The 72089-nt window shown below is 42.4% G+C and overlaps 1 protein-coding gene across 1 annotated transcript; it reads left to right on the top strand.

The window, feature by feature from the left end:
- The first annotated feature begins 10888 nt into the window (after nucleotides 1-10888).
- On the top strand, nucleotides 10889-58340 carry RYBP (RING1 and YY1 binding protein). The gene is made up of 5 exons (XM_081903343.1): nucleotides 10889-11602; nucleotides 12978-13103; nucleotides 49603-49779; nucleotides 50228-50326; nucleotides 54082-58340. Exons 1-5 carry the CDS (start codon nucleotides 11571-11573, stop codon nucleotides 54332-54334), a joined length of 687 nt encoding a protein of 228 aa, XP_081759469.1. The 5' UTR covers nucleotides 10889-11570; the 3' UTR covers nucleotides 54335-58340.
- The last annotated feature ends 13749 nt before the right edge of the window (nucleotides 58341-72089 follow it).

Here is a 72089-nt window from a genome sequence, read left to right on the forward strand (position 1 = left end):
GGTTGCAGCGCTCATCTCGCTTTACTGGCCGAGGGAGCCAGCGTACATGTGGCTAGCATGACTAAGCCGCTTCTGGCGAACCAGAGCAGTGCACGGAAACGCCGTTTACCTTCCCGCTGGAGTGGTACCTATTTATCTACTTGCACTGGTGTGCTTTCGAACTGCTAGTTTGGCAGGAGCAGGGACTGAACAATGGGAGCTCACCCTGTCACGGGGATTCGAACCGCCGACCTTCTGATCAGCAAGCCCTAGGCTCTGTAGTTTAACCCACAGCGCCACCTGCGTCCCATTACAAACTGTTAAACTCCTAAGCCTAGCAAACATGCTCTTGCCAGTAGAAATTTGACTGATGAAGCACATCACCTGCTCACTTATTTTGTAGGACTAACAACACGTTACATAGATAAATTTCATTTCTGGTGTGTGCTTAATGTTCCTATTTCTTTGCCTTTGTGGAGAAATCATTTTTTAAAAAATCTCCTTATTAGAGCTGGGTTTTGTTTCGATACAATGTGTGGAGATGAGGGTGGGGGCATTGTAAGAATTAAATTATCAGTTGGTGCCTGACATTTGGCTGCTACTTACACAGAAGTCTGGTCTGGAAAAATTGGGTTCTTTTAAATTGGTACTGAGATAGTGGGTTGCAAAATCACACTTTTGATAGGTTTCTGGGTAGAAATTATTGGTCACTCATTGGATGGGAAAAGTGGTCTGTGAGGGGAATTCTATGCCACTCAACTCTGATTGGTTGAAGGATAGGCTGGCTGGGATGTAAGTAAGCCTCTTCTGCTTCTGTTAGGAGAGACCATGGGATAGAGGGAGCCAGAGTTGACAAAGTAGAGTGAGCATGGCTAGGAATAAGGTGAGGGAGAAGATTGGTGCTGGAGAAGAAGCAAGATGGGCAAAAGGCTATTTGAGGCTAGGGAAAAGCCTTTCAGTATAGTATGCCCAAAAGAGCTAAATTGCTGTTTTAAGCTCCAGATTAGTAGTGAAGCCATATAAGGGTGTTGAGCAGTGAGGAGAATTCACTAAGAAGCTTCTGGAGCTGACATGAGTGAGAATTGCCTGGAAGTTTAGCTCCAAGAAAACCAGCTGAGCTTCACAGTATTTGGTAGTGAGATTATCATAGAATCATAGAATTAGAAGAGACCCTAAGGGTTTTCCAGTCCAACCACCTGCAATGCAGGAATCTCAACTAAAGCATCCATGACAGATGGCCCTCCAATCTCTGCTTAAAAACCTCCACGGAAGCAGAGTCCACAACACCCTGAGGGAGACCATTCAACTGGGAAGAAGGACTAAGGATAACTGCCATATAAATTAAACAGGGTTAGGGGCTATGTTTTATCAGCCAGCCTTTGTGACTATCGTTTAAAGTTACAGCAACCTTATTATAGTAAATCCAGGTAAGGCTCAAATAATCAGTAAAAAACAGAAGTATAGTATTCACCTTATCTTACCCTTATTGTTTATAATAAATAATATATTATTACCTTTAATTATAGAAGCCTGGCTGGCTGCCTAAATTGCAGCAGCTGCTCGGATATAGCTAAATACATTGGTAAGCAAAAAAATACTTTTATTTGGTGGTAGTAGTTAGAAGGTGAATGAGCTGTGGTAAATAAATGCTGGCTCTCCATGCATAAAATAAAAGGTGGACTTGCTGCAGCCCTAGATGTGGCAGAAATCTTACAAGCAGTTACCAGGGTGTCTAGATTTCAAAAATAATCTTTGATAGGTAGCCCAGTGAGGAAGAAAAATATGAGACTCCTGTACCTTTAATCCATGTGTAAATAGGAAATTTCAGCATGTATAGCTTATATGATAAACAACACAGTTCCTATGGCTCCCAGTACGTTTCCGAGCACAATTCAAAGTATTGGTGCTGACCTTTAAAGCCCTAAACGACCTCGGTCCTGTATACCTGAAGGAGCGTCTCCACCCCCATTATTCTGCCCGGACACTGAGGTCCAGCACCGAGGGCCTTCTGGCGGTTCCCTCACTGCGAGAAGCCATGTTACATGGAACCAGGCAGAGGGCCTTCTCGGTAGTGGCGCCCTCCCTGTGGAACACCCTCCCACCAGATGTCAAAGAGAACAACAACTACCAGACGTTTAGAAGACATCTGAAGGCAGCCCTGTTTAGGGAAGCTTTTAATGTTTGATGTATTAGAGGATTTTTTTATATTTATTTTTGGAAGCTGCCCAGAGTGGCTGGGGAAGCCCAGTCAGATGGGCGGGGTACAAATAATAAATTATTATTATTATTATTATTATTATTATTATTATTATTATTATTATTATTACACATGCTGAAATTACCTCTTCTTCACATATATTAAAGGTGCGGGAACTCTGTCATTTTTCATCTGGTCATTCTACTTGGGGCAGTATTCACTAATTGATTCATTTATAGCCTATCTCATCCCCATATGTTAATTGTTGAAATTAACTATATTTGAATGTTAAAACCTTCCGTTACACTGATTAAGCCCAACTTCCCCTATAGTGCTGTATCTCTGGCCACTGAACGCCAATTTAAATATAAATATATTACACTGCTTTCAGAGTAAGGGTTGGAGGGTAGTGATTAAGAATGCCACTCTGTTGCCCACTTGTCCTGACTAGGTACAAAAATAATAAACTTAAGCAACTGTTCCATATCAGTCGTAACAGATCATATGTGCATTGAACAATACATGCTGGAACAGGGGGGTTCCTCTTTGGCTAGGAAGACAAGAAAGGAGATTCCGACTAAACATCAGGAAGAACTTTCTGATGGAAAGAGCTGTTCAACAGTGAAACAGGCTCCCTCGGAAAATGGTGGACTCTCCTTCACGGGAGGTTTTTAAGCAGAGTTTGGATGGCCAACGTTCATGGGTGCTTTAGTTGAGATGCCCATATTCCAGGGGGTTGGACTAGATGACCCTGGGGTCCCTTCAAACTGTACAATTTTATGATTATTTTGTCAGTGGTGTTGTGAACTGACCCAGAAGTGCAGGTGCAAGGTCAGCGCTGCTCATGGGCAACCGTCACCTCTTCCACAAATAATATTGCATAAAGCTGTTGCACAATTTGGAATGGGACAGAAAAAACGAAGCTGTTGTAGAGGTAAGCCTGGAGATAGCTCACTTCTGATACATTCTGAAAGCATTTTGGTGACTGCCAGGACTCTGCTAGGAGGGCGCAATCTATGCGCCCAATACGGCAACATCTGAGATCATGTATGGATGGATTTGCGCTAAACATAGATGCTAGTATCCATATCAGTGCAAGCTATTCCATTAAGCACATCTTTAGGATTTAGGTGCCCAACCAAGATCTTGTCGGTCCTTTTTCATGCTTGTATGATTCCATCACACCCTGTTAGTATCCTTGTATTTATTTTTTACATTAATTTTGCCCTCAGCAAGTAAGGAAAAGCACTTGCATGAACTTTGGCAGAATAGGGGAAGGGTTTAAAAGGTCAGCATAAATCAGCAGGAATGGCAGCACTTTATAGTATCCTGTAGTAACTGAAAACCACTGATGCAGAAGTGTGACCTTTGATAACAGCCACATGAGATCATAACACACCACCTTATACCAGTCTAAGGTCTGTTCTACGATTGCTGGACTTAAACTTACCTGATCAAGCTACCAGTTAAGAAAACAATACCCAGATGGAGTGTGCTAATTACACATTTAAAAAGAGCATTTCATAAACAGGAAAATTGCCTTGTTCTGTGCATGTTTTAACATTACACAAAATCAGACTGGTGGGGTGGCCTGGCAAGCTTTCTGTGTGCGACATTATAGTATTTGCTAAGAAACCAAGAGGTCCAGGGAAACTACATCATTCATCTTGCAGATTCAGGGGAGGAAAGAGAAAACTGTGAATTTTGTAGGAGAAAGCATCAACTTTTGAGAGAATAAATTTTTCTTCAAAGCATCTTTCCAGGCATCTTTGAGCTTATTGCAGTTGCATTGTTTTTGTACAGACTGTCATTGAATATAAAGGAGAGTGTGAGTTACATTTTTAGCTAGCTTCCACCCCCTCATTTGAACAAACAACTTGACATTTTTATTGTTAGAGTGATTCTGTCCAGATCAATTACTGGCTGTGCATTCTCATTGGTGTTTTTCTCTGTACTATTTAGGGAATTTCTTCCTTCTGGTGAGAAAGGCAGTGGACCTTATCGGAGGTCAGTATTCTCCAGAGGACAGACCTGTGGTGTCTTGTGAAAATATGTTTGTTTGTTTTCTACATCTTTATGGGCCACTGAAAATAACATTGGGGTAGCAACCAAAGTGCTATCTCCAAAACAGAATCAGTACATGCCTTGGATCGTTCCAAGGTCTGTTTATTTCAAACTCCAAATTCTGTTTCGTACAGTGGCTTGGCCACCCAGATGTCCATGAAAATCTTATAAGCAGGACACGATCAACTGTCTCCTGTTATTGGTTGCAAGTACTGGGCTGGCTGAAGTGCCCTGTCTCTAAATGTGGCTTGAATAGTTTGCTAGAAGTTCTGCATGTTTATTCTAATGCACTATTAGTCCTAACTCCAGAATTTGTATGGGGGTGGGGGTGGGAATAGAAATGCTAGACTCGGTGCAAATCATATTGCAAGTGATGCCTTTTATTTGCTCATTTATGGCAACCACTGCTTCAATACTATCCAGGTAGAAGATCTCTTTCAAGGTTCATCTTCATCTTTTCCACTTCTAGCACTGTTCTCTGCTTCGCCTTCCCGACTGCTCTGGCAAACAACCCTCACCAAACCCCACTCAAAGCAGCTTGAAAAAGATAATTAGCTGCATAGATACAATTAATAACTTAGCTTCATACACATAGCAGGAACATTGTGCTTCCAAATGATTTAAAACATTTGATTTACAGTGCAAACTACTTGCAGTGTTTCTAGTTGAGGTCTCCAATGGCTTTTTACTGCTGGGCCAATCCACCAGAATTGTTCCAGGCACTGTTCTCCATAGCTGTCAACTTACAGATTTGAAAATAAGGGGCCAACTTACAGATTTGAAAATAAGGGGCCAGCAGCCTCGAAAATAAGGGATCAGCAGCCAAAATAAGGGATTTTAGTCAACCAGCTGAAATACGAAGTTAAAAGGGACCAGATAATTTTGGAAAGCAGCGCCGGTTTTTGGCCCTTCATTTCCAGAGGTTGCTGCTCGAGACACCAGCTGATGAAACACTGCAATTAAATAACTACAAGCAGCAACCAATTTTCGGGCCAAACAAAGTCCAAGCTACGAAGATGCTGCTGCAGTTCTGTATCTTTTCTCTCATGCTCCATCTGCAGCTCTCAGTTCCCTCAGGCGGGGCGGGAGGAAAAGAGGGGGGAGGGAAATAGCGTCTGAAGTAAACCCGCAGATCAGACCATCTATGCTAGTCTACCACTACAAATCCATGGGAGAAGCGCTTGCGGTCCTTCCTCCGCTTTCCCCCTCTATGGTTAGCCCTAGGAACACCTGCCCGTGCCTCTGCCGCCGCCTCCTCCCCTCCCTCTGAACTGCTTTCTCTATGGTTGCCCTCACTCTCCTCTCAAGGCTCCTCAGTCCCCGCGGGGAGGGGCTCCTGGGGGCCAAGGCTGGTGAGAGGAGGCCAAGGGGGGGCGGGCCGGGCAGCCAAGCAACACAGTTGGAGCCTCCCTCCTACCTGGCCTGCAGGGAGGGAGGGAGAGGAGCTGCTTCTTTTGAAACCCGGGAAATTTAAGGGACATCATCAATAAGGGACAGCAGCGGGACATGGTGCTTGGATAAGGGAGTTTCCCACCAAATAAGGGATGGTTGACAGCTATGCTGTTCTCCCATCTTGGCTCCGTCTCTTGTCTTGGATGACCCAACCCCTCTCTTACCCCGTCTTCCTTTTTCTTGCCCCACACCATCTCCTCTTTGATAGGTCTTCTACCGTTATTTTTTCTTTCATCACTATGATGACGCTGTTCCAAGACTCTGGGAGCCCACGTGAGAAACCAGGTCCTCTGAGGATCAGTCAGAAGAACTAGCTATATTTAGCCTGGAGAAAAGAAGATAAAGGGCTCTTTGTTGCCCCAGAGGAGCAGAATTAAAACCAATGGGTAGAAATCACAAGGGGAAAGCTTTGGGGTTGAATTTTAGGAGAAACTTCCTAGCTTCCCAAGAAATGCCCGACAGGGAAACAGAGTGCTTTGGGAGGTGGTGGGCTTTCCTTTGCTGTAGATACTTAAGCAGAAACTGGATGTCCATCTGCCAGGAATGCTGCAGTTGCAAGATTCCTGCACTGAGAGCAGGTGAATGGACCAGATGACCTCCAGTGTCCCTTCCAACTCTAAAATGGTGTGAATCTAGGACTTTGACTTGCCTGCACTCGTTTGCAGCATAAGTGAGCAAGCAGGCCAAGGGCTGCCTGGAACGTTTCTTACAAGCAGGTGTGGTGAATGAGTAAACAGGTTTTGCTCTTCCTCATGCTCACTTTCTCTCTCTCTCTCTCTCTCTCTCTCTCTCTCTCTCTCTCTCTCCCTCTCTCCACCCCCCATCTTACTATACCTCTCTTCTCTTGTTCCTCCTTACTCATCACCATGAAGACACTTGAGTTATTGCATGCCAGGGCTGTGGCAAGCCAAGCAGCCTCCAGAACTTTGCTCAGTGGCGTAGCGTGGGTTGTCAGCACCTGGGGCAAGGCAAGTAATTTGCGCCCCCTAACCTGTGAATTTGCGCCCCCTAACCCTAACCCCCAGATGTTGCACCCGGTGCGGCCGGCCCCCTCTGCACCCCCCACGCTACGCCACTGACTTTGCTAGAAACCAAATAAAATTTTATCATGGGAGACTCAGAAGAGAGGCTTTGTTTTGTACTCAGGATCTAGTTGGTTCTCATTTTTGTGGGTAGGAATAAAATTTCTCACAGATCAGATAGGTTAGTGTGTGGTTTGTTCCATTTCTTTGCATCACGAGGCCTATTATTAAATTTGAATCAGGAAGGTACTTCTAATATGAGGCATAATTGTTTACTCTTTCTCTGTGCTAGGAAAGTGCATGCGGCTTTTGAGAAATGTAAGTGCACAAACTGAGTCATTTCAGATTCAGATGCAAGCTTGTTTTCGAAGGCAGGTATAGAGCTTATTAGCCAGCAACTGCCCTATACTTATTTATTACATTTCTGAGTCACATTTTCCAAATCTTTTCCATGAGTGCTCAAGACATCCTGGGCATCTTAGGATGGAAAGGGACAAATGCAATGAAGCTAACTACCTTATTTCTTCCATACGTTCATTTTAAAAATTAGGAAAAGCAAGATAGTACAGCTGTAAAATCTGAGCTTGGGTCTGTCTTTCTTCCTGACTGGTTACATTAACTATTGCAAGAGGAAGGGGAGGTAACGATTCAAGCTTCTTCTTAAAGAAGTTATTGAAATATCCTTTGAAAAATTGGATCATCCAGTTTTGGGACAAGAGTGCCTCCTGTCCTGTTAGCACTTCAAACGGGATGCCTTTTCCCCATATTTGAGCTCCTCCTCTTCAAAATTCTGCAGGTAGAGGATGGGTCCAGTGGAGAGTGAGAGTTCATTGGTAGGTGTCACCCACCTCTTCCCCTCGCTCCATGTCACTGTCCACATCACTACTATATTATCCTCCCCAACCCCAGGAGCAGCCCCTCCATTCCTTGACACTATCGGCGTGAGAAGGAGGCAGTCGGCCCAAAATGGTGGCTGGGTCACTGTTGCTGTGACTGACAAGGAGCCCAGTCCAGTGTGAGTGACAATAGAGAGAAAGGGAAAGAAGCAACTCCCTCTCCTTCCCTCGCCATCTTCTTCCTTCTCTCTTCTCGCTGGTCTCCTCCTCAGTCGCCGCTGGTGCTGGTCTAGCATGGTGCGGGTCCAGCACTGCTTGAGCCCCTCCGCCACCCTGACTTGACCTCTCCTCCCTCCTCCTCCATGCTTGAGTCTCTTCTGCCGCCAGCATGGGCAACCTGGTCCATTTATGTGAGTCAAGGGGAAGAGTAGGGCTGGGGTGGTGAGGGAGGCTGAATGTGGGGACCCCCCCTCCACCAACGGGGGGGTGAAGATTTGTTGTCATGGGAGTGTGTGTGCCCTACAATCTCCACCCCTTCCGACCTGTCCTGTATTTTGCCCGACCAAAGGTGGCAACCCTAATTCACTTCTCTTCTTTTGACCTGGTTGAGAAGCCCAGTTTAGGCATCTTTCATAAATTAAGTTTCTTAGTTTGGAGCCCTACACACAACTATTCTGTAGTAAGTCCCAGTGAATTCTGTGAGATCATGTTTAGCATTGGGGTGCATTAAGTTTTTTGGAGAGGGAGGGAGATTCAATTGCATTTTTGTTTTACTTGAGGGGAGTAGGTGGAAGGTATAGATAGACCTGTAAAAATAATAAAATGATTATTTCTCCCTTGGTCATCCAAGTAGCCATTTTTATTTTTCTTTCCAAAAGATGTGAGTCAGGGAGGGAGACATGTCTGCCTGTACATGTCTGCTACTGAATCCCACTTAAAGCAACATTTGGCTGTGGATCTGTGATCTCAGCCTGCAGCAGAAGCAGCCTGAAACCTGAACCAGCCACTCAAACCAAAGCCAAAGGGTTCTTTGGCAACCTCAGAAGGTTACCATGGTGTAGGCCAAATCAGATATGCACAGAAGCCACATATACTGGAATGATGTTGCGCTGGCACAGGAGGCTGTGGGCAGCCTACAGCAATAAGAAGTGTCCAGAGCTCCTGCAACACAGTGGGATCTGGCAATTTCTGGATGTGTTGCTGGTGAAACTCTGACATTTGGTGGGCTTACAGGTGCCCTTTGGATTAATCAAGCCTTTGTGCAGCAGGGGTATGGAGCCATGTGGTTCCTCCCACCTCCTACTGATTTGTGGCAGAGTATCAACCATTGCTTTGTGTAAGTTGTGTACGGACAAGACATATTTTCTTCTCCACAGGAAGAGGATTGTCTCCAGGGTGCTTCAATATGTCTCCAGTGGGCCTGTGCTTCTCTTCTTCTAGAGGGGAATAATGAAAACTGTATTAGCATTGGAATGGGAAGCGTATTCCTCAGTCACTGGGACTTTCAGAGGATGAATGCACTCTGCTGCCATTTTCCGTAGTGTCTACTTTCTCCCTCTGCTTGTGATGGGCTTATTTTTGGGGTGGTGGTGGTCACAACTTCTCTGAATAGTTTATTTTCAAAATGTGAAATAAGCAGTGAGGTTCATTATTTCAGCTTCTGGTGATTGAATCAACCTACATATCTAAAAGGAACACATGCTAGCAGAGCAATCATGTGCTACACCTTTCACTGTCTTTTGCTAAAGGGAAAAACAATTTTAGGATGTAAAAAGGAAGTGCGCTGGGGGAGTGGGTATGCGCACGGGGAGAATGTCTGGAATAGTATTTTCTTCTGGGGATGTGTAGCTCACTAAGAAAACATGACACCTGGTGATAATGCTCATTTCCTGTTAGGTATGAAATATACCCAGTGAGTATATCACATTCTCCACTTGCATGTACCGGCAGAAAGGCAGTATATAAATGTGGTAAACAAATACCCATGTATATATTTAGGAGAAGTGGCCCAAATGCTCTGGGAAACTGAGAAGCATGCTGTTCATATGAGAGCTAGCTTGATGACACACTTTTTATTTCATGTGTGATTTTATGTGGGTTAATTAAGGAATGCATGTAAGCTGCACATTCCTCCCGCAGTAGGTGGCAGACTGAAGGAGTTCTACAAGATAATATTTTGGGCATGGGGCAAGTCTCTCACTTACACCTACTTGGTGTAAAGAGAGACATTTCCTATGTCCAAGGTATCATTATCTTATGTTAACAAATCTATAATAATTACTGCAGCCTGGTACCATCGTCAAACACACTAGTCATGGTTAGAATCCACTCTTCACCTATAGGCATTAGTCTGAGTAGGCACATGTGATCTCCTTGCTTGGGGCAATCCTATTTTGGGGGCCCAAAATAGCTCCCTGGTCATGACAAGGTTGTTTGACTTGTTTGTCCAGAATAGGGCTTGTAATTTTGAACGCCACCACACAACCTTCTTTTGAAGCAGCTTGCAGTAGTGTGTAAAAGTGCAGGTTTTGCTCAGGATAATGTCCACAGGTTTTGCAGGCAGAAAGAATACTCCTGTTAAGCAAACTGAAGTTGGGAAGGGTGGAGATTTATAACCCTTTAACCACTTCGGGAGTGCGACAAGATGCTTCAGTGGTAATTATTCCACACGTCTGGCACACAATCCTGGGAGGGTTTTTTTAGAAGCGAGTTCCGCGGTATTCAATAAGAGTTTGCTCCCAAAGTGTGTTCAGGATTGCAGCCCAAGTAACCTTGAGTGTGCGGCCTCCTGAGTGACACACGGAAGGGCAAATGTTGACACGTTCTTCTTGCACTTGATAAGGGACATAAGCTGCCCCTGTGGGTGGCTAATAAACTCCCCTACACCTGAGCATCGCTACCTCTCTCCCACTTCTTTGTGGGCGACTGTCTGAGGGGAGGAAGCAAGAGGCCTGCAGGCGGACCCAAGTTTCACATCGCACACCCTCCCCGTAGCCTGTGTTCGCTTTCCCTCTCCGAAGGGAACTGGGAGAGGGAGGCACTTAAATGTACTCGGGCCATTTCCTACTGCAGTGTGGGTGACGTTATTCTCTTTATTGGACCCCCCCCCCGCCTCGCTGTTCAGGGGGCGACTTAGTTCCCGCAGAAAAACAACCAGGGGGGTGAAATACTGTGCGGTTGACAAGGGCGAAGCAGACACGGGGCCACCCTGACACACATTTCGCACTCCACGCGAGTGGGCGAGCAGCAACTCGGGCGGCGCGTCATGCTTCTCGCGAGCCCACCGCACCCCACCCCCGCGTGACTAATCCACTTATATGCGTGTGTGTGTGTACATGCACACGTCTGAAAGGGGGGCCGCGCTCGACGCGAGCGGCTACGACCGAGGCGGGGTCACACGCTGGCCTTGTGGGTGGCCAGGCGCCGCCCAGCGACGGCGACACGCTTCCCTCGCTCGCTGGCTTCTTCCACCGCCAAGCCTTGGGAGGGAGCGGCGTCCCCGCAGCCTTGCCCTCGTCGCCGAGGGAGCCGTTCCTCCTCCCGGGACGGAGCGGGGTGTGCGTGCGCTGTGTGCACCGAGGGGCTCGGTGGGTGGTGGGTGCTTGGAGGGAGTGTGTGCGTGTTTTGGTTGTGGGGTGTGTGTGTGGGGGGGAGAAGCTGCACGTTCCCCTTCCCTCGCCCCAGCGGAGCCCAAGGCCGGGCTGCCCGGATTGGCCGCGGAGGGCCGCCAGCTCCGCCCGCTGTAGCCGTGCTCGCCTTGGCTGGGAGGAGGAGCAGCGGCGGCGGCGGCGGGGGGAAGAGGAGCCGAGGAGCCGAGGCTGCGCTCCGTGCGCTGCCTAGTCTGGAGCGGGGGAGCCTGGCAGCGGCAGGAGCGGCGGCAGCGGCTCAGGAGCAGCGGCGGCAGCAGGAGCAGCCCGGATCCTGCTGGTCTTGAGGAGGAGCCAGCCCTGCGAACCCTCCGCTCCTTGCGCGCGAGGCAGAAGAGGGGGCCGCCACCCCCGCCGGCGCCCCAACCGATCCATGACCATGGGCGACAAGAAGAGCCCGACCAGGTAGGAGAAAGCGGGACCAGCGAAGGGGGGGGGGAGTCGGCAGAGGAGCCGAGAGGAGGTCGCGGGGGGGGGAGAGGCTCCCTTCCCTAAGATGGAGACGAGGGTGGCGGTGGGGACAGGAAGGAGCGCGCCGCGCGGGTGCCAGCCGAAAGCACCCACCACCACCCACCCCGCTTTCTTAGGCTCAGGGGAGGGGGGGTGGGGACGGCTAGGCCCCGGGGTGGCGGAGGAGGTGGTGGTTGTAGTAGTGGTGGGAGTCGTGGTGGAGGGAGGGGGCTTTTTAAGATGGAGGAAGTAGGTAAAGAAGGGGAGAGAGAGAGCTTGTTTGCCTTGCCTTCCTCCCAGCCAGGTACAGAAAACTCCTTGTTTTTCCAATTGTGCTGGGAGGCGAAGCTATAGGGGCAGGAAAGCCAGAGAGAGCTCCTTGTGTGGCTAACTGCTGAAAGGAAGGGGGGGCGACGGGAGGTTTGTGCGTGTGTGTGTTTTTGTGTGTGTGTGTTTGGAGGGGCTTGCTCTGTTTTGTGCCCAGGGTGGCTCTTAAGATGGAGGGAGTGTGTAGAAGCAAAGAGGAGGAGGAGGAGGAGGGCGAAGTGTTTGTGTTTCTCTCTCTGTTGGTGCCAGGGCTAATCTGGTGTTAGAGCAGCTATGGCGGCTGCTTCTCTCTCTCTCTCTCTCTCTCTCTCTCTCTCTCTCTCTCTCTCTCTCTCTCTCACACACACACACACACACACACACACACAGCGCTCCTCGTCTCCTCACACTGACTTCTTCCAGACAAAGGGAGATTTAACAAGGTAAAGGAGACAGACAGACAGACGAAGGGGGCGCATGGAGGGACACGCCTACAATCCTTTAAAGTACAATCAAGCACACACACCCCTCACTCACACAAGCACACCCCAAGAGGGAGGGTAACAAGCTCGGATACCTTCCACCATCGCCTTTTCCCTGCCCTTCCAGATTCAGTGGGTAGTCGTTGTTGTGTGAAAATTGATTGCCTTGAGATTGAAGGTTGGAGGGGGAAATGTTCCCCTTTCCTCTCTTGCTACTACGGGGGTATGGCATGGTATGGTGTTGGGGGAAGGTTGCGGGGTAAGGCATGAGAAACGTGTGTGGTGAGAAGAGAGAACAAAGTCGGATTTTTGGCTTGATGGGTGCTTTGTACGGTTTCCTCACTGCTCCATCGAAAATTTGATTACTTTTTAGGCAAGGAGCAAAATAAATAAATAAATAAATAAATAAATGGCAGACAGAGCAAAGCAGAGCATAGTATGAAACAGCTTTGCTTTATGATCTTGTTTCTAACATGTTTTATTCTTTCTTTTCCTCCTCCTTCTCTCCCCCCTCCCCTTTCTTCCTACACATACTTCTCAAGGCCAAAAAGGCAAGCAAAACCTGCAGCCGACGAAGGTTTTTGGGATTGTAGTGTCTGCACCTTTAGGAACAGTGCTGAAGCCTTTAAATGCAGCATATGTGATGTCAGGAAAGGCACCTCTACAAGGTACATTGTTCATACTCTAATGTGCTAGTCGTCCCTTTTCCTCCTGTAACTAACTGTAATGCTGCTGACTTGTTGATTTACCATGGCGGTGGGAATGAGAAATGACTCCCTTTGAAAGAATGTTTAAACCTGTGTTTTGTGTTACAAGTGTTCATGTACACATTAAAAACAAGTGTTTGCAGATACTGTATACTGTATAATAATTATTTGATGCTATTTGCTGTATGTCATGTTTGTAGGTAAAAAGAGGCCTCTGGGACTTTCAGATCAGTCAGGTTTGATTGGAAGCTGGGTATTTTTCTATGTCATAGCATTTTGGCTATAGTCTGAGTGCCTTTTTTGTTTTCTGAAGGTTGATAAAGAGGCACAACAGAAGCGCAGCTTCAAAGTCCTGCTTTGTTCTAATAATAATGACTTATTTTATGTAAAATAAAGGAACTTTGGAAAACCAGTTTCCTGAAGAATACTATGGGTTATGCATACTTGCAGAGATGTTCAAGTTATGTGTAGGAGTGCTGCCATATGACATCTAACACATGGATTTATGTCACAGAAACATAGCAATAATGCAGATTTATGAGACCCTGAGATAGCTTTTTTGATTAACTTGTATGTATTAGTGATGGATTCCCCCCCCAAAAAAATGTTGAAAGTGTTAAGTATGAGTTAGGTAATTCTTTCAAAGTTTTAGGCTGACAAGTTGTCTTAACTGAATTGGGTGTTCTATTTTGTATGCTCTCCTTAGTACTTCTGGAAAGTTACCCAGCTTTGTCATATGTTGCATGCTTTTATGTTAGAAAAATCACAGAATTTTACCATGAATAGACTTTCTAATGTGAAGACTCTGCAGAATGGCAGACAGCAGGTTGTGTTGTTGATTGGGAGCAGTTGGTAATGTATTCGTTAAGTATTTTGAGCATGGCAGAGTGAAAGCTGAAAATGCATGCTTCCAGTGAGAAAAACTTTCTGGGTCATTGAGGCTTCTTGTGACATGAGCGAGTTAAGTAGGTGTCAAATGTCCACTCGTGTACATAGCGTGCATGTCTTTTGAGTATTTCTACACTTTGTACTGTTTTGGAGGACACTGATTTTAAGTCTAATATATATCACGGTCTAGAACATTTGTGTGTGTGTGTGTGTGTGTGTGTGTAGACTTCAGTCATGTTCATTTAGGCTTTAGTATTGTCAGTGAATCCACCTGTGGCTCTTGCATACAAACCTGTTGATTTATTTTGGGTTGTATTGTTCTGTACCTACTTGCAGCATCAGCATATTGTAGATTGTGTTTAATAAGGATGGGCAGCTGGAAGTTTGTGGGCTAGATGTACTTCCTGTGTCAAATTTAATTTAAGGTGTAGTAAAAAGTTTCCCACCAGTTTCATTCTTACAGACTAGAACAATGTTTTTAAGTTGCATGAAGTAAGCTTTGAACTTCAATATTTGATCTCTTTCTGATTTGTGTATATATAACATTTTTGTTGTATACAATGCTTGAGATCTGTAATTGGGAAGGCCTGACTGTTAAGAGTAGACTTTATTGGGGAGCTGTTGTAGTGCTCATGAGGGACTCGGTTTTGTGAGGCAAAATTTACTCTAAGCTTTCATTGTACAGTTTGCAGAGCAGTCCTCACAATGGTACAGATGTTGTGCATCCCCTTTGTGTAGCGTAATTTGATTAGTATCCTTATTTGTTAAAAAGCATTTTTTTGTCTCTTAAGAAAAAACAACCTGTCCTGTAACATGGGTTCTTGGGGAGGGGAAGAGACAATAATCTTAATATGGAAACCTCCCATTTAATTACATATTAAATTAAATTATTCAATTAATAAGGAAAACTTTCAACTTAGGCGTAGTTGTCAAGTAAGCATTAGAATGTTTCGTTACTTTCTCATTATGTGTTCCCTGCAGCAGAAAGCTTATGTTGACCTCTTGTTAGGTTTCTAGCTATATTTCTGCCTCTATGAGTGCGGTTTCACCAAAGACAGTATGATTGCATTCACTTAAGATATAAATGGGAAACTTGTTGCTCTTCAGTATGTTGGAGTTGGACCATCAAGGCCAGCCAGGGAGACGGGAGTTTAAATTCAACAACATATGTAGGGCTACTAGTTCCCCACCCCATATTTAAAGTACACTTTCAGTATGTCACTATATGCCTTTAAAGTAAGTTCTTATCAATGATATTTCATAATAAATATATAATAAAAATGCATATTTAAGTATTATTTATAAACCAACTCACTATTGGACATAAATTTGTAAATAACTCAAATGATAGTAACTGAACACTATCTAAACTCTGCAGTGAGTTTTGGTTGTGGCTTGGGAGTTACTGTATATGACGCATGTTGGTGTTTCAGGAAACCTTCTGCATTTTTTTTCATTGACACTTAATGTACAACAATGCTATGGCTTATGGTTTGCTATTACTCAGAATGTTTGTATCTGATGATACGATCTGTGTGCATGCTTGTATTGTAGAAAATCTCAGTTGCAAATATCTACTAGGATTGCTTAAGGACCAGTAAGTCAGTCCTTCAGAGTATCAGCAGCAAGATACCTGTTTTTGAGTGATACGGCTAGGGATAGAGAAATGAGCTGCAATGTCCAACAACGCAAATCATTTATTATTTATCTAAATACTTGAATAGGGAAGTTAAGCTCCCTGAAAAAAAGATGATTTGCACAACCTTCTATATTCCCCCGTCTTACCTGCTCAGTCCAGGGCATCTAAATATTCTAAGAGTATTGAAGGATTTAAGCACTCATTCTGCATTATGTTCTAAGCTAACCATATGAAATTGTTAGGATACGATGGTAGCAGTAGTCTTGGTGGCTAGGTTTATTTTTGATCTGGGGTTCAGAATATGTCTTTTGTGGATCAGCTAATATATTTTGGGTTCAGTTATAAAGGTTAATGTGGATTGTGAGCTGATTAATCTTTGAGATATTGTGTTTTGGGGAAGGAGGTAGGTGGTCATGACCAAAAGTGAAAGTCTCACTTGGTTTTCTCACTCAAGAAATGATTCTGCTGTTTCTGAGTTATTTTCACATGAAATAGTGAATGATGTGGCAGAGGAATAAAATTTACTTGAAGCTGCACCTGGAAATAGTTTACTGAATGTACTTGATGCACTTTAAATTTCAGAAGCATGGCTTGGCATGTGAAAAGGATCTTGGGATTGTAGTCAAGCACAACCTGAACATGAGTCAGCAGTGTGGTGCAGTTGCAATAGAAGCTAATGCAATTTTAGTCTGCATTAATAGATTCAGATTTCAAGTCATGGGAAGAAATACTTTTGTTTATTAATGACACTTATATGCTATCCCATAACATAAAGGTATCTGGGCTGTTTACAATAATTAAGAATAAAAACAAATTATATACAAAAACCCCATAAAATAAAAAGTAATGTTATTTTGCACAAGTCAGATCTCATATGGCGTGCTGCCCAGTTCTGCACACTGTCTAGGCAAATAGGAATGAGTAAAGAGGAAATCAAGATGGTCAGTGGTATGGAAAGTAAATCCAATGAGGCAAAATAAAAGGAACTGAAGGGTGATACAAAGAACTTTTCAAATACCTAATGGTCTGTCCCACAGAACAGGGCAAAAACTTTTTCTCTACTGTTCCAGAGGGCAGGACTGTATCTTAACAGGCTCAAGTTGCAGGGGGGTAGATTTTGGTTCAACATTGGGAGAAACATTGGGTAAGAGCATTTCGAACAATAGAACCAGTTACAGTGGTGTGGTAGGTTCTGAATAGCTGAGTCAAGGAGCAAATTCTTAAAAAACTAAAACTAAAACTTAAAGGTGTGACTTGTGTAAACTCAACAACTCAGTTTTAACAACAGTTCACATCATTCAAGGAAAAGTACGCTCTCTATGGAGTTACACCGATATTTTTTATTGTTTTTCATGTATTTTGCTTTGCCTTTTCATATATCGTTTTCTATACAGCTACATACAGTTCAGAAAAGTTATACTCCAGTTCTGTACCACAGATTTGGAAAGAAGCTCCACTGATCTCAGCGGAACTTATTTCTGAGTAAACGCATACACAGGAGTGCTATTTGTGACTAAACTTTTGCTTCTATCTTTTCAGGATTCAGTTCTTGTTTTCTTTAAATTCCTTTATTGACCACATTCCTATTGTTAACGAGAACTGCAAATTGTTTTCTGTGATTAGTTTTAATAGCGTCGGCTTGCTTTTTGTGCAGTGTGCATGTTCTTGCTTTTTGTGTGATGTGCGTGTTCTTGCTGTCATATTGTCTTTTTCCTTGCAATCTTATCTTTTGAGCTATCTTGTTTGTAAATTCAGCTCGGTGGTTCTCTGTTGACACCATCAGTGTAAAACTGAATAGGATTCTTGTGTTCATAATTAGTTTCGTATTGCTATAACTATACGTACTGGGAAAAGTGGCACTTTAAAGTTGTTTTTAACTCTGTAGTCCAAACCAGATGCAACATCAGTGGACATGTTTATTTAAATCAGGGGTGGGCAAAGTTTACCTTGCCTGGGCTGGTTCACTACCCCTGATTTAAATCCAGGTCTGCCCCAGCCATATAAAAAAACAAGGGGCAAGAGCCGAAATACCTTGAAAAATTTTGTGTTTGAGAGAGAGAGAGAGAGACAGCATATGTGTTTATCCATCTGCTGTCTGCAGCTTGCCTTTCCATACTCTTCTCTTTCTCACCACACTTTCCCCCCCAATACCAAAACTGAACTTCAATTCCAAGTGTGAATTCAGGTCAGACAAAAGTGCTTGGGAGAAGAGAGGTGGCTGTGAATAGGTGAACAGTGTACTTTAGAAGGGGTCACCTCCACTCATCTGTGTCATAGTTTTGCTCTAGAAGTCGGATTTCCCACCCCCCTGCATTGCCCATGATTGAGGCAGATGATTTAACTAAAGCAGGAGTAAGGGACCTCTAGTCTGCTGGCAAATTGCCTTCTAGGTCTAACTATTTGTTCCTTAGGATTCTCCCCAGGCAGTGCCCCTCATCATTCTGCACTCGCCTGAAGTGCTTTTGCCTAGCCTGCAAAACTGGGCAGAGTGACAGATGTGATTCTTAACCTTTTACATTCCAGCCATGCAGAAGCTACAAGTTTCTATGCATCCCCCTCCATTTTTCCATCTTTCTTAAAGAGAAGCAAAGAGACAGGATAAAAATTTGAGGGCACATTCCAGTTTGTAACAAATGAGACCTATTTCCCATTCCCATTGACCTGGAATGGTTAGGCATTAATTTCCATTGAGTGAATTAAGATTTTTTTGGAAGCTGATTGAATATGCTGAGGGACCTGTCCTTAAAATAGTTGTGACCAACTTCCTGGGTAAGCACAATGTAAGTAAAAGTAAAGTACAGTGCTACTTAAACAATCCTTTCCTTTCTATATAATACTACAGTGGTACCTCGGGTTAAGTACTTAATTCATTCCGGAGGTCCCGTTCTTAACCTGAAACTGTTCTTAACCTAAAGCACCATTTTAGCTAATGGGGCCTTCTGCTGCCGCCGCACCGCTGGAGCACGATTTCTGTTCTCATCCTGAAGCAAAGTTCTTAACCCGAGGTACTATTTCTGGGGTACCACTGTATAATTGATTGCGGAACAGTTTGCCAATACAGTTGAAAGCACAGAACTCAAGTTATTCCCATGTTCTTGGTGTGTCTTGCATTTTTTATCTCTATAATAAAGACTTCCAGATTATTTTATGTGCACATAAGATAGTTATGTGAACAACTATCTTGGAAATAAAAAGTCAAAGGTGGAAAAGCATGAAAAAGCAAAGAATTGGATTTTTAAGCGTGTGGATTCCCCCCCGGAATAATCCTTCTATATTCTTAACAGTCAGTAGGCAAGAATGTCCTTTTTGTTTACAGCCTATCTCTGCAAACCTTGCATGCTTCACCCCCCCCCAATAGTAAAATTTAAGAGCATTCCTCTGTGGGGGGGAAAAAAACCTTTTTAGAATTGGGCCATAACTTGACTTAGGGAAAATAGGCTGAAAACCTTTTGCCTGTTTCTAGAATCCTTATGCCTCTTTTATGGGTTTCTTTTTCTAATGAATTTCCCTACACCTTAGATCAGTGTTAGAAACTTCCATTGTTCTAGGGGCATTTTGCGACAGAGAATTTAATAAGCGCGAGCAGTTTTTGAGCTCTGGGCGCAGTATTGCGCTTAAGATTTCAGGTTAAAACTGCAAAGTGGAAGGAAAAAGGAGACCTTCTTCTGTCTCCCCACTTCCAGCTACTGTCTGAAGACTGGAGAATAGCCTTTCTTAAGAATATTATGGGGGTGGGCAGGGGAAGGACTAGACCATGTAAAAAATGAACATAATATTTTAGCTGCCGTTCACTCATTTTCAGCTTTGTATTCTATTCTTGTTATTAATCGGTTGTTTGTGCCTGTAACCTAGGTTTAATTTAGCTCCTAGCTTTCATATCCCATTTTCTAACACTGCCTTAGATGGGGCAGTGTTGGAAAGGGGAGGGGGAAACTACCTCAAACAACACCTTGGTGTCCAATGAGGCTGCACTGTCTTGTACAGGAGGTTGGCAGAATGAGTATCCAGAACTACATAGCTCTCTTGGAAGTTGTAAAGGGGGGGGGGGTGCTTGACATTTTGTCCCTTCAGATAGCTTTGGAAATAAACCCCAAGTGCCTTGGCTGAAAGCTGTCGTGGATGAAATAAAGGATTTCAAAGTTGGAAAGTCTTGAGTGCTGTAGGAGTAGTGTTTTCTTTTATGGACATAAAGTACAGGCAGTTCATCCTTTTTGCTGGTAGTCCTTGTTGGTAGGCCCCTAAATGAAAACAAACTCCTGTGTGTATCTTCCTTTCACTGTTCTGACAGTTTCATTGTTCAGTAGGCTAGTCAGAAAGCCATAAAATTCACCTGTGGAGAACTTAGGTCTAAATAGTCTTTCACTTCAATCCTTTTTAAAAAAAGAAAAATGGAAGCCGGTCATGTGACTTAAAAGATAATAGCTTTTTGTTATGCAATTTGGTTAAAAAACTGCTATATCACTGCATGTGGAGAACCCCTGTGATGTGCATTTGTCTTTAGATTTAGTCACTGTGTGGCTCTTTCAAAGTGTAATGCTTAAAAACAGCGAAACCCAGTGACCTACTTTATGAGCTTTCATATGGTTCTGTAGGTCAGTGGGTCTCTTTGCAGAATGTAGGTCATTTGGAAAGGTGTGCGTTTCTTCCATAACAAGTAGCTTTTGACCTGCCGTTGAATTTACACAGGTTAGATGTGCAGCTTCAGGGTTCTCTCCCCCTCCCCCCATAGAGATATTTTTGACTGTCTGGTCCTGACATGTTACTCTGCTGTATGGCAAATAGTTTGAATGTAATCGGATGTATTTTTAAAAGGTGACATGTTCTAGACAAACCAAGAGAACCTTTATATGTCTATGTTTTGCTCAATAATAAACAAAAAATATATAGTGTCTGTTATACAATATCCTAAGCAAATGCCCAATGTATCTGAGAAGGGGGGGGGAGGAGCAATGATTTTTGTATTGTTAGGTTTTCAAACTTCCTGAACAAATAAACATTGAATCAAATTTATTATAATCTTCAAAGCAGTTTTCAAGAAAGCATAAAAATGTTAATTCAGTTTAAACAAAACCTTATTGGTAAAACAGCAATAAAAATTAACAATAAAACCTCAGGGCAGTAAAAATACCAATAATCTAGAATAGATGACCAATTTCTAACAAGATTTAGGAATGCCTGAAAAAAATGTTTTCCTTGGTGTTGAAAAGATGCAGAATGGGCCTCACTAAAAGGGATTTTCCAAAAACAGAGCACCACATCGAAAAAAGGTTTCTTGCTTCAAGTCTCATGTCTAATATCTGAAGGAGGGCACCAAAATCTTGGCATATAGGCAGGCTCTTTAGTTCAGCTTCTTGATAAGCTTATTTTTTATTGGAAAAATTATCACCTACCAACCTTTCTAGTGGTTTAAAGAAGTTGAAGAAATATGATCTTGTTTCTTTATGATTATTTGGTGTCTTCATCCTTCATGGATCTAGAATTATACCATGAAGGAAGTCAGGTGAAGAAAGACAGGACATGAATGCAAGCAAGTTTAGTTATCAAATAAAAGCTCCTGTTGAAATTTGCTGCAGTTCTTATTTAACTGGAATTCCCCCCCCCCCCCCGGTATATTTGCGTACTGTGTTTCTGGGCCAAGTTTCATAAGTTCCTGTATAATATTTTATAAGACCTGGAGAAGTTTAGTCAATAGGCCTTAATTTTGCTTACCACAGTCATAGGTTTCATGTAAGAGACACCAGGACTTAAACTGGAAAACTTAACCTTGGCAGTGTTTGGTAGCTCCATTGCAGGTTAGGTTTAACTAGCAAGAGGGTCTGATGTGGTGACTTTTATAATTCGCATGGCTCTGCCGCCAAAGCAAGCGACCGGTCCTTGCTATCACTCTTGCTAGATATAAACTTCAGCAACAGCAGTTTGGAGATCCTTGCCTAAACAGTACAGTAACCTGGCTTCAGGCTGGCACTGTTTCTTGCCTTTTTGCACCAATCTTAGTCCATCTTCTGATTGTGTTTTTGGCTTATCTATGCCTGCCTCCCAGGGATGCGGGTGGTGCTGTGGGTTAAACCACAGAGCCTAGGACTTGCTGATCAGAAGGTTGGCGGTTCGAATCCCCGTGACGGGGTGAGCTCCTGTTGTTCGGTCCCTGCTCCTGCCAACCTAGCAGTTCGAAAGCACGTCAAAGTGCAAGTAGATAAATAGGTACCGCTCCGGCGGGAAGGTAAACGGCATTTCCGTATGCTGCTCTGGTTTGCCAGAAGCAGCTTAGTCATGCTGGCCACGTGACCCGGAAGCTGTATGCCGGCTCCCTCGGTCAATAAAGCGAGATGAGCGCCGCAACCCCAGAGTCGATCACAACTGGACCTAATGGTCAGGGGTCCCTTTACCTTTTTATGCCTGCCTCCAATTCCTTGTTTCATCCTGCTTTTTGACAGATTCTATATCTATGCTTTCATTTTTTGATTCTTGCTTCTCCTCCCAAATGAACCTATGGCTATTAGTTTTGGTTCACCCCAACAGTCTCCTAATCTGCTCTTAACAGACCTTTTGGCATCTGACTCCTCTAACTGCATGGATCACATCTTGTTCCTCTCCTCAGGTGTTCTAGAACAGCTCAGTTCTCAGGTTTTTGTTGACAAGCATGTAATAGGTTTTAGTAGCATTTAGTGCCATGGATTCAATCTGAGAAATTCAATGGAATCGACTGATGTTACCTTTTAAAGATATATCTGCATTGTCCCCTCCCAAATACTTTGAGTTGTATTCAGCATAGCGCTAACCATGTAATTCTGCTTGCACAACAGAGCTTCCCCTCATCCCCTTGCAGGTCTTCTGAATCTGTTCCAGGGACTCCTCCAAGTTATGCTGTTAACTTGGAACATAGTACAGTATAGATTGAATAGTTTGAGTGATAGCCATTGGTGGTTATATCAAGATTTCAGTGAGTAAATGTGATGAAACATTGGATGTCACCCTTTGTGTTGTTCGTTTGAGGGCTCCTTGTAATTCTGTAAAGCTCAGGGGTCCAAAAACGTAGATGCATTGTTCTTAGATTGAATGTACAGTTGTACCTTGGCTCCTGAATGCCTTGGGAGTCGAACGTTCCGGCTCCCAAACGATCAAAAACTGGAAGTGAGTGTTCCTGTTTTCGAACGTTCTTTTGGAAGCCAAACGTCCGGCGGGGCTTCTGGGGCTTCCGATTGGCTGCAGGAGCTTCCTGCAGTCAATCAGAAGCCACACTTTGGTTTCTGAATGTTTTGGAAGTCGAACGGATTCCATTCAGCTTCTGAGGTACAACTGTATATGACTTCTGTGCATGGCTGCCAAAGGTAAGTTTTCTGTTTATTCACTTATTCTGTTTATTCTGCTTATGTTGTTTGACCAGCTGCATTGTGACATTATTAATTTTGAAAGTGCTTGCCTAGCTGAGGACTTTCTCTTCCTAAGATTTCAATAGAAGAGGCAATACATTGATGGACGATGGCCCTGTGATGGAGTCAATCAGCCGGCACAGTCTCTTGTCCCTTGGGCATACTTGTATGGAGTACATCATTAGCTGAAGAAGGGGAGGCTTTCCTCTGTAATGTTAATGCTGTGTATTAGCTCTCTTGTCCCTGTGCTACTATTACAGAGCCATTGCAGCTCCATTGGGGACAGGGAAGGAGAGCAAGTACATAACTTCATCTGGTGTCATGATTATTTTTAGTGTTTTATTTAGCTGTACACCAGCAAACCTTATATAAGTTGCTGTTATCTTCCAGACTCCTAAGCAGAACAGAACAAAGTGAAAAACTTAAATTAATATTAATCAGAGATGTTGCTGTGTGGTAGGCAACATTTGCACGTTTCAGCGTGTTTAAGTGGCATTTTGAGCAATATTTTATTTGTCCAAATGTTGCAGGATAAAATAAAAGTGTAAGCCAAGGAAGAGAAATGTTGCCAGCACACTTGTGTGCATTGAATGTTGTCTTGAGAGGCGAGACTGGCAAGCTATTTGCCTGGAAGGACTTGTTATACATTAATTAAGTTGGCAAGGTGCTAGCTAGCTGCAAGACTCAACTGGGCTGTTTCTTAAGAGTAACCACTGCCTTTTAATTTTTTATACTCAAAATATCTGTTTCAAGACAATGATTTTTTTTTAAAAAAACCTACCTAATTCATTTAAGAGCAAGAGAGTAAAGGTCCTGATTTTTTAGAATCAGTTGACAGCTTCATAAGTAAATAGGTTAAAATTATATGATAACCCCTTCATTGCATAAGATGATAGATTTTTCTATTATCTAGCTTGCTGTAATGGCTATAGATTAAGGATTAAAATTGACCTGATATGAATGCATTAAATCAGGTTATCTGCCAAAATGGGTTAACTACCATGTACCCACTACCAGAATTTGAAATTAGCCAGTTGCCATACATGTTTTGCTACTGGTCTGGTCCAGTTGCACATGGAGGTTTCTGGGCACCAGGTTGGAGACCACAGTTCAAAAATGTCTGCCTTACTCCATAGTTAATAGCATTTCCATTTCCTCTATGTGGGTTTCTCCTTCCTGCATACTGTGACATGTGAATTGTTGTAAGAGCAAGCTACAGTTAACCAATGTAGTTAAGATCATAGAATTGTAGCTTTGAAATTGGAGCTCCTGAGGGTCATTTAGTCCAACCCCTTGAATTCCATTGTGGCAACCTAGAACCAAGGAGCCATTTGGTGCCTAGCATATACACCTGAGTTTCTAAGACTGCACACAACAAAATTTCAGTATACCTTCCAGGTGTGTGTAGACAGCAACAGAATAAACCAGTTTGGTGAGTGGTAACAGCAAGGAAGTTTGGTGAATAGGAATTCAGTCATTCACTTAATGAGAAAACAGTTGCTTGAGAACAAATGCTGCTTAGCCCGTAGCTGTTTGGTTGTGGATGAACTTGCCAGACCAGGCTGATGACAGATTTGGCATTTATCCTGAGGAAAAGTTGGTTTCAGATAATTCATGCCAAGTTTTTCCTCATTTTTTTATTTAAAACCTGGGTTTCTAAAAAGCAAAACATTTAAAAATACATTAATCTAAAGCAGCTGTTGTGAATCTGTGGCCTTCTGGTCACAGTTGGGACTGCAGCACTCATAATCCCTGATGACTGAACATGCTAACTAGGGCTGTGGGGAGCTGGAACCCAACATTTGGAGGGCCATGGAGTCTCGCATCCCAGATAAAGAATGATTTTTACTGTTCTGAACTATTTTTTGAAATGCAACCCAAATACCAAGGCATTTTAAAACGTAGTATTAAGTCACACAACAAATAGTAATCTTTATGATGGTTTTGCTTGCTGCCTTCTGAAGTGTGGAGGAGCTCACTTTTAAATTTGCCTCACTGATGCATGGCCCACCCACCTGTATTATCCATTTAAAGCAGTATCATAGCACTTTAAACAGTCATGGCTTCCCCAAAGAATCCTGGGAACCGCAGTGCATGCATGGAGGGTGCTGAGAGTTATTAGGAGACACACACAGCAACTATTTTCAGGGTTCCCTGGTAAAATGGAATGACCACCAAACCAGTGTTAGAAATTAGCCAGGCTCATTTTGCTACTAGCGCAGGTCCAGTTGCGACCACGTGGAGATCTCTGGATGCTAGGTTGGCAACCAACATCTCCATCTGGCTGGCCCCTCCAGCTTTCTTAAGCAGGTAAGGAGAAGAGTTTATTTATTGCATTTCTATCCCACCCTTTTTCCGAAGAGTACATGGAGTTCACCCCCCTCCTCAGTTAATCCCTACAAGCGACCCTGTGAGATAGGTTAAGAGGCTGTGACTGGCCTAAGGTCACCCAGTGGGCTTCATGACGGAGTGGTGGTTTGAACCGTGATCTCCCAGGCCCTACCTAGTCCGACACTCTAACCACTACACCACACTGGCTTCTTAGAATACTTTTTCTGTGAAGCAGCTGTATAAATTAAATAGGTAAATAAATAGGGGGAAAGCAAAATGTCACTTAGAGAAGGATCTGAAATATTTTCCTTGAAGCTTGAATTTGCTTTATTCTGGATTGTTTTATTTGATATTTTAATGTGTTGTAAACAGCTTTGAAATTTCTTCCTTTAAACTATAAAACAGTATAGAAAGGAAATTGATAATAATAATAATACAGTCCTACCTTGGATCCCAAACACCTTGCAAGTCGAACGTTTTGGCTCCTGAACGTCGCAAACCTGGAAGTGAGTGATCCGGTTTGTGAACACTCTTTGGAACCTGAACGTCCAACGGGGCTTCCGCTGCTTCTGACTGGCTGCAGGAGCTTTCCACAGCCAATTGGAAGCCACGCCTTGGTTTCGGAACGTTTTGGAAGTCGAACGGACTTCTGGAACAGATTCCGTTCAACTTCTGAAGTACCACTATAGTAATAAATTCCACTGCAAAAAGGCGCTTGAATATTTGATTGTAGTGCTCGTAACCTAGGTTTAAGGTGGCATTTGGCGATTAGCTTATACAGTATATCTGAGTTTTTAAACGTCCCTGGTTTAATGTACCTCTGTGGCAGGAACATGAGCCTCCTGTTGAAACTGTACCCAGACAAAATGGAGGGGCTGCAGTTGTGTGGTTATTGCAGGTGGGATCTGGGAAGTCATCCTATTCCAGAAGAGGTTGCACTACACTTGTAGAAGCAGGTTCATAGCTTCAGAATACTTCTGGAGTCACTCACTTGAACCCCAAGTGTCTTCAGTGTATGGGAGAGCTTATTCCCAACTCTGGCTAGTTCACTATCGATGGGGGCGGGGGGGGGACATTTTGGCTCCTTGGGGTAGATTGCCTTTTGAGTACAGTCTGGAGGCTGCAATTAGTTCAAATTGTGGCTAGGGTGCTTATATATACGGCTTATCATTAATCTGAAAGAATAGCACAGATTACCTATTACCTTCCAGCCTCAATTCAAGGTGCTTATAGTGATAGATAAAGCCCTTGGGCTCCAAATATCTGAAAGAATGCCTCTTCTTGAACAACTTGCCAATGCATTAAGATCTGCCGAAGGGACCCTTTTTGTGGTTGTCCCACTGTAATGGGGGGGGGGGCGTCTGTGAGAGGGTCTTCTTCTATGGCTCCAGGCCTGACCTCCCTTCAGATGTGTGACATGCTTTATCCTTACTTTCATTTCAGGAAAGCACACTATAGATTGAGACACTTGTGTTGTGTCCTGCTACCAAGTTAACTTCATTCATATGCTCTGAGTTTTGAATATTGTTAAACAGTTGATTTGAATATTTTGGTATTTCCTTCCCTGGGAACTCTGGGGGAAAATGCTTTATAAATCTCATTAATAAATAATAAAAATATGAGTGACTGATAATCCCATTTTTATATGTAGGAAGTGGGACTTGAGACAGTGACTTGTTCAGAGCTATGCAGTGAGTCTTTTGAAGAGGTGGGGCTTGAATATGTCTCTCTCACTTTTTTGTGTGCTACTTTCATAATTAGTGTATGATGCTTTTAATTTTTCTTGAAAATACTAAGGTCCCAAACTAGGGCTAATTAGCTTTTCCTTTTGGGAAAAGATAATTAATGACTCTAGCTGTGATAGCCAGTTCTGCCTGCATTGTTGTTATCAATATACCTCCAAAAATAAGTTGCTGGGAATCACAAGTGGGGAAATTGCTGTTACACTCAGGTTCTGCTTGTGGAATTATTGTTATCTTTATTGTTTTCATTTAAATTCGTATACTGCCATTCATCTGAAGATTTCAGAGTGAGTTACCAATATAAAAACACAAAAATACATAACATAGTAACAAACAGAAACACACACACCCCAGTTTAAAAGGCTATTGGTTGTTTAATTAGCCAAAGGCCTGGGAGAAGAGGAATGTTTTTGCCTGGCGCCTAAAGGTATATTAACAAAGGAGCTAGGTGAGCCTCCATGGGGAGAGCATTTCGTAAGCGGAGAACTACCACAGAAAAGGCCCATTCTCATGTTGCTGTCTTCTGGGCCTCTTACAGAGGAGGCACATGAAGAAGGCTCTCAAATTATCATTGCAGGGTCTGGGACAGTTCGTATGGGAAGAGGAGGTCCTTGAAGCAATTGGCAACCAGTGCCATAATTTGCATTATATGTGCAAACTATCTTGCACCGGTGAGCAACCTGGCCGCTGAATTCTTCACCTGCTGAAGTTTCTTGAGAGACAGCACCACATATATAGTGCATAGCAGTAATTTAACCTAGATGTGGCCAGAGCTTAGGTGACAGATATAACTTATCCCTTTCCCATAGGCACTTGTTTGGCCACTGTGAGAACAGGATGCTGGACTAGATGGGCCTGACCCTGTAGAGTTCCTCTTGCGTTCTTAATATAAAGCAAGGGTGGTGAGCCTCTAGCTGTTGTCAGCACAATGGATAAGCGATATTAGCTGATGGGTAGGGTTAATTTTTTTGTTGGCTGTGCCCTCCCTATGGGGAATTGGTACATGCAGCCAAAGTAGCAGAATTTAACTCAACGGTTCAATCCAGCTCAGTGCTGCTTTGTCAGTTACCATTATTACCCCCTTCCCCATATCTCAAATTTCACAGGTGGATGGGATTCCCTGCACACCTATCAGTGTCACAACATTATGATGCTCAAAGGTTGACAGGTGAGTGGCCCTGCCCGTGTATCAAGAGTAGGCCTGTGCGGAAGGGGGAGTGTCATGCCAATTCAATGATGCTTCCTTCATTTCTGCAGCCAGCGGGAGGCTGCTTAGCTGGTGGAGTTGAGTGAAAGGAGACCTCTGTTCAAACAAACACCCCTTCCCAGTGCAAGGTTTTTTTTTATTGCTCCGTTAGCTTTATTAATTTTTCATTTTATAAAATGTATATTCAATGCCAGTTGGCATTCATGGGGTAGCTAAAAATATATACAAGAAGGTATATATTTATTTAATTTATTTATTTTGGCACAAACCTTTAGCACATCTGCATTCATTGTCTGTGGAAACTTCTTAAAAAGTATTAGGACAATTGTTCTGTGAGAAACAATGCAGTCAGCTGGTGTTGATTTATATTATAATTGCTACTCAAGTCTAACAGTTGAGCGGTAGAGAAACTTACAGTGACAGATTGTGGCATAGCGTAATTCATTGGTCCCCTTCCCCTAACAAATGCTGGAGAAAATCATGCACAGAATTACTGTTCTTCATGTGGTTGGTTCTCAGAGTTGCAGCCAAGTCACTATTGCAGATGTATTCTGTAACCGTTATGTCAGGATAGGTGTAGGATTGTCGGTTCTTGTCAAAAGCCTCTGTTCTTGTTACATGATAGGAAAACATCATGTCATGTCATATAATGTGATGTGAAACAATCGCGTCACAGTATGACACCTTCTATAGCTAATCTATTATAGTACAATATCGGCTAAAGCTCTTGACATCAATTTCTTCCTTGTAATACTTCAAAAGAGATTTCTAAATATTTTCTCATGAGGTGCAAGCCCCCCTCCCCCAATACCCGTGAAACCCTCTTTTTTGTTTACTTTAGAGAGTGCAAGAGGGTTTCCTATCTCACACTGCACTTTTTGTGCAGGCTTCCTGGCTCATTCTGCTTTTCTTTCCTCCCACCCATTCAAAGAGGGGAATTTCATATTGAACTAGACTTTGAAGCAGGCATGTTCTTGCTTCAAAGTTCACAGCAACAGGACACACACACTATTAGGTATGCACAAAGGACTAGGGGAAGGAAGGTCTTAACAGCAACCACAAAACTGTTACTAGCTAGTAAGCCAAGCCAAATTTTTGTGGACCACTCTTTGCAAATAGTGGTAGAAAGTTAAATGTGTGCTCCCAAGTATGTATGCAGATCCTTTACTGGATAATATAAGGTCATGATACTTGATTACTACAGTATATAATTTGCAATTCTAAAAAAAAATAATTTAAAATTAAAATACGCTTCAGGTTACATACGCTTCAGGTTACAGACTCCACTAACCCAGAAATAGTGCTTCAGGTTAAGAACTTTGCTTCAGGATGAGAACAGAGATCGTGCTCCGGCGGTGCGGCGGCAGCAGGAGGCCCCATTAGCTAAAGTGGTGCTTCAGGTTAAGAACAGTTTCAGGTTAAGTACGGACCTCCGGAACGAATTAAGTACTTAACGCGAGGCACCACTGTACCGGTATAGAACTGAATAAAATCATTTTGAATCTTGAACTATGAGCTGTTGCACCATCACTTAGCTTAATTCCAGAGAGAACCATGCTATTTTTAGCCTGCTTATGTCTGTAGGCTAAAATCCTACCAGCTTTCTCTTCTGGCTCCTAGTAATTTTGAACATGAAGTAAATTACTGTCATACTCCCCCCTCCTCCAAAGGTCAATCTCTGTGGTACAATCTAAACAACAACTACTAGATGTCCTTGCAGCTTCTTCTCTGCTGAGCTTGTTTGATTCTACCTTCGGGTGAGTTATATAGGCAGCAATGTGCCATGAACAAGCAAGAGGCAAGGCCCAGCTGAAGAAGTGTTTCTGCCCCACTGACAAAGAGTCAAGGTAACAAGGAATGGAGTGAATTCAGTGTGATGCCAGGGCAAACTGCTTTGCCCCTCCCTTTAGTTATTTTGGACCTTGGAATTTGTTAGGTCACCACTTCAATAAACTACAGAGATGCATGGAGCAAGCTAGAAGGGGTGTGGGCACTATTCAGTGTACTTCCTGGAATGTCACTCGTACAGTTATCTACCAGTCGGACAGAAGTTGTGAGTGTGTGTTCATGGCATTGAGCTCCTGGAACAAGGAAGAAGACCTTAGGCTCATAGTGGATAGCTTAATGAAGATGTTGACCCAGTGTGTGATAGCTGTAAAAAAGATGAATTTCATGTCAGGGAGCCTTAAGGGTTGGATTGAAAACAACTGCCAATATCATAATGCCATTATGCATATTGAGTGTGATTCCATGTTTGGAATACTGTATACAGTTCTGGACACCTCCCTGCGGAAAGGGCATTGTAGAGCTGGGGGAAATTCAGAAATGGGAAACCATAAATGATCAAGGGATTTGAGCAACTCCCCTTTGAAGGAAAGGTTACAGCTAGTTTATAAAGCCCCAAACTTTAATAAATGATAGTCTATTTGGTTTCTGATACCTGAACAGTAGGAATACGGTGAAGATTTAGAAAGCCTTAGGTTTAGACATCTGGTTGGCCACTGTGAGTCCAGGATGCTGGACTAAAAGGACCTTTGGCCTGGTCCGGCAAGATTTCTCTTGGGTTCTTATTGCTGCAAGAAGACATTTTATGCGTGGCCTGAATGGAATAAACAGCTGGTTGATCTTTATTTATTTGTTGTATAGCAAAGTATGGCCTAGATTTTGTTTATCATGAAAACTTCTACTTTACCTTCCTTTCTTTACAAACAATGAAAACATAATGAGTAATGTGGTATTAAAGCAGTTGTGCCAATAAGTCCGCACAGGCTACACCCTTACCTGGGAGTGAGTTTCATTGAACTCAGGGGAATTTAACTTCTTGGTAAACATGGATTGTTCTGCACATAATATTTATGATCACCCCATAATATTTATTAGTTCATCATTTGTAAAAAGGTAAAGGTACCCCTGCCCGTACGGGCCAGTTGTGTCCGACTCTAGGGTTGTGCGCCCATCTCACTTAAGAGGCCGTGGGGCCAGTGCTGTCCGGAGACACTTCCGGGTCACGTGGCCCAGTGGTCAGGGATGATGGGAAGTATAGTCCCAAAACATCTGGAGGGCCGAGTTTGCCTATGCCTGTACTGTTGGGATACTGCCAGGGAGACAAAAGCCATCATGGCCCCTAAGCCGTCTCCGGACATTCCATCGATCTCTGGTAGAAACGCAGTATCAGTCAATTAGCGACACAAAGCCTCAGAAATAGCTTTCCACATTCCAAGCACTAGTGCACACTCTATCAGCAGAGTTCGTACAACGAAAGGTGCACGCAGGAGAGCATTATTTAGAACTTTATTCAGCGATGGTCAGAACAAAGAAAACATGAATGCCTGCTTCGATGTTCAGGCACAGAGAGAGAAACGAAAGCAATAGACAAAACATAAACTTCCTGTGAACAGGAAATATGCAGGCTGTGACACAACAACCTGCTCCCTTTTTAAGGTGGAAAGGAAATATCCTAACATGTACTAGGTGTTAGAAAAGATCTGCTTTTGATTTGGGAAAGCCAGCCAGAGTAGACCATGAGCTATGCTTACCAGATTATAATTTGTTATTTTCCTGTTTCAGAAAAGTCTACTATAGTAACCATTGATAGTTTTATCATTTCTGTATTTTCTAGTTAAATGCTGTATCCATTCTTTGTATATAAATAAAAACCTTAAAAAAACGCAAAACATATAAAAAAAAGTCCTATGAGTAGGAAAATTGGAGTATAAGAGGGACTTCAGTTCTTTTGCATTCTTTTTAACTTGCCTTTTGCAAATAGTAAGAAATCACATTCTTCCTGACTTTTCATCTGTTGCATAACACAGGAGGGAAAATTCATGTTTACTCACATTTTTTAAAAAACCAAACAAATTTTAATGGAACTTACAAAAAGCTGCAACTTTTGTAAGCCTGGAGCTCTTGCTAAGACGGCAACATTTAGTTACGCTTCCCATCAATGCTCTCCAGATGACATATTTAGGCTGACAATTCCACACGTGTTGTGGGTCAGGCACACTGCCAAGTGCTTAGCACTTAGCCAGCAGGAGAGGAAAAAATAGGAATCCCAATAATCCACACATCAGCCTGTGTTATATTCCTTGGTCAGTGGAGAGGCAGAGCAAGTGAACTGCGGAGAGATTGTGGGTATTAAGTGGGTTGGATAATGAAAGGCTACACTGGCATTGATGTGAGAGTCTTTAAATAGAAAATGTCTATAACTGATGGTGCCAGGATGGTTGGCATGAATTTACAGTTGGCACAGCCTCACAGCAGAACTGCGAGTTCTTAGCGAGAACTCCTCAACTTGGTTTCTAACACTCATATTGGTAGAACGGAAGAGTTCCTCTGGTATGGTTTTCCATTAGGTTTTTACATATACTGTACAGTACCTTGTTGAAAAAGATTTTCAAAAAGTGCTAATGTAACAGAAATAAAGCATCTTATGTGCTAAGCTGTTCTGCAGATTCATAATTAGAGGACAGGAACTGAGAAGGTCCAGATGATATATTCAGTTAAGAAGGAAATTCAGTTCATGTTGTGTTAATGGCTTTTTGTGTTCACTTGAGCTCCAAAATGCTGGGAGATTTGCAACTGTTAAGTGCCCATGCCCCTAATAGATGTATTATTTAGGCAGTATGTGTTGAAGTTAGTTCAGTCTTCACCGTTACCTCAAGAGATAGATGGATGTCACTGGCAGAAGGGTAAATTGGTCTGTCTACTGGAATAGACACATGGAGTCTATGCAACTAAAACTACCATTCTGCATGACCAGTGCCCAAATGGCAATCAAACCACCCACACAAAATAATGGGAAATGGAAGGGACCTTGAAGGTCAAATAGTTCAACCCCCTGATAAAGCACTGAACGTCTGGTTTTATTGTTTTAACTATAATGATTTTAAATTTTTATTGACTGTTTTTAAAAAAATAATAATTAAGGATGCTTTGATGCCTGAATGGAATTGCTGTGTATTTTCTCCTAAATGTGTCACCAGAACACTCAGTGGAGTAAGTTTTAATTTAAAGCTTTGTACCTCCTTGCAAGGTTCCCCGTCCCCAAAGTCCCTGCTGTTTTTTTAGAGAGCAGATATGCTAATTAATTATAGAGAATCAATTCTGGTGGACTGCTGTTCATTTCTCATACCTTGTCATATAATTTGTTCCTCTTTGAACTCTGTTGCCCCTTCCTCAGGCTTTTTCCTTCTCACAATGAGGGCAACATTTTGATGGGAGTTCAGGTTTACAACAAAAGTTACGGAAAGAGAAATACTACTGCTAATATAAAGTATGTGCAGTTCTTCAGCATTCTAACCCCAGTCCTTACACATGGCTTGCATTTTGCTAAGTTTGCATATAGTTACAGTGCAATTCAGTAATCTAAAACTTCCTGTGACACAAACATAGTACTTCAAAGTAACTGACAGTACAGGATTTTACCCTGTGTGAAATGTACAGATGGAGTTAAGAGGAATGTTTCACTTGTGGCCCTGCACTAGGAAGGGGGTTGTGCTAGGTGACCTTGAAGGCCCTTCCCATTCTTGCCAATCTGTGTGGATAGTATTGTTTGCCAGTTGGGTGCTTTTAGTGTGGAATTGTAGTTTCTGTTGTGTAGAGTCCATAAGTCTATTCAGGCCAATTTATAACTTAAGTCTAACTCTGTTTGACACCGACCGGCATCTACCCCCAAAGTAGTGGTGAAGCTTGAACTAACCACAACACAGGATGTTGTGTCATATCCATATTGCGTAAACAATTTGTAGAAATTCTGCCTGGATTACCCTTACATGTTGTTGTGGTGAAAGAGCACGATGTTCTTCAGATGCATCAGACTGACATTCTTAGCAAAAACTATGTATTTTATGGGTATGTCAGGCAGAAATCCTTAGTTGTTTACATTTTGAATGTTTCTGAAAGCTGCACCTGTAGAATTATGGGTTTCCTGTTAAATACACATTTTAGTTGTGCGGGTATTCAGCTCCTCATTTTAGAAAGAATTTGTGGTCTAAACAAAGAGGGCATTTTGTTTTATATTTTTCTCTTACTCTGTGCCTCCTAAACCACTTTTACTCATCTCCTGCCATTTTCCTTACCCTTATCATTTTATGCTTATCTCCTTCCCCTAAATTGCAATTTTCTATCATCCCTCCTATTACATTCACTTCAGTTTACTTAAAAACCCCCAACATTTTATATATCTGTATAATTCCCTTCAACACCTCCCCTGGTGACTTTCCCTCAGAGGGAGGGAGCCCCCCTCCCCAACCTCTCTGTCTCTTGGCCATCTTTGCAGAATTGCTGGTCATGGCACTGGGTCAGAACCAATAGGCTACTGCTTAGCCAGAAAATCAATTTTCAGTAAAAAAAAACTCCAAACATGCTACACTATTAGACAAAAGTGCATACTAGATATTTCTTTTGACCTAACACAACGTGTTTCTCAGAGCATGCAGCAAAAATGGAGAAGTCTATCCAGAAAAACCACTCTAACAAAGTCTTATGAAGGCGCACCACCTGTCAGATTCCAAAGTCTCTCATCAAACATAATAGCTCATTCAAAACAAGCCATTTCTTACCCTTTCTGCCCCAAATTTGGCATGACCATGCCATCATCAAGAGTACTGTCGCCTACTTTGCCAAAATTCAGATCAGTCTATTGAACTGATTACTAACTACAGTGGAACCTCGGGTTACATACTGTCCTCCTTAAGAACGCTTTGGGTAACAAGCTCCACTAACCCAGAAGTAGGTCTCCTAGTTGCGAACTTTGCCCTGGGATGCGAGCGAAAGTCGTGCAACAGTGGCATGGCAGCAGCGGGAGGCCCCATTAGTGAAAGCGTGCCTCAGGTTAAGAACAGTTTCGGGTTAAGAATGGACCCCCTGAACGATTAAATCTGCAAAAAAATTGAGTCAGAAGTCTTCCAGACTTGCACATTTTGAGAACATATTGCAACTTTCTGTTCTGTTAACTTTTCCTAGCATGTGCTCTGTAGTTTATGTTCTGTTTTATATTTGAGCCTGTTTGAATATCACTCCCCCTAACTTCTCCCCATTGACATACCCCCAACTGCTGTGGACTACAATTGCATTCCCTTTCTGCTCATTTTCAGCCCAATCTCTTAACTGAGGAAAAACATGAGTGCAAGGTCTGTTCCCAGATTTCTCCTTGAATAATCCATATGAAGTGAGGATTGGGGTTGACAGGTCTTGTTGCTGAAGATATTTATATCAGCATTCTCACAAATTGATTTGAGAATCTTGTTAAAAAGCAATATATAAATTTAAGACTTGCTTTTTAAAAACCTACTATAGAAAACTTGAGATGCAAAGAATGCAGGAGAAATTGAATGTTACACTATATGCATAGGAGACCTGCCTTTATACTTGTTTCCCTTCTATTTGGCAATTGTTGAAGCTTTGCTTTTATATTTAAGGATCATGCTACTGATTATAATTGGCCGTGAATTGCATTACCTAAATTGCTTGAAAAGAAATGTCTTTGTAGCATGATTTGCAAGTGGCGTCCCAAGAGATTTAGACATTGTCTTTTCTGAAAAGGTAGACTCCTCAGTCTTTCATCTTAATAATGAATTTAGCCACTAAAAATGAAAAACAGAGGAAAGGCAAGCATTGTCTCTGCATATCTCTGCAGGCATTGTCCTTATGTTTTGTAATCACAATAATACTGGTGGGATCCGCCTGTGTATTACAGTATGACTCAATCTGCAGGTTTCATTTATTAGTCAGTTAAAGCAAAGGAGGTGTGCTTGTAGTGACATAACATATCTGCTGTATGTAGCAACACTGGTATGTGAAATGTTCAAGGAGAAGATTTTAGTGGCAGATAAATGGTAATTCAGTAGCCTAGCTTGGCGGGAATTCCCAGAACGTATGTGAAGCAGTAGTGGCCAGTGAGGAGAGCAGCTGCTGCACACCTTGTCTTCGGCCAGCAAAGTTTCTACAGTTACCAAGAGACAGAGAGGTGAGCCAGTGGGAAGGTTGGCACAGGCCTTCTGGCCACCTGGCTCCTGCCCTGTCAGTAAGTGGCAGCAGCTGTGCTGACAGGAGGCTGGGTGGGTGGTGTTGCCTCCCCCTCCCCCCAGTGCTTTGCAGATGCTGACTTTCCTCTTTAAAAGGTAAAGGGACCCCTGACCATTAGGTCCAGTCGCGGACGACTCTGGGGTTGCGACGCTCATCTCGCTTTATTGGCCAAGGGAGCCGGCGGACAGCTTCCGGGTCATGTTGCCAGCATGATTAAGCCACTTCTGGCAAACCAGAGCAGCGCATGGAAACGCCGTTTACCTTCCTGCCAGAGTGGTACCTATTTATCTACTTGCACTTTGACATGCTTTCGAACTGGTAGGTTGGCAGGAGCATGGACCGAGCAACAGGAGCTCACCCCGTCGCGGGGATTCGAACGTGGGTGGCACTATGGGTTAAACCACAAAGCCTAGGGCTTGCTGACTTTCCTCTTTACTTTGGCTTAATTTTGTTGCTCATACAACAACTGGAGGCTCCTGGATTCTGAGAGGTGACATGTTCTTTCCCCTGCACACCAACTGTTGCTACCCTTGTGACGAAACAGAACTTTTCTGGCAGATCACTTTTAAGAGATTTAGGCTGAAGCACAGGTCCACCACTCTCTCCACAAAGTGGGCCTTCAAGAAAACTAGTTAATGACTAGTTTAACCATCTGCATTAGAATGGCATTCTTATGGCATTCTGTGGCATTGCCTTGAGTTATAGCAAAACTGTTGGTAAGAATGACGGGGTATGGAGTGCTGCCAGTTGTTTGCAACCCGATTCATAAATTGATTAAAGGCTATCACCCCCTTCTTGATTTGCTGGTACTGCTTGCGGGGAACAATGGTGGCAGTACTCAGTGAGCGTGTGGATACCCAAGGAAGAGTGAATGAATTTTACACTATTCTCTCAATGAAAACCTGGCTTTGGAAGACAGCAGCCTGCTTGAGAGTAGGGCTACTGCGCATGAACACATATCTGTGTAATTGCTGTGTAGGCGACTAGGTGCCCTTTACACTACAGTTTGTTGGCATTTCTTTTGGATCAGTACCCTCTGTTTGCTTTTATGAATTGAGGAGAGTGACTAATTTTTGAGCTTGTGGGTCAGGGGATATTGTTTAGCTGGCGTTTTGTTAGTATTGTTTTATTGAACATTTAGGAATTGTGTTGTTTAACCTGCAATTATTATGTTATTTTGTCGTCGTCATTTGCAGTGGAGGCAAAACATTTCTAAACATTTTCTCCTCGGAATCTCAAAGCCATACACTCTTTCCTGTCCTACATACTTATAAGCTGTGGTTCACTCAACAGATCCTAATGCAGTAGTATAGCTATCGCAAAGAAGTTTGGTTTCTGTGCTTGGCTGAATATGTCTTCACTTCTTTCACCAAACCTGGAAGATAGTCTCCCAAAACTCAGACATAAAGGAGGTTGACTGTGTTTAGTCTGGTGTGATGAACTCTGCACATGAGCAGAGATTATTATTTCACATTTTCAGGACTGAACCAAGCATTGCAGATATGTTCTGCTGTGTTCTGGTGTACCCTGGCTCAAATGAAAAACAAAACAAAACATTTTTTGTCTGTTGGTTGGAATACTCAGTTCTTTTAATTTAGAGAAAATTTGTTCTGGATAATGAATAATTAAATTGATTTTGGGGGGGAGGAAAATTGTATGTAACTGGAAGCAAGTTTTACTCACATTTTAAAAGTTTTCAGTTTTTTTTTGCAATGGATGTGTAAATAATACATGAATTCAGAAACTTACGTCATGTGGTATGATTTAATTTCTAAATAAGAGGTATGGAGTCAGTTTTGTCTGAAAATCATACTTAGGCCCTCTCTAAATGGAAGCTTTTTCCCTGCCCACAGATGAGAACAATTGTGTTGTTTGTTCTTTAGAGAGGAGGAGACAGTGACACTTTGGACATGTGCTATGCAAATCATATTGTGATAAAACAACAAGGTTTTTGTTTTTGTTTATATCCCGCCCATCTGGCTGGGTTTCTTTAGCCACTCTGGGCGGCTTACAACACATCAGACATTAAAAAACAAAATATCCTATACAAGCAACAAACCAACCAACCAACCAACCAATAAATCAATAGAAGCCAACAACAAACAGTTTACACTTATACCCAAATTAAAATAACCACCAACCCCAACTAAACATTTATCCAACACCGACCTGACAAAAACAGAGGAATTTAAATTTAAAACATTTTAGGCAGTTGCCTAACCCAAGAGTTGTTCCAGCAGCGTTCAAGTGGCCTTCCAGGAGCCTCTTTTAGCTGTTCAAAGTGAGTGTGGGCCCTGTGGGCCACACTGGTTAGAGAGCCAGTGTGGTGTAGTGGTTAAGAGCGGTAGTCTCGTAATCTGGAGAACCGGGTTGGCGTCTCCGCTCCTCCACATGCAGCTGCTGGGTGACCTTGGGGTAGTCACACTTCTTTGAAGTCTCTCAGCCCCACTCACCTCACAGAGTGTTTGTTGTGGGGGAGGAAGGGAAAGGAGAATGTTAGCCGCTTTGAGACTCCTTTGGGTAGTGATAAAGCGGGATATCAAATCCAAACTCCTCTTCTTCTTCTGCCCCCTAGGCCAGGTAAAAAGGGAGCGGTCTTTCTTCCAACACTCAGGCAGCAGCAGGTTAAAAACTTCTCACCCTACCAAGTCAAAATGTTACCAGCTACCACTTGTAAACCACTTTGGGATTCACTTGAATGGAAAATGGCACAGAAATACACTTAATCTGAAATACTAAATAAATGTGAGTGTTGGAAGATTCAAGCCAAAAGTATTTCTTTACACAGTGCACGGTTAAATCGTGGGATTAGTTCCTGCAAGAGGTGCTGATGACCACCAACTTGGACGGCTTTAACATAGGATTAGACACATTCGTGAAGCATGAAGCTATGCCCTCTTGCTCTCGGGTTATGCCTGTGGCTGGTTGGCCATTGTGAGAACAGAGTACTGGACTAGAAGGGCTTTTGGCGCCTGATTCAGCAGGGTCTTCCTGTATTTTTGCTCTGCTTGGCAATGAAAAGGGTTTCCCAGAATGATTTGGAACCCGCTAAGCAAAGGAATGAGAGGGCAAGAGATGTGAGATAAAGCAAACTGTTCTCAAGAGTTCCCTCTTTTTATGTTCTGATTTAGTTGCCATTAACTGTTTACTCCTTTCTCTCCTCCTCTCACACCTGCTGCCGCTGCGTCTAGCTAGACATAGACAGCCACTTACTGCTCGGTTGCGGAGAACTGGCAGTGTTCATTGGTGGCAGTTTGGGCAGGGCTGCATGTGCTGTAATGACTGTGATGAATGCTGTGGGAGCAGAGAAGAAAAGCTTGGCAGGCTGCTGTCAGAGCCTGTGGCGCACATGTGAAATTCTCCAGCAGCAGTCTGTATTGGAGCAGCTGTGAAATCATGGAGAGAAGCCAGACAGCTTGGAAACAGCCATTCACCACTTAACCCTCAGCCGTGGGAGCCCATTTACAGAGGGGATAAATAAGGCAACATGCTACTCCTACCCCCTGCAAAGTCTCCCTCCTGTTTCTAAGCCTCTCTTTCCTGATCTATCGAAGCCCCTTCAAGCACCCTTGGAACATTTGAGGAACCTAAGGCAAAGTAATCCAGTTAATAAAATGGACTTAGTTTTCTTATAGAAATGGCTAGAATTTCTGTTACATGCCTTCAGAAGATGACTGTTCAAAAGAAAAATATGTGACAATCCAATTAAAACTACTTCTTTTTAGCTTGATGCATTTTCAAGCTCCGAATTCTCATCATAGAAATTATTGTCCTAATTGTGGTAATAGAGCTAATTATTTCATTGATTGTGGCATCTACACAGTCTCTGTTTGAGTCAGCTCTACCTGTAGCTTTCATTCTGCGTGAGAGCTATAGCTGCAGAGCTAGAATTAGCCTACAGATGGAATTACTTATTTTTCACTAATTTTTAGCTGATAGTAGAAATGTGAGGTGCTATTGAACACATCTGTATTTGCTTGTAGCAATGACGTCTGTGACGGGTTGGCTGAGCTGGGGTAATGGTATGAAATGTTCATTTGATGAGTTAATAAAGCAGCTCAACAGCTGGGAAAGAAGGAAAAGTTCAATTGAAACACAGAAGGTGGGGTCTGGAAAGAGAGAATAGGGTTTCTGAGGATCGGAGAGCCCAAAGAAAATGAGGCTTAAAAAGTGTGCAGAGTAGGCAGTAGATAGAAGAAGCTTGGGGGAAAGAGGTATACAGCTAAGTGGGGCTAGGTACACAATTAACAGCACTCCCAATAATTTTAAGGATAATTTTAAAAGTGAGACAAACACAACTACCTTGAGAGTGGGTAATTTAGAGTAGCAAGGGAAAGGGCATTTGATTATTTCCACTGCTGCATCACACTGTTGACTCATGTGGTCCACCAAGACCCCTAGATCCTTTTCACATGTACTGCTAGTAAGCCAGATGTCCCCCATCCTATATTTGTGCGTCTGGTTCTTCCTGCCTAAGTGCAGAACCTTACATTTGTCCCTATTGAAATTCATTTTGTTCAGGTCATTTTGAATTCTGATTCCGTCTTCCTCATAAGGTTTTTCTAAATTGTCGTGCAGACTAGACTGTAGGTATAATACTAGCAGCATATAAGTCAGAATTCGTGCATCTTGGAAACTTTTGGTCATGTTCCTTTTTTGAATAGCACAGCTGTGGGGGAAATGTACTTTTTGCACAGGGTATTTGTAATACAAGATGCTTGGCCAATCACAAGTGGGTAAGGGGGTGGCTCATCAGGGCCTGGTGCTCCTTTTTGCTACGTGCATTTTCTTGGAGCAATCCTGGTTTGTTTCTGGTGGGAGAGGGTGATTGCTGATGCTCCCATTTTGACCAGCAGGGTAATTTTGGATAAATTACCGTATTTTTGCCCTATAGGGCACACCTAGATTTTTTTTGGGGGGGGGGATAAGGAATTCCCGCCGGGCTCCCTAGGCTTGCGGATATCTGCCCAAAGCCTGGAGAGCGAGAGGGGTCGGTGCGCTCCGACCCCTCTCACTCTCCAGGCTTCAGCGAAAGCCTGCATTCGCCCCATAGGATGCACACACATTTCCCCTTCATTTTTGGAGGAGAAAAAGTGCGTCCTATAGGGCGAAAAATACGGTACAAAAATTATAAATAAAACATGTTCGGTTTGCAAACAACGCATTTAAATGACTACTTTTTTACTGGTGGGACAGGGGCATGGGTGTAGCCAGGATTTTTGTTAGGGGGATAGGATAGGGTTTGGGAGGGCAGAACCTCTGTTTTGTATTGATTTTTACTTATTTGGGGGATGGCAGCTGCCCCCCTGCCCTCCCTTGGCTATGTTCATTGGGGAGGGGCACAGGAAGGAAACAAGGTCGGAAGGGGGCCATGGTTGGAAAAAGGTTGGGAAACACTCGGCTAATCTATTTTGTGTCCCAATTTGAGAAGTGAATGTAGAATTTCGGTTTTCAAGATTGGGTAGAGCTGTAGAATGTACAGTTCTTTACTCATGCTTAAATCAGTGTTTGCTGGAGCTCTGTCCACTATTACTAAGCAGGCTTTGTGTTTTCTCTTTTGTGAAATATATACAAAATAGTATGTGTTTAATTGGCATATGTGACAAATATGACCCAAGTGCATGCTTCATAATAACTGCTCTGTAAACTTCTGATGAAAGGTGGTCTACAAATTTAATAAATAAAATAAAAACTACTACTACTCTGAGTTTGTGACATGTATCTATTTCCTTTTTTTATGGAAAGCTGCAAATATATATGTATCTGCCCCTGGAGTATACAAAATTGATTTTATTTTGTGTATAACAGAGGTGTAGGAAGAGGGAGTATTTTCCTTCAAAGAAGGAAAAGTTGAAAAAGTTGAAAGGCTTCCATCCCTCCACTCTTCCCCATTTCCTATCTATGAAACTCTTTCCTCACCCTCACCTGGTTCACTTGATTTTATATACCAGTGAGTGAGAAGCTGATAATAATAATAATAATAATAATAATAATAATAATAATAATAATAATTTATACCCCGCCCATCTTTTCCCGAATAACTCATTTGCGTAAAGGTAAAGGACCTCTGACGGTTAAGTCCAGTCGCAGATGGCTCTGGGGTTGCAGCGCTCATCTCGCTTTACAGGCCGAGGGAGCCGGTGTTTGTCTGTAGACAGTTTTTCCGGGTCATGCGGCCAGCATGACTAAGCCACTTCTGGTGCAACGGAACACCGAAACCAGAGCAGTGCACGGAAACCCTGTTTACCTTCCCACCGGAGCGGTACCTATTTATCTTCTTTCACTTTTTGGCATGCTTTCGAACTGCTGGAGCTGGAACCGAGCAATGGGAGCTCACCCCGTCGCAGGGATTCGAACCGCCGACCTTCTGTTTGGCAAGCCCAAGAGGCTCAGTGGTTTAGACCACAGCACTCCTCGCGTCCCAACTCATTTGCCCAGTTTTATCTAAATCACACCTGAGAGAAAGCAAAGCCCCTTTACACAAGAAAGCAATTTCCTATAAAGAATGAACTATTTTTTTACTGAGATTTTCCTGTGTAAGCAGCACTAAGTTTTTCTGCGCTTTTATGATGTACTGGAAAAGGCTGGCTGGGGTCAGAGGACTCGCATAGGAGAATAGCATACTATTTGGTTTGGTGTAATTAAACTCTTTTGAGTGGAATCACTTTTTTAAAAGGTTTAGAATCCTATTTGTTGAATTGACAAGTATTTTTCTGTGTTGAATGTGTATCAATTTAGATTTTGTGAGTTTAGCTCAGTTTTTTCAAGGAGATGACATGATTAATTGGGCTCTAAATAATCTAATACAGATCATTAATTGGGCTTTAAATAATCCAATACAGATCATGTTTATCATTCTCACTACATAATGCAGCTAATAATTCTGTCAAATTTTCATTGACATGGGAAGGAAGTTGAAATCTGCAGACTGGTACACATTTAACTGTAGAGATCCTGTGGGGTATGCCTTTCTGTTAGTCTAAAAGCATTAAGAAACAACAGATTCTATCAACTTTTTTGAGCATTCGAATAATGCTGAATTATCACTGGTGCTCATTCCATTCTGTCAGATGTATGCAGATTTATGCATATCATGATTTTTCTGGGTTTTGTTTTAAAAACAGGGTTTTGCATGAAATGGCAGATGAAGACAAATTTTTGACAAGAAATGCCCATATTGTATAGCAGTATTTAAAGTAGCACCTGCTAAGCATTCTTCAGTGGCACTACTTGCCTCAAAGATAGAATGGAGTGAAGTTTAGAATCTCATATCAAAGCATGATTGTATCCATAGGTGTTGGAATTAATACTAATTTATATTACGTAATGTGCTGTACAGTTTTTGAAACAAGCAGCATTAAAAAAAATTACACAGATTTTTTCTGAGCAACTGATTAATTTTGACTGCAGCAATTGAAAGATAAACAAAATACTGTATTTCTTATGGTAGATGAGTGTCTTTATATTAGGGAGGGGATGGAACTCTCAAAAATTCTTTGTTTCATTCTGGTTTGGCTTTTACAGAGTATTTTATTGAACATGCTTTGTCTGGTAATTTTTATGAGGCCTTTCATAATCACAAATAACAAATAAAGTTTACTTTTCAAGCACATGGCAAAAGTTTATCTGGTTGTGTAGTACACAGTTGCATTGTAACAGAGTTCTTCATGTGGAGCACAAAGTTGGGCGTATGTAGTTCAGTTTTCCAAAGCCAATAGGTAAACTTGTGATTTGCTTTGTGCTTTGCATTACAGGAAGAGAATCGCATTCATAAATGTTTAGGGACCCTTCTTACTAAAATATCTTCATAAGTAGCACTTTGGCAGCTCTGTGTTTTCATGTTTTGTTGCTGCATCTCTGAGGAAGGTTATATCTGTAACATTGCCATTCTGTCTGGTTATACCCTGTTTGGTGGCTTTTGAACTCTGAGATGAGTGCTGGAATTATCCAGATCTGTGAAAAGAAAAATTTATAACCATACTTTAAGACATACAGAAGTTAAAATACTAAAACAAATCCCTTTTAGATTAAGCTAAGCAGAAGCGAGAGGGTTTTCCTCTGACTCTCAGAAATGCTTCTAGAACTCTCTGTGATGTTCTTTATAACATACCTAGGAGATGCTGCTGGACTCCAACCCATATCAGTTGCAGCCAGCATGGCAAATAGGGATTATGGCAGTTGCAGCCCAACAACACCTGGAAGGTACCAGGTTAACCTTTCCTAGAGGAGATTGAATAATAATAATAATAATAATAATAATAATAATAATAATAATAATAATTTTGTATTTATACCCCGCCCATCTGGCTGGGTTTCCCCAGCCACTCTGGGCGGCTTCCAACAAAATATTAAAATACAATGGTCTGTTAAACATTAAAAGCTTCCCTCAACAGGGCTGCCTTCAGATGTCTTCTAAAAGTCTGGTAGTTGTTCTTCTCTTTGACATCTGGTGGGAGGGCGTTCCACAGGCCGGGTGCCACTACCGAGAAGGCCCTCTGCCTGGTTCCCTGTAACTTGACTTCTCACAGTGAGCGAACTGCCAGAAGGCCCTCAGCGCTGTACCTCAGTGTCCAGGCAGAACGATGGGGGTGGAATATGGTCTGAAATGAGTTGGGCAGCAGCAGCAGCAGCGATTCCCTTTGCAATCTAATAGGCACTCCAGGAAAGAGGCATCAACAGCCCTCAAACAAAATGCTCTTTATAATTAATTCTTTATCAGCACTATTATTTATACTGTTCAATGCCAAAACAAACCTCCAAACAGATTCCAAGTAGTAGACATACGTTTTTACATAAGGCAACTAAATTGATAAAGCCTACCTGTTTAATGTGAGGGCAGCGTAATGAACTTGGGGAAGTGTGGACATACATTCAAAATATGGCAGGAGTTATTCTAAAATTAAACATATGCGGAAAGAGGCAAAAGACCTGATAAATTGTATAGGTTGAAAGTATGCCTGCATTGTATAGGGTGGAATATAATAGAGGGTTATTATGAGATGGTGTCCGGCCCCATTATGAGGAGCATCTGGTTTGGAACAAATTATCCCCCGGGGATGCAGGGGAAATGTATATTATTGCTCAAATGAGGAGGATAGAATTTGGCATTGAGAGTTCAGGGACACATAATAGTAATTCAGAGAGGTCATAGCACCATAGGGTAAAACGTGTGCCAAAGACATTTAGAGAGATACAACATGTACAAGTTATCTATATGCTAATGCTAGAAGCTTCTGAGTCAAGATGGATTTTTGGTCTTAGAGGACTGCACAGATACAGTGGGCACAATGGAAACCTGGTAGACGGAGTGGGGATGAAAGCCCTTTGAAGCAGCTCACTATTCTCCTTTCAGCCTCAAGCTAGTGGCACCAGGGTTGGGGAGACAACTCTCCTGTACTCCTCCACTGCCTCTGCCTCTTCACTTAAAGGACAAGTACAAGCTGCTTCAAGGAAGGCTTTTGCAAAGCATATTAACGGAGCCTCCAGCACTAAGCAGGACACAGACACCCCAATTGGCCAATGCAATGGAAGGGGGAGCCAGCTTGTTCTGGGCACGTGCCTGAGCTTACTGCACAGAGGTCTCTGGCACACCCAAACCCAGCACTCAGCAGGATCATACCATGTCTCCCTGGGCGCCAACTGATGTAACAAGGATCCTGCTAGGTGCAAGTGTACAAGAGAGCTTTCTACAGGGAGTTCTCTCTCACGCACATGAACCCGGCCAGTTTGGAAGAGCATGTAACAGACAGAAGGCACTACCAATGGGAATGTTTCTTCCTTTGAAAGGAAGTGGGGGGAGTTCCCATTATTAGCACCTTGCTGCCTGCTACCTGCCTTGAAGTCCTGACTTCAAAGCACCAAATCCGTGAATTCATTTGTGACCCACTCCTGTCAAATTTGGCCCGTGACATTTTTTTTTTTACATTTTGTGGCTAAAACTTGAATTTACATTTACTTTGGATAATAAGGATTTTTATGCAGTGTATTCACTTGGAATTATATTCTTCTTTGGAACTTTGCTGGAAATTTGGGTTACATTTTTAAGCCTTTACTTAGTTTTCTAGAGGGGGTCATAGTACTGCCATTTCATTTTAAAATCTACTTTTCTAGTAAAGTGCCCTGGTAGAACCATGATGCACAAAGCAGAAGTAGGGGAGACCATAGCCTGACTCTATCCTGTGAGTCTCTCAATTGGTAGACCAGGAGACTCTACATCTCAGGAACATAGATTTGAGCCTCACGTCGGGCAAAAGATTCCTTCCTTCCAATGGTTTGGACTAGATGGCCCTCATGGTTCCTTCCATCTCTACAATTCTATGATTCCTCAGTGCTGAAGTAGTTTTCAGGTAGTATTTAATGTAGTTTCTTGTGCCAGAAAGTCATGTTTGCAAATAAATCCATAGATGTTATTAGCCCGTGAAAACATTTATCAATAACGGTTTTCCATGCTAAGTAAAGATCTATTTTCTGTGTTTTCTCCAGTAAGCATTGGTCTCATATTGTTGTTGCATATTGTTTCTCTCTGTCACATTTTGATGTTTAAAAAGAAAGCACATGTTGTGCTAGGCATTCTGTAGACCTAAACAGATTAGACTGGTTTCAAATTATATAGCAAAAGCATTGCAAACTGGGTGACACCAGCAAAAGGAAATCAAGGTCCCGTGAAGTGATGAAAATGTTTTGGTCAGCGAGGGAGTGGAAGATTGACACCTTACTTTTCTGCTGATACTTTCACAGTTCATATCTGCATCCTTTACTGGAAGCTCCCATTTTAAATAAGTACTAAAAATAGCCAAGGCTCTGTAAGTTTGGGTAGGATAATCTAAAAAGTGTGGTGTCAGCTCTGCAAGGATATAGTGTTTTGTGGGTGATTTCTCCTTTATTATACAATACTTTATTGTAAAGAACAAGGCTGTGAAAGATCAAACTAGTAATGTCCAGTTATTCCATTTTGCAAAATATGAGGGATATTGCAAATGCTGATAGCAAATGAGATATTTGCCTACTGCTATTTCTTTGATGATGGAAATCTATATGCTTTGTATATACATGGCACTTCAGGTGATAAATGTTTAGCAAGGCTCCTAACGCAGTGGCAAGTGAAACCTCATCCAGGGCTCAGGGAATCAGTAGCAGTAGTCTTCTCTTAATTGTAATTGGCCCTGTCATTTTTGAATATCAAGCAAATGAAGTGGCTTATTATTAGCTCTTGTTCCAGCTGAGAGCCAGTGTGGTGTAGTGGTTAAGAGTGGTAGACCCGTAATCTGGTGAACCAGGTTCGTCCCCGCTCCTCCACCTGCAGCTGCTGGGTGACCTTGGGCTAGTCACATTTCTCTGAAGTCTCAGCCCCACTCACCTCAGAGTGTTTGTTGTTGGGGAGGAAGGGAAAGGAGAATGTTAGCCGCTTTGAGACTCCTTAGGGTAGTGATAAAGCGGGATATCAAATCCAGACTCCTCCTCCTCCTCCTCCTCTTCTTCTTCTTCTTCTTCTTCTTCTTCTTCTTACTTAGAAGAGTAACTGTTGTTGTTTTTTTTTTACTGTTTACTTAAGTCGATTGTACAGTATTGCTCTGGAGAGAGGCTGCACCGAGGAATTTGGGAATGGGTTTGACTGCTTCCTTTGCTGCTGCAAGCTTCTTTGCAGCCTTCTCAACACAACTATAAACTAATTTTTGAGATTTTGTACCCTGTTTTAGTTACTTAATATATTAACTTATGTATAAATCTGATAAATCCCCTAAAGGACATGTGCCAGGTCATGCGATTTTCATTTACATCCAGGAAGACTAAAAAACTGACAAAGACAGTTCTAGGGTTAGTTTTCTACCCCAAGATGCCTACCAGTGTATCTTGAAGTAGTAGAATGAATCAGACAGAGCTCGTGTGTGTTGTGTCAGGAGAATAGCACTTTAATCTTCTCCCCTGGATCAATTTCAGAGATATTTTTTCTACCCAAGCATAAGTCAAATGTGTCTCGGGTCTAGTAAAATGCCCCCAAATAAAGCCATGTACTATAGAATATCAGAAGAAGGACCTTCTGGTTGGGTTTTGGTTGAAAAAACACATGGGATCATTTTTTTTAACCACATTATGTTATCATTGAGGAAGAAAATGTAAATCCTGCAATGAAAAGTGCATCTGAGGTGGATTTTAATCCATTCTTTTTTTTTACATAAAAAGGCAAAGTTTTATGCCATTCACCAGATCAATTTCTATTCTCTGAATACATATTGCCAGAATGATATCTCACACTGCTTTACCTACTGGAGTCTGTAGATGCCTGTGGTTGCAAATAAAAACCACACCATCACCTCCAAGTACTTTGGCTTGAAAATGTGTTGGATCTGTAGACTGAAAGATTTGTAGCTGTTATTGCAGCAGCTACTTATTAGTCAGTACAACAACAGGCTCCTATCAACTTCAGTACATCTTTTATGTGCAGACCTTGCTAAAAATGCCTTTCATATTTGTTGCTTTCTTGTTGGCCATGCAGGTTTATATGTCAATATGTTATAATGATCATGGAAGTTTGCAGAAAATAGTGTTAAGACACAGTGCCAGTTGGAGGCTGGCAGAGACAAGACTGCTAATGGCACACTCAATGTACCATTTGTTTTAGATTTGCTCTGATTGACAATCGCTGTGTTGTAGTTGTCAGGCTTGTAGCTTTAGGGAAGAAGGATTTATTCTGAATAATTACAGTTGAATGAGACATTACTAACTCTGCTTTATATGTTTAACAATTTGCTAGTGTCCATTTAATGAAACAATACAAGCAGTCTGAAAGCTGTCTGTTGGCATAGCACTTCAAAGTGTAGACTGAATGAGTGTGATTTCTTGGCCTTCGGTAATCAGTGTGGCACATCTTCATCCCCAAACTTCTGAAGTGGCAGTTTTTCAGAAACCATGATGGCTAGAAATTTCCTAAAGAAGGAATACAGTGTGGCAGGTTCAAGCTCCAGGGCTGCTTCTGTTTGGGCACATAATGGGCAGGGTTTCATTCATTTATATTCTGTTAAGATCTGTTAAGATTTTCACTAAAATCAATGATGACAAGGATCCTCAATTTTATATACCTGTACAGTGAATAGTCAGAAAGTTCTTAAGTACCATGAACCATACCTTTAACATGTGAATGTACCACTTAGAAATACTGCTTGATTTGATATGTTTGTTTTATTGATGTTTGGTTACAGTCACACACACCCGTTTTATAAATAAAGTCACTGACTTTTTTTCTCCCCATCTCACCTCTTAGGAAACCTAGGATAAATTCTCAGCTTGTTGCACAACAAGTTGCTCAGCAATATGCTACACCACCGCCTCCTAAAAAGGAGAAGAAAGAGAAGGTGGAAAAGCAGGAAGAGAAAAAACCAGACAAAGAAAAAGAAATTAGTCAAAGTGTTATAAAGAAGAGTACCAGCAAGAAGACCAAGTACGTTTCTGGACCTTCCTTTCCCCCCTCTGTATCCTCATGCAAATGATCTCATCAGATATGTTATGCTTAATTCCTAGAAATGTACACTTTTGTTCTCTCAGCCTTGAAATATCACTCAGATCCAGAATACCTTTAATTTCCAGGGACATTTCCACTGACGCTCAGATGATTTTATTCAGTCATTCTTCCCTTGCCCGTGTCACCACAATCTCTTGATTCACTTGACATGTTTTGTCCTTTTCCAGGGTGGGTGGAGAGGAAAGTATATTATTATCTTCTGTAACTGTAGCCTGTAGCTTTATTGACTAGTGGGAGGGTTGCATGCATTCATTGCATCGTGGCTGGGTGTGTGAAGGCACACTCTGGCACAAGTTGTCAAAGTTTCAGAGTTGATATTTTTACAGTAGAAAGCCCTTTAGCATTTCTTCTTGCCTCCTTCTTTCAGGCCAAAGTCCGATATTGTGAAAGATCCCCCAAGCGAAGCAAACAGCATACAGTCTGGGAATATGACAACAAAGACCAGTGACTCAAATCATACCTCAAGGTAACTGTTTTAAAGTAAAGAACTGTGTGATTATAGGCTTGCTGAATTAGCGTTTCTATTTGGAGTGGGAAAATATTTAGGTTCCATGCTACTGAACGGGGAGTGGGGTGGTAATTTTTCCTTGCAACCCATGCATTAGCTTACTTCCTTGAAGCATTGGGTTCAGGGAATGGAGCGTGACAAGGAGTTGTGCCTCAAATTATTATTATTATTACTTTGCACTGCCATTTCCTGGTAGTTGTGGTGTTATAATTAGGGATAATTTCAGCTCACCAATTCAGATACTGTATACTAGATTGTGGACACTGAATGTTGGGTCTTTCTATAACCTGTGTTTGCCGGGACCTGCAGGCTGTCGGGCAGGCTAAAACCTATATAGTGGTAATTGCAGTTTCCCTTTCACAAGATCACCCCCACAGTAGAGGCTGCAGCCTCCTTTGCGAGGTCTGAGTCCATTGCCCATCAATAGGCCTCTCATCAAAATGGGAAAGAAAGGATAGTTCCTTTGAGGCTTGGGTGTCAATACGCTAGAACAAAATGTACATGTGGCAAAACAAATAGGAAGCTTAACACCATTCCTTCTTAAAAGAGCTGCCACAGGTGACTCGGGTTGTCAATCCTTTTTTCAGTTCTTCCTTTGCCTTCCAACCCCCCCCCCAACCCACTACTTAGTTATTCATCAGCATAATACCTGCTTTTCCCAGAAAAAAAATAAGAAAATTACCACAAGGTCTAGTTTTCTTTTAATTGCTCTTGCATGCAGTTGAGAGTGGGGGTGGGGTGGGGGAATCATTGCCAGAGAGAACAAGGAAGCAAATCCAGATTCTATAGCAACTTCTTTTTCTGGCAGTACTTATGAGTTACCTTGTTAAGATAACATGTGAAATGACCATTAATGCCATCTAAATGCTGTTTCTTTCATTATAAAACATGCAGACAGAATGTCTTCCAGACAGTTGTAGCACCTTAGCTGATGTGATTTGAACCATTTAAAGCTTTATTTCAGTTGGTAAACCGAGTTTTCCTTTCTCTAATTTGTTCTTTGGGTAGAGGGGCAACTACCGGCAAGTTTGGCTTTAATGGAAAGCTACTGTGCTGGCAATTGTAGAGTAATAGGATGAAAATGTTTTTAGTGCTATGCAATACTGGATATTCCTTCTGTTTTTAATCCTTTTAAAACTGAGTAACTCCCTCAAGTACTTCAAGCTCTACTCATCTAGAAACGGTATTTGCATTTTTTTCACAATATTTTGATTCCTTGTTTCGGGTTGTGGCTACTACTTTATGGCATATTTATAACATAGAGTACATTTTAAATACCCTATGTGCTTAAAGTAGATAGCAAGCAAAATTACTGAGAGATGTTAAACCTAGATTTGAGCCATTCAAACCCTGACTTGAAATTCCTTTTCCTCTGCATGAGTAAAAGTAGGGTGCCACGAGGGTGTTCCTCAGCGTGGTGCATCATCAAGCGTAAGCACATTGAAATTAGGAAAGATGGGCTGTGGAAAGATGAGATGTGGCTCTCTGCTTTATTAAAGCATCCCAGCCTGTCTAAAATTACATGGCAGGGTGGGGAACATCCTACCTGTGAGCCCAATTTGGCTCGCCAGGCTCCTCATTTTGCCTGCTAGGCTGTTTGGGGCAAGCCACACCCACCTACAGGTGGCAGATAAGAGTGGGTCTTGGCTAAAAGGGGCTTAGCAGACACTCCTAATTGGCAGCGTCTGCAGAGCCCCTTTTGCAGCACTTCCCAAGCATCCAGCAACTAGCTGATTTCTGGGTGGTTTGCAGATGTTGTGCAAGGGGCTTTGCAAGCCCTATGCTTGATGCTTTGGTTTGCCTGGCAACCAGCTGAGTCCCACCAGTGGAAGCCCTGTGCAAGGACTTCTGCTTGAGCAGCAGGGCTTTCCCCCGGCAACCCATTGGCTTGGGGTGGGCAGGTGAGAAGAACCTCCAGAACAGGCCAGTGGAGAGGAGACAGAACTATTTCCCTATGCATTTGTTTTATTGCTTTAGACTGTGGGTCTAGGAGATGGTTTCCTGTAGAGTTGAGAATTTCAGGAAGGGGGAAGCAACCACTTAGTTACCTTGGCACAAAAAAGCAATCTTTTTATTCCCTTGGCACTAGGAGATAGGCTTACTTGAAGAAGTAAGTGACTTCTTTGTATTATTAATTTTATTGTATAATAAGATACTCATTTTTGAATCACTTCCTATGAAGCATCTCAAAGCAATTTAGCAGTAGAATAAAAAGAATTTTAGAGCAATTGCATATATACAAACAATTTCAAATCCAATACAGATATGAACTGGGAATACTAAGAATTGATAAGGATGAAAGGAGGTTCAGGGTCAATATTCATATTGTTGCTGGCATGGTCAGATAAGGTACTCAAAACTGTGGGCTGTACCTAATATTAATCTTACTTGGAGTAGATCCATTGAAATTCCTGACCATGGCTTAGATCAATTAATTTCAAAGTGTCTACTCTGAGTAGAACTTAGTTGTATACAAAACCTCATTTGAAGAATAAAGTTTGGTGCTGCTGACTGTGTTCATATATGTATTAAGGATTGATTAAGGCTTATTGTCCACAACCCATACTTCCCAGCAGGAGATTGACCTCATATCTTTAGCTGAAGTGGTCATATATTTAAATTAAGGTCTGGGTGTTGCAGAATCGCCAAACTAGGAGAAGAGTCTGCATTGGACTAAATTTGGCATCCCTATAAAAATAACTCCTTTTAAAACTGCTACTGGTTCTAGTTGTATTAACCCTTCTTACCTTGAGTCAGCTATTTAAGATTTGAACTCCTCCCAAATCTCCCCATAGAGTACATTTTTTAGCTGCTGCAAAGCAGCCACTCACGGTTTCTTAAGATCTTAATTACAGTAGTTACAAACGCAGGACTGCCTTCAAATGAATCCACTTCTTTGTACTGTGCTGTTGTTACAGGATGAATGCACTGCAGCCACACGTAATATAAGTGGATGCCTTATGAGTTGGCATGTTGATTGCGTGATAGCGTGAACTCTCTAAGAGGTTCATGAGCTATAAACTGCAACTTTCTATTTCTAGACAGGACAGAACTAACGATTTGCATAATGACTGTGAATTTTTCAAACCTTGTTTTCTCCAGGCATATTCAGAAGGGACTATTGAGCAATTTTCTACATGGCTTATTTGGGTTGCTTCTCTGTATAAATTCCCAGCAGGTGGAAAGGAATGCCAAGTTGTGCTGGTGCCTGTGGTGTTTGTAGCGCAGTGATCCCCTTTGCAAATGACATCACCACTCGCAGGTGCTTTCTTGTGGTTTTGTATTGCAAAATCACGGCTTTGGGGCACTTGACAAGATAACGAATTCCAAGCACAGAATCCTTGTATTCCGGAAGGGACCCTGAGGCTTTCTTGATACCTAGATCGCTCTTGTCATATTTCCGTTCTTTCTGGCTAAGCTCCCAAAATTGATTCCCCAGCTACGTGTGCTCACTGGGGATTGAGCATGCTTTGGCGAAGCCTTTATGGACTCATCATTTAGAAAGAGCAAAAGGTCAGGTGTTGAGTGGGGGGAGGGGCAGCAGTTGATTCGTTTAATGCATAGCCATTCATCAGTGGGCTGATACCTCTGCTGTCTTTTGACCTGTTCCTTGTAAGTTAGCCGAGAGAAAAAAACAACACATTTTAACAGAAGGCTCATCTGTTGTCTGTAATTGGTATTCTTTTTTATGATTCTTCTTTATTCTTGTTAAGGCCCAGACTGAAAAATGTGGACAGAAGTACCGCCCAGCAGCTGGCAGTCACAGTGGGAAACGTCACAGTAATTATCACAGACTTTAAAGAAAAGACTCGCTCCTCCTCCACATCTTCATCGACAGTGACCTCCAGTGCAGGATCAGAACAGCAGCATCAGAGCAGCTCGGGCTCAGAGAGCACAGACAAGGGCTCGTCCCGCTCCTCCACGCCAAAGGGCGACATGTCCGTAGTCAACGATGAATCCTTCTGAGAATTGCACATGGAATTGTGGGGAACTCAATGAAATCAGGGTATGAAATTCAAAATATTCCATCTGTCCACTAGGCTGTAGTCCTGGGAAAGCTGCCAATGCCACTTTTTCTCTTCCTCTTCCTGTGCTTCAACGTAACTTTATGGACATCGTCCCCTTGAACTGATGACACCAGGATCGTTTGAGAAGGCTACGGGCATCCGGCCACCGACGAATTTCGCACCCTGACAATTACTTTTTGACACTTACGTATTCCATTGTTTTATATGATTTTCCTAACAATCATTTATAATTGGATGTGCTCCTGACTCTACTTTTTTATAAATCTGCTGTGCACAGTCGTCCCGCCCCCATGAATATTGGAAGCTTTTTGTTTTGTTTTGTTTTGGGTGAGGGGATATGATGGGGGTGGGAAGGGAGGGCTGCCGGAGGATTTTTATTTATTGTATTCACAAACTACATCCTCTTATTCTTCTCCCCCACCCCCACCCCAGCATATCCTGTTGAGTTCAGTTCTCCCTCTTCTTCCAGTTATACTGTGTACTATCAGTTTTGATATAAATTATATATAAATATAAATATATATATATAAATAAATAAATAAAATATATATATAGGGTTATTTGAAACCAATACATGGAAACGCTGGTGCTTGAAACACTGTGAAGTGAAACAATTTAAGATCTGGGACGGTGAGTGCCCTTTGGAAAGTGCTTAAACAAAACCGGAACCAGTTTTAGATTAACAAGAGTGTTCCTGGAGGTTCAAATGGAGATAAGGACCTGGCTTTCTTCTTGTGCTTTGGCTGAAGAGTACTGGACAAAGATAGATGTCTATTTTCTTATTTTCTGTTCCTTTTTTTAAATCCAAAAGGTGCTCCAGGTAACTTGCATTCCCAGTAGGATATCTACAAAACAATAAAATTCCAGCCTTTTCCTACAGTAGTGTACAAATTTTTAAAACTGCAGTCTACACTGTTTTCAGAATACCTAGTATTAATGTACATGATGGCTGCACATTAACGTTGCCTAGTTCTCGCATAACTGATCTCACTTTAACTGTTTCACAACTTTTTATCTAGCCATTGTCCAGCTCTGTATCGGTTATGGGGGGGGGGGTAACATTGAATATCTACGGGGCAGGGGATATCTGCTAGCATTTGTGATTTAAGGCAGCCAACAGCCTAATATTGAGGGTGCCACCCTTGCCCCTGCTATCATAACTAGGCCACTATGTCACACAGCTTATTCTCAGTGCAAATATTTTATGTCTGACTCTGTTCTTTCATTTCTAATTAATTCATTGTGTATCCTGAGAGATCTCTTTTTTAAAAACAACAACAACAGTCCGTCATCGAATGATGATGTCTTTGGGTTTATTGGTGTTTAGACATGTCTAGATAAAAATAAACTGCAATGGGAGCTGAAGTTGAGAAGATCTTGCATACCGGCAAGCTAGGAGCAGAATGGCCAAATAGCTTCTTATTCTTTCTAGAAAGGTTTTTCTGAGTGTAAGCTGCTTTCCAGTTTCAAGTTGTGTTGCAGTTTTTTCCTAGCTCACATGTTACCCTACTTAAAACACTAGAATGAAGTGATGGAACACTGTTTTAGAAAATTCATTGTGTGTGTGCTTTTTTAGGCGACCCAGAGTGCTTCGCTGTAATTTCAGTAGCCCCTTTCCCAATTATCAAAATGGATACCCGGTGGGCCACTTGGCAGAACTCGGTGCTAGAAAAATTACTGTACGAATTTCTTGCTTGAAATATATAAATTATTTCTGTTGTATAGAGTTGCATTTTTATCAGATTAGTTTTAAGTAGCAACAAACACAAGCTCCTCTCATATCAATCTTAAATTTTAACCTATGCTTAACTGAATAAAAGCCGCTCTGCTCAAAGAGGTAAGATTAGCAGAGCAGTGCCTTGGCAGCTGCAGTTCAATTCTGAACATGGTGGGTTTCTCACTGTTCATATATCGAATTATTCTTTTTTGAACTCTTATTCTTAAAAGTATTTATTAAAAAGAAAAAAAGAAACAAGAACCAAAGGAAAACCAGATGATTCTCGTAAGCTCTGAAATACAATAGGTGTAGTTTTTAATAGTCCACATCAATCCACATTTTTTAGCATTGGTATGATATTGTAAAGACATTCCTTTTCCAAGTTTTCCTATTCCTTTAAAGGATCTCAGGGAGGTAAATTGGTCAGCCATAATTTATTTTTGGAGAGAGAAAAAAAATAATTTTTAAAGAGATGTTTTGAACTTAAGTCCCAGATGTGTGTATTTTGCACAGCTTTTTTTAAATGAATGAACCAGAAAGAATTAGGCCTATATGCATTTGGCCCCTTCCCAGCAAAAACCTGATCTACGGGCATGGGCAATAGGAGTGCATCTTCAGTGGCTTCCTAGAATAAGGCCTTTGGAGTAGGAAAAAAACTGTGTGTGTTGAATAAAATTGCTCAATATGGTAAGCACCACCCACCAAGCGCTGCTGCTTCAGTCATTTCAGTGCGGCTTTTTGTGGGCCGTCATTCAAATAGTGCATAGCAGCAGGGATTGGCGGGTTCTGCCTGGTGGAATATGCCCTTTAGGTTAGGTAACAAAAGCTTTAACAGTAACAAACTGCTCACTGGCTTACCAATTCAATGAAATCCTCTTTGGGTTTTCTTTAGTTTTCTCCCTTTTTAAAATATATATATATATGTGCCTCTGGCATATTAGCCTGTTAGAATAAAGTATGCAAATCTGTCTTTGGCACAAGTGGTGTGACTGAACTGCATTTGGCTGAAATTGTCAGCTAAGCATTCAAACTTCTTTTGGGCCGCATTTTTAGCTGTTGCGTTGCGAACTCTGCAATCGATAACAACAACCCCTCCCTTTTCTTTTAAAGAAAAGCATGTTTAAAAATGGAATGTCCTTCACTTTTCTGCATTTCAGTTAGCCATACAGTAGTTTTGAGAGCATGTTTTTAAAATACTAGTGTAGAAGAAGGGCCAGAAATGCTTCGTAGCAAGTGGCACAGAAAGCAGGCGAGGACAAAGCACAGTGTTAACATTTGCAAGTTTCAATTTTTACACTTTATATATACACACACACAGACAAACACACACACACGTACGTGCACACCATACGCACAACAGCTTGCTTGACTTGCTCAGTTTGAAATAGTCATGCAAAGGGAACAATAAGAATAAGAAGAAAACCAATTGGATAGGCAGTTTTGATTGAAAATCTTTTGCTTGTTAAAAATCAGTTAGATTTAAAAATTGGGCAGTAGTTGTACTCATTGAGACACTTCCATCTGCCTTATCAGTACCATTTTCAGTCTACTTTTTTAAAAACGACAAGAGCCGTAAACGTAAATTATTGAAAATTTATTACTTGCTGACTATAATAACCTTTGCTTGTATGTAACCGAAAAAAAATGGTTTTAAGAGCCAACATTTAGAATATGACAATGGAGCTGAACAGTTTTTAATGCGCAAGCAGTTCTGTTCTTGTGTATGACTTGTAACCTTAATTTACTGTGTAAAGATGGTTACATTATTTCTTTAGCTTTGTTTGTTTGGAGACAAATAGAGAATGCTTGTTTAAGTATGTCAAGACATAATTTTATCTTGTGGATTTTTACGTTAATGTATTATACGAGCTATATTTTTCATTTGCCCAGAAAGACAGCTTGTATAACGCTTTTGAAAGTTTTCTGCTCTGTAAAGTCTTTAGAGCTGACAGTCCTGTTAAGTTTGTTTAATCTTCATGCTAAAAGTGTCAATGGTGGTTTTGTGAACTGGTCAGAAAAATTCACAGGTCTTAAATGTTTTCGGAAAATTTATATTGGACACTGCTCTTTGTCTAGCAAATAAAAGATGTTAATATATTCCTGTTACCGGCATGTGCACGACTGTTATTAGAAGCCACTTTATCATTTTCCTGCTTTAAATAGAAATGTCTATTTATGAATTCTGCTTGTAGTTTTTTCACAAATAAAATAGTAACATTTAATTAAACCTGAATTTCTATTCTTTGGTGTTGAGGAAAGGACTAGTCAGTTTGCTGTGCTAGCATGTTTGATTTTGGTATTGCTTAATTTACTTTGTTTGCAAGGAAAAGTGTATATTTATTGATATTTCAATTAAGCAAATCTGTGTAGACAGCTGATCTTGTTAGATTGGATTGTGTGTCAAGCTTAGTGAAACTATGTTTTAGTGTGAACACATAAGCTTGTGAACTACTAGTATGTAAAAGGTTTCCTGCACTGGACTGAATTAAGCCACAGCTTGGCTTAGTTTGCTGGATGATGGCTGTTATGCCAACCAAGGCTCATGGTTTTGTGCTCTCCAGACTTATCACAAGTTGTGATGAAGGATTATTTTTGGTTTGGGAAAGAGCTAAACCATGAGCCCTGGTTCAGTCTATGTGCTAAGCCAAGTGTGGCTTAGTATGATGCAATAGCAAATTGACCCAGGAGAAGAGAAGCAAGATGGTTGTGTTCTCTGTCCTGTGAGCTCACATGTTTGTGCTAAGCCTTGGTTTAGCTTAGCCTGATGTCCAAACCAGGTGTCTTTGTTTCCTGTACTTAATCCTACGAGTGACAGTCTGTACTCGGAATCCCAAAGACCTTGAGACAGTTAGATAGCTGATCATTTGAAACGTTTTAAGTTGGCATTGTGATATACTGACAGTTTTGTTCTCTGAAATACTGCTTTGTGGCCATGTAGTACATCAATTTTTGTTTTTTGTTTTTGCTTTTTAAATTCTTTGTGCTTTTCTGGCTCTTTCAGTAGTGGAAACAGGTTTAAACAGCAGCAGTAAAAGCTAGCTTTAAACACTTGTGACTGGAAGAGCAAAGCCACATATTAGTTAGGCAATTTTTTCCTGCCCATTAGTACCTATCAAAGGTGGCAATTCAACCTTTCTGTTGAAAGGGAATTGCTATGTCTCCATTATTCAGTAGTAGAGTTGTGTTATCTTTTCAGCAACCAGAGTTTGAGTGTGGGTATAGAGTACTATTATACGACATATCTGCATCTGGCATATGATACGACTCTCCATGCCATGTGGCAAGTTTATGAAAGTGACCAGCAGCACAATCCTATACAAGTGTATCATAGAATTGTAGAGCTGGAAGAGATTACCAGAGCCATCTAGCCCAACTCACTGCAGTGCAGCAATCTTTTGCCCAACGTGGGGCTCGAACCCACAGCACTGAGATTAAGGATTCTCATACTCTCCTGACTGAGCTATCCCATTGAAGAACTTACTCCTATTTAAGAGAAATCACCCATAGTTTAGTCTTTCTATGTGGGCTAAGGCAGACATAGGCAAACTCGGCCCTCCAGATGTTTTGAGACTACAATTCCGATCATCCTTGACCACTGGTCCTGTTAGCTAGGGATCATGGGAGTTGTAGTCCCAAAGCATCTGGAGGGCCGAGTTTGCCTATGCCTGGGCTAAGGTAACCAGTATCAAGTACAGTAGTTACATATAATTACTGTTGGGTAAAATGGTTGTCTGAATCCAACCTGAACCTGCTTTTTTTTTTTAATTGAGGAAAGCCACAGAACCAGGACTGCTCTCCTAGGCTACATAACCCAGGCAGACTTTAATCATTACAACTGAGTGAAGTTTCTATGAACAGCCTTTTCTTAAAAAGTAGCAAGAGCTGGGTAGCAAGTGTGACTTTGAGTCAGGAGCAAGGAGGCAATGTTAACTAGTTAGTCTTTGCCTCATTTATAGGAAAGGACAGTTTATAATACTTGTCAAAAAGTTCACAATCTGTTATAAAGCTTCAGCTGATAACATCCATAAAACTATTAACTCAAGATCCTCCAGTGGGTGAGAACCAGCGTACATAGAAATTGCTTCAAAGAGCTGTAGAGGCAGTGCTTAAAGGAGCAATGTAAGCCATTACACGCTTTAATCTCAGTTGGAAGCTTGTCAAAATTTGTGCCAAGAATAAGGAGCTAGCTTTTCCTCTAGGGAGCCCAAAGCACATGTTAGACACATCCTGGAACACGCCTTACACAGTTGACAGGCAAGAAAGGGAACAATTTGTATTAAATGAGCAAGATCTTAGAAATATGTTTTTTTTTCTTGAGATCATACTTATACTACCGAAATGTTCAGGTTCTCGCAAACTTTTGTTGCACACATGGTAAAAAGGTAAAGGAACCCCTGACCATTAGGTCCAGTCATGGCCGACTCTGGGGTTGTGGACTCATCTTGCTTTATACTCCCACCTAACTTAGTTATATATATTTTTAGCTGGGAAGCAACAGCAGGCGAAGTGACTTCTAGGTGAAAGTTATTGCTCCCAGGGCGGGGCGATGTGAGTCCCTATTTGTGTGTGAGTCCCTATTTGTGTGTCCCATGGACTGCCTAGAAAGGGATAGGAAACCTATGGCCCTCCAGATGTTACAATTCCCATCATCCCTCACAGTTCACCTTGCTGACTGGGACTGATGGGAGTTGGGTCCAGCCACATTCAGAGAGCCACAGGTTCCCCACTCCCAGTCTAGCTTCTTAGTGGGAGACTGGTTGCTGTAGAAACTGCAGGCTTTGGAATTGCTCTCCAAGCTAATAGTGAAGAGGGTCACAAGACCAGTTATTCTCTGCGACTTCATACAGTGTGTATGTGCAGTGTTTTGCCTTTCCAACCCTACAGACATATTTTTTGGGTAGGGCACTAAAATAGCCAGTTTCCTAAAATTACTTCCCCATAAATTCTTCTAAATGGAACAATTCTAACTAGTCCTACAATCCCTTCAAAACTGAGCAACTACATTTTGGATGAACTTGGTGATTTTGATTATCTGTTGCTATTTACAGGTCGCCTATATGTGCATTAAAGTTAGGTATTGAAAATTGTGTGGATGAGCTGTGACCCACAGAGTCACAATAGATTTTCAGTTTAGCTTCTTGCTGCGAACAACTTGCTCGTCTATTCATTCAGAGGATTATAAATGCAGCCCCCAACTATATTTTGAAGAAACATCCCCATAGATTTCCTGAAAATGAAAACACTCCCGAGAGATGCTTAACAAAATGATCCGGTCAGCATAGCCAGGGAACGGAAAATCCTGATCATTCTGCAAGCGCCGTGCTTGCTTGGCCTTCATTTCCTCCTGCAGGCAGGTGAGTCACAAATATCTGAAGCGTGTAATGTGACAGATTTCACTAAAGTACTATGAAATTCCCTGTGTAATACACATTTGTGTGCCACACAACCGGTAGCATTTAGGAAGTATTAATTGGCTGCAGCTACCAGAGCTGGCTGGGATGTTGAGACAGGAAAGCTGCAAACTAGTGGAATCCCAAGTTTACGCCAGAGAAAGCTAGAAGGCAAAAAAGTGGTTAGTTTTTTATTTGGCTTCGAAAATGCAGTTCATTCTGAATAAAAGTTCCTGTTACAGAGCTGAAAATGGCCATACCCTTATTGAAGGGTGGAGTTAATTTGAAATGTGTTGTTGCTGTTGTTCCATGTTCTTCACCTTGCCTACTGAGAGAGGTGGTTGTGCGGTCAACCATTTTAATTCCTTTAGATGAGTGCACTCAATTGGGTCCATGTAAACGTGGCTGAAACATCTTCCCTTCTTTATTTTTACAACTCTCCAATGCTGGAGGTGGGGGAAATATCTGTATTGCGCTGCACGTAACAGTGACGTTTGTAACCTCTGTTCACTGAGCTGGGGTGATGGTGGAAGGATGTTCACAAACATTTCAGTGACTCAGATAAGGAATGTTTGACAATGGCTCCTTCACAGAAGCTAGATTGCCATTTACCTGATCCCTAGGGACAGAAGTAGCATTGTGGGGAGGGGATAACAAGGAAGAAAACAGAGTGAGAGAGAGAACACGTTGATATATTGATGCTAGAATCCTCAGAATCAAGATGGGTGAGCAGGAGTGCCTTCCAGATACCTTGGGATTTCAGGAAACAAATACTCTGGAAAAAGTCACAAAGAAAAGCAAGATAAGTAAATCACTCCAAAAGTTTGCAAGAGTTACAGGAATGGGCTTATGAAGAAAGTAGAAAGATACAAGAGATTTTTCAGGACTAAGACTCTGTGCCAGTGGAGCTATCGAGTTTAAACTGACTGTGCTGGTGTGCCCTAAAAGTTATATAGCATTTGATGGGGTTCTGACCATTGTGGCACCTGCTGTCTCTCCAATACTAAAGAAACCATGAGTAAAGAAGTGGTGTTTAGCTGCGTTTAGGCACCTGTAAGCAATATAGTGTTCTTTTTCTATAGCTGTTTTTAGCACTTCGTTTCTACTTACCCCACTCTAAGTATTATTTTGCCTTCCTTGTTTTCATGGGCAAGTTGAATAACTTAAGGTGAATGGTGTTCTGCTGTTTTTCCATTTTCTACTGGCATTGTTTCCTATAAAGAGGTGCATAGCCTCTGCTGCTGTTTTATCCCTAAACACCAAGGGAAGAACATAAGGAGAGCCTGCTGAATTAGGCCAGCGACCCATCTAGTCCTGCACCCTGAGCTCAAAAGGCACTGTGGAAGTCAAGACAGCTGAACTCTGCTAAAAGGGCCCAGACAACTGAGGGTCTTTACAAACTCTGTTCAGGTGGCCATGCCAAACGTTTCAGGGATGTTTGCTCAAAACATAACCCCACAGGACACTTGCTTGTTGTAATCCAAGAACTGGTCATCTGACTTGCAGAACTTGAAAGAGGCATCACTTTCAAGATGGCAACATGCAAAAAAAAATCCTCTCTGGATTTCAGAATAATTGGGAGCAGATAAGATTTCATCCCACCCTTGGCAGAATGAGAGAATGTGGGATTCTTGGAGATGGTTGGCCCCCATGATGGGGAAAGGGAAGCTGTGAAAAGGCCATGGTCTCATGTTCTGCATTGTTGGGGGAGTTACATTGTTCCTTATTTCACAATTATGTACCTGAACCGCAAGACAAGACCAAAAAAAATTATTATTTTCCTGGCAAGTGCAATTCTTCAAATCAGGGGTCGGCAAATTTTTTTAGTGGTGGGCCGGGGAGGGGGGGAGCTGGAATAAGAGGCAAGGGGGGGCAAGTAGTCCTCCCCTCCCCCCACCCCCAGCCACTGTGCTTACCTTCCCGGGGGCTGCCACTGCTTCTTCTCATGGGTAGGCAGAGTGAGCTCATCTGCACCGCTCTCTGGCCCACAGGAGCACCAGGGTGGGGATGGGGACAGGAGGAAGAGGCCGAGCGACGGCAGGAGGAAGAGGCTGAGCAGTGACAGCTCTACCGGTGATGGGAGGAAGAAGCCCAGTGGCGGCGGCTCTACCAATCAAACGCCACACCAGGTTTACCTCAGCACGGGGACGTCTCTGCCAATCAAATGCCGAGGTAAACCAGGTGTGGCGTTTGAGAGGCAGAGCTGCCATCGCTCAGCCTCTTCCTCCCGTCGCCATTGCCAGGAGTCTCTGCGGCGGTTTCTGGCTTCACGGCGCGGGCCAGATTTAGGACCCAGGTTGGCATGATCCAGCCCGGGGGCCGTAGTTTGCCAACCCCTGCTTTACATGGTAGTAAGAGATTGACAGAACTGCTTCTGTAGATGGGGTTGGTTATGCTCAATCTGGAGGCATGAAGCTGACATTTTGTGAGCTGCAGATCTGAAGGAAGGATATGAGGCCTGGTATCTTTTTCACCTGGGCTTTTTCACCTTCTGCAGCCATACCACTGGTGTGCTCATCGTTCCAGTTCCGCATGCTCTGCCAACGGCCTCTTCTGACGTTACCCAGTTGGCATCAATGCTACTGTAGTGTGGTCTCCTCACACGCCACTCATGTAATGTGTGAAGCCTAATGCTAGTACAGGAAAGGCTTCTGACTTGGCTACTCACGCAAGCATAATCCCAGATCCCACTGAGTAAATAGTGTATTTTTTGCTCTATAAGACTCACTTTTTCCCTCCTAAAAAGTAAGGGGAAATGTGTGTGCGTCTTATGGAGCAAATGCAAGCTGCACAGCTATCACAGAAGCCAGAACAGCAAGAGGGATTGCTGCTTTCACTGTGCAGCAATCTCTCTTGCTGTTCTGGCTTCTGAGATTCAGAATATTTTTTTTCTTGTTTTCCTCTTCCAAAAACTAGGTGCGTCTTGTGATCTGGTGCGTCTTATAGAGCGAAAAATACGGTAATTTGTGGTTTGGTTGGATTCAGAACTTCATTCAGAAGAGAGAACTTAGGCACTTGTTTGCATGAAAAGGTTACACTTCATTATTTGCACTTTCCAGACACACGGGTATTTTTATTTCAGCAAGCTTTTTCGGCTAGATGACAAGGGGTTCACTTTGTATTATTTTTTTGAAACCTACATATCTTCAATTGTGCTGTACCTTTCTAAAAACTACTTTTAGCTGTTCAAATGGCTTGTTTGTAAATCCCCTTGAGATATAAGTAAAAGGTCTTTCATGAATCAATAGTAACACACATTGTGATCCTGTCCTTGTCTACTGAGAAACAAGTCCCACTGCGTTTAAGGGGGTTTATTCTTAGGTAAGTGGGTTATGAGATTGTGGCTCAAATCTCCTGTTTTATGAATGCAGCTGGTGGGACATGCCATTAGCCAAGGTCTAAAGAGCTGTTGCACATGCTCACAGCTGGGTGTGTGGATGAGGATGTTTGTTTGTTAACAGAGCCTGGAGCTGTGTTTGTACCAGCTCCTTGTTGCAATATTTCTTTCATCAGCTCTTCCTCAGGTGAGGCCCTCACGTAGCATGGGGTGTTGCTATATTGAAGCATTGTTGAAACAAAAAGTCACGTGTTTTCAAAGTTCACTGAACAGCTGTTTCTGTTCCTGATCTCTATCAGGAAGAGTGTACAAGGCCTTTGCATTTTAGTAAACTGCATTTGCAAATAGACTTCTGCCCCAGGGAGTGACAATTGCCACATTTTGTATTGGGCTGTCAGCAGTGCTGTCCCCCGCCCCCCCCAAAAAAATAGCTTTAAAAGCTCAACAACTTTGGCCAAAAAAGAGAAAAGCTCAACTTTTCTGTCTGGATCTTCACTTTGAAATATGGCAACCCTAGTTAAGAAGGGATCATAGGGGCCAACTCCATGGGGCTGGAATCCTTTTGTGGGGCCCACTAAAATATTTGAGGGGGTCGGGGCCTCCTAAAGTTGATGGGCACTGCCATTCAAATGGTTTCCATATGTCTTGTGGTCGATTATGTGTGATGGCACTTACACGAGCTCCCCCAATATTATCTAATTTGGCATCCCTGGAAGGGATGGTCCCATTTTGACCTTTTAACACTTTAAATCTGGCAGGACTGAATTATATTAAATTGCCCATGGTCACATACTGAGCATCATGGCTGCGGGAGATTTGGACTCATACTCTTCAGTTCCAATACTGATCTACTGTTTATACACAGGGCTAGTCATATTTGTTCATTCCATGCATGTAAAATTCAATGTGCAGCCTTGTACCCAAAAAACCAAATTGGGGTTCCTTGCAGTTATGGGAGATGTGCAGTCCAAATTGTGCAAAACCTCACATACAGGGAGCTCCGAAGAAAGCAGGAGAATAGTGCATATCTTTGCAAGTGTGCACCATTTATTGGGATTGTGGGATCTGTGTTGTTCTTGGCGAAGAGTTCAGGTTTGGAAGGTTTGTTTTGCACAGAGTATTATGGCTGCTGCCTTACCATTCCTTTGCTGGCAACCAGCCCAGGGGGTATTGATTGATGTTTCGCCAGTGGGAGATAATGAGAAGGAGGTTGCCCCTTGATAAGTGGGGAATCTCTCTCTCAAGTGTTTGGAATGAGAGACCCTTCAGAGCCTTGAAAGGATAACACTCCTCCAGCTGAGAGGAGGAAACTAGAGAGAAATGGCAAAGAGGAGTTGTGAGAAGGAGGGAGGGAGGGAGAGAGAGAAAGAGAGCTGCGCGCGCACACACACACACACACACACACACACCCCATGCATTTAGAGCACATGACTTCCCCAAAAAAATCCTGTAGCCGACCCCTCACAAAGCTGCAGTTTCCAGCAGCCTAACAAACTAATTTCGAGGATTCTTTAGAAGACATGTGCTTTTAATGTATATTGTATATGCAGCCTCAGGGTTTACGGCTGCAATGAAGTGTAGTCCAATAGTATGGCTAGGTTCTTACAAGACTCAGGCCACAGATCCATGACACAAATATTTCTTGGGGGGGAGGGAACCCTGCATAAGTTGTAAATTTAGGCAAACTTTCAGAGAGAAAGCTGTCCTGTAAACAAAGTATGATTTAAAAAATTAGAAGGGATGGGAGATCTGGGGGCCGGTGCAAGAGACCTAGTGCTCAGGTATAGCTTAACGAAGGTGTGCTTTTTTGCTTCCTTTGCTGGGATATTTCCAAGCACATACTGCAGTGAGTATGTGCTACATGGCTCAAGTGTGCCCTCGTCCAAAGGAAATGAAACCTGATAATGCAGGCTTTGAAACATATCACCGCTTGCAGATCTGGAGGATGGACAAAATGAAGAAAACTGGTCATAGGACAAGGGGCAAGAGGACAAGAGGAGAAAGGAGATGTGCCAGAGGGGCTTGAAGAACTAGGAATAATTAGAATACACCCTGATGAGAGAACAACTCCATCGTGGTAATTTTAGGCTAAGGCTCGGCTGTTATACTGAAGATCTGGTGCCTTTATCACAGTGTGATTCCTTCTGTTATGGTGGGATGGTGGATTAGTGGCCATGAAGGGACTGTTTGGGCAGCATCTTCATGGCAGGCATGGTGCATTCTCAGGTCTAAAGTCAGCTGATCTACACATTCAGAATTACAATATACTATTGACCTCCAACACCTGGACCAATTCAGACTGTGTGAACAGTGTGAAAATTGACTTGTGAATAGAAAACGACCAACCCACCTGCAAGAAGGCTATAGCAGATAACTTTTATTCTAAATGTGCTAGTATTTTACTTGCGTGGTAATTTTAATATTAGGGGTGGAGGACAGAGCCTTCAGGGGTGTGATTCCTGTTCTTCGTCTGATACAGTCTGAGCACATTATTACTCCAAAGTCTAAGTCTGGAGCAGATAGGAATTCATAGCTGTGCTGTGTAAAATGCAGATCTCCCCTTTCTTTTACAAATTTGACAAGTTGGTTAGCTTCTTTCAGTGTGTTTTTTTAAAGCCTCATATCATGGGAGAAGGGGGGGTCCACAAAAGCTTTGGCAGGAGGGTACTCCTCCAGCTGAGAGGGGCCAGCAAAGAGACAGCCTAGGCCAGGAATGGGCACCTTGTCAGCTTCTCAGATGCTGGTCCACCAGCTGGGGCTGATGGAAGTTGGAGTTCAACAACATTCAGAGGGTCCCTGATCTAGGCCATTGCCTCCACTGTTTGGCTCTGAAGTTGCCACCCTGGTGCCTGTGAGTACCATGTTGTCCATAAAGGGTAAAGGTAAAGAGACCCCTGACAGTTAAGTCCAGTCGCAAACGACTCTGGGGTTGCGGCACTCCTCTCACTTTACAGGCCGAGGGAGCCACCGTTTGTTCGCTCCACAGAAACTTTTTCCAGGTTATGTGGCTAGCATGACTAAGCCGCTTCTGGCGCAATGGAACACCGACACCAGAGCAGCGCATGGAAACACTGTTTACCTTCCCACCAGAGTGGTACCTATTTATCTACTTGCACTTTGACCTGCTTTCGAACTGCTAGGTTGGCAGGAGCTGGGACCGAGCAACAGGAACTCACCACGTCACGGGGATTCGCACCGCCGACCTTCTGATCGGCAAACCCAAGGCTCAGTGGTTTAGACCACAGCGCCACCCGTGTCATAAAGGTCTCCAATTGTTCTCCCAGCCGATGCTTCAGGCTCTGGGTTTTCATTTATAAAAAGGAAGTCTCTAGCCCCCCTAGAAAGAATGTTATGCGTTGGAGTCAAAATGTCTCTAAATGTCCAGACTGGTGCTGCTCAATCTTTTCATGGGAAGTAATAATAACTTACAGCTCAAACCTCTATTGAGTTCTCTTTTGTTAACAAGGCTCGTAGTAATGAGATACTAGAAGAACTTAGAGGGTGCTTGCTTCTCTGACAAATTGGTCCAATAAAATAGTATATGTCCCCCCCCCCAAAAAAAAGGACTAATAAATTGGAATTGGCACAAGGTTTGAAGCACAAAGACTCTTTGTAACTGATTGACAAAGCTTTATTATGTATACAACTAAATATGAAAACAGGACTTTGGGTTAACACAAACTGTTTTATCACTTTCTATACAGATTGGTTGTCTGGGATAAGAACTTACTATGTTATTTGGATGTTATTGTGGACCTGTTGCCTTAAACACCATCATCTGGGTTAGGGTAGTATATTTTATTACTGTGCAATGTTATTATAGGCTATAAGAACATAATAGATAAATAAATTTTTCAAAGTACGTTACGAAGCAAAATATGCAGGTATCTTTCTAAAAGATCTCTTTGCAATGAGCCAGCCAAGCTGCTCCCACCATTCAGTGTTTTCAACCAGTAAGTGAAGTGAGAGCTGTGATTGATAAGTGATAGCAATAAGAACCCCTGGTGTATATATAACTTTGGCGAACACAATAATATTGATGGCGCTCACTGCAGAAAGTCATGTTCTGATGCCTCATTCATTATTTGCTGCTGGATTCCATTCATTCCATGGAAAACCCACATGTTACTATGAATTTGCAAGCAAGAAGCAGAGCTGGAATCTAAAATGTGCTTTGTGTGAAACAAGGATAGGCTTTAGAAATAACTGCTGTGCTGTGCTTGCCAATCCAAAGGGAGGGTTTCATAGTCATAGAGATGTCAAGTGTGATGGGTGCCTGACATGCATGCTGTGACAATAATGTAATTTGCAGACATTGGAGTACAATAGCAAGGAAAGTGGGGAATTACTGATGTGAAATGTTCGTGATAGCAAATGATCCTGAAATTGTGGCATTTGGGGAAAGAAAAAGATAGGCAGGCAAGACACAGATGGCAAGATTATGATCGGCAAAGCATGCTCTTTTCTGGATGCTTAAAAAAACCATTTCTATGTTTCAATGGCTGTATGCAGAGCATCAATCTTGGTTTTATTATAACTGAGTGTGGGTGGGATCGTTACAGCATGGAAGTGAACCACAGTGGTGCCACATTGACCGACTGGTAGTAGAGAAAACCCTGGGCACCTAGGCTTGTTTCTTTCCTACCTAGAACAAAATCTTAACATGTTTAGCCAAAAAATCACAATCCACAAATGTAGATCTTTTAAATATGGAAGCAGGCTCAGAAACAGTTCTAACAGCACAGGTTTTCTTTCCCCACAGGTTTGCCCGTTAACCCACAAACTTCCACACTCATTAAGTGACTGTTAAAACACAAATACCAAATGGCAGTAATTACTATATCATTTGGAAGATCTGGGTTCTATTTTCATCAGCTGTTGCTCTGAACTATTTTTTGCCGTTCCAAAAAAAGATCCAAGCACCCCACATTGATACCTCTGATATTAAACAAAAAGGAAAAGGAGTTTGGAGTCCTTAAATTGTTGCATTTCTTGTGTCCGGAAATAAAATGAAAATTCTTCACGTACTAGAATGTGCATCTAGTTCAGAATTGCTCTCTTCTGGATTCTGGCTGTTGTGGAAAAACATCCAGACATTCTTATGAGGAAAAAAGATCTGGTTCAGCCTCAGCAGGAAACAGGAGCCTCAGGACCGGTTGAAGTATATTATAATGGTGAGTGTTGTCAGTAGCCTACAGCACTACAGAGCACTATCAGCTTCTCTGTGATAATGTGTTTTGTGTGCATTGCTTTGCCAAAAAGGGGGTGGGGCTGGAGTGAGCCTATCTTTTATGTTCAGGCCACAGAAGAAAACAGGAAATCATCTTAACCAGCAAAAGTGAGTTCTCTTGTGCTGGAGGGCTTTTTCGATGGCGCATTTAGCACTCCTCTGGTGCTAGATAAGCATTAAGCAATAGGGGATTCTTCACTTCTGTTATGCATGGGAGGTTTCAAAGCCCCACTCTGACTAACACATGCTGTTGTGTGAAGAACATGCTTCCAAGACCCCCTCCTTAGAAACCATCCTTTAATGAATTGGTTCTCTTGAAATGTATTTCACTTTCTATCTTTGGGACAAGGTTGAGTGGAGGGACAGAGCTGCTCTCTTGAGTTGAGCAAACTGCAAACTGTGGTCTGGCTCCTAAATATTAAGAGTTAGACTGCTTTATTATTTTTGCATTGCTGATGCTGGCCTTTAATGGTATTTTGAGGGAAATGGATGCTTTAAATGGGTTTAGTGTTACGTTTATTGTGTATGTCTCAAAGCAACAGACAAGGTTGCAGGAACCAAAAACAACAACAACTCATAATAAAATGAGTATACAGTGGTACTTCAAGTTAAGTACTTAATTCGTTCCAGAGGTCTGTTCTTAACCTGAAACTGTTCTTAACCTGAAGCACCACTTTAGCTAATGGGGCCTCCTGCTGCCGCCGCACCGCTGAAGCACGATTTCTGTTCTCATCCTGAAGCAAAGTTCTTAACCCAAGGTACTATTTCTGGGTTAGCAGAGTCTGTAACCTGAAGCATATGTAACCTGAGGTTCCACTGTAAATTGTGACTTATGAATAGGCGGAACAAGACTACAAGCAAAATGGATTGATATCTATCTACTATCTATCTACATTCACATGAGTGATAGCCATTGTGGTGTGACAAAACAATTTCTCCAAATTTCTCAGTTTTTTTCACTCCTGTACCAGCAGCATGTTTGGCACCAGCTTGGCTGCAGGAGTTGCCAGAAGGAGGCATTCAAGGCACCAGCCAACAGTCTTAGGGACTCCACTGCAGATTTCTGCAGGCTTTTCTTCTCCTTGAAGATATCATGGAATGCTGAGAAGGTTTAGGATCAGAGCTTTCCTTCTTCTAGATGGGCTACTTTCCCAAGTTGAGGAGCCCCATCTTCCCCTCATCTCCCTCTACAGCACATGCAGAAACCGAGGGTTTGAGACCCATCAGCTACCCTCTCTTGGTTTAGCCAGCCAGTCAAAGCCATTCCCAGGGTGTGGCTGCCATTGCATGCTGACAGCTTCTAGGAGCCACAGGTGAGAGCTGAGTGCAGGGGGATGACCAATGGTTGGTCATCATTGGCTCCCAGTACATTTCCAAGCACAATTCAAAGTGTTTGTGCTGACCTTTAAAGCCCTAAGTGGCCTTGGTTCAGTATACCTGAAGGAGCGTCTCCACCCCCATCATTCAACCCGGACTCTGAGGTCCGACGCCAAGGGCCTTCTGGTGGTTCCCTCACTGCAAGAAGAGAAGTTACAGGGAACCAGGCAGAGGGCCTTCTTGATAGTGGCGCCCAGCCTGTGGAACGCCCTCCCATCAGATGTCAAGAAAATCTGACGTTTTGAAGACATCTGTTTAGGGAAGTATTTAATGACTGATGTTTTAATGTATTTTTACTATTCTGTTGGAAGCTGCCCAGATTGGCTGGGGAAACCCAGCCAGATGTGCGGGGTATAAATAATTTATTATTATTATTATTATTATTTAGAAATCAATGTGGGACTGGACTTTGCTTCTGCCTGCAAACCTATCTTTCCAAGCATTGATGCTACTTGCTTTGGTAGACATTTGTAGCACCATGACAGGAATAAAATCCCAGCTGCCTCTTGCAGATGTCAGTAGATGTCCACAACAGCCATCCTGCACAGCTGTCGATCAGCCTGGGGCTGCCTTATTCTTACAAGGGATCTTAGTTTCTAAGAATGCCACTGCATTTTGGTCGCCTTGCTCCAGCAAACTAAA

The sequence above is a fragment of the Podarcis melisellensis genome, assembly GCF_964234715.1.
Source record: "Podarcis melisellensis genome assembly, chromosome: 2".
NCBI classification, from domain to species: Eukaryota; Metazoa; Chordata; class Lepidosauria; order Squamata; family Lacertidae; genus Podarcis; species Podarcis melisellensis.

Coding starts and splice junctions, on each gene's coding strand:
- RYBP (XM_081903343.1), top strand. CDS start 11,571: ATGACCATGGGCGACAAGAAGAGCCCGACCAG. Junction 11,603..12,977: donor GACAAGAAGAGCCCGACCAG/GTAGGAGAAAGC, acceptor ATACTTCTCAAG/GCCAAAAAGGCAAGCAAAAC. Junction 49,780..50,227: donor AGTACCAGCAAGAAGACCAA/GTACGTTTCTGG, acceptor TCCTTCTTTCAG/GCCAAAGTCCGATATTGTGA.